A 64372-nucleotide genomic window follows, 5' to 3' on the forward strand; every position below is an offset into this window, starting at 1 on the left:
GTGGCAAAGGACCTGCTCAAGGTCGCACAGTGAACAAATAGGAGTGGGGATGCTCACCTAGCCCTCGGGAGCGGCTGGGGGGGGTTTCCGGCATCCCGCGGAGAAGGAGCGCAGGGGGAATGAATGAATGGCCGCGGCCGCCCCGGCGCGTGTCTTCCCCCGCCTCCCCTCCCGTAGACCACAGCGTGGGCCGGGCTTGGGCGAAACCATTGGGCTGCGCTGGGAAGGGGGAGTTTGGGCCCGCGCGGCGCATGCGCACGCCTGCGCCCCATTCGGCCCCAGCGAAGTAGAGCGCGCCGCTCTAGCGGGGTCCGTCCGGTTCTCCCCCCGCGCCCGGGGCCCGGGTGGTACGGTCTGCCTCCGCTCGCGCTGCCCCTCCCCGTTGGTTTCCGCGCGAAAAAAAGCTCGGGGGCCCCCAGCGCTGTGGCCGCCGCCGTCACCACCACCGCCGCCGCTTGTTGCTGCTGCTATCGCGTCTCGTGCAGCTTGGGAGAAGATGCCGGCCCGAACCGCCCCGGCCCGAGTGCCCGCGTTGGCCACCCCGGCCATCTCGCTCCCCGAGGATGTCCGTAGGCGGTAGGTGGTCAGGACGAAAGTGGGGTCGGGGGGGGACCCGGGGACGGGCCGAGGCGTCGGCCGGGATGGGGGCGTGCGGGGGTCTCGCCCTCGCGCCTCCCCCCGCCCCGCCGTGGCCTGTGGCCTCCGCTGACAGGCGGGCGCGCATGCGCAGGGCGGCCCTGCGAGGCGCGCAGCGGTTGGCGGCGGGCAGGACGGAGCTTCCGGTCCCGCCGTTTTTCCCTCCCAGGCCCTTTGGCGCCAAAAAAACAAACAAAAACCCATCAGGAAAATAAACACACGGGCACCCGGTGGACGAAGGACGGGGGGCATTGGCTGGTGCCTCTCGGACACAACCGGCTTGGTGTCTGGCACCGCCTGCCCGGGCGCGCAGGAAGTGGGCAGCCCGGCAGCCGCTGGGAGCCCCCATCCTCTTGGGCTTCCACTTCCGGTGTCTGGCCTGGTTCCCCCCCCACACCCACCAGGGCTAGCCTGGGGGTGGGGTTCCTTGGATCTTCATCCCCACGGCTGAACAGTCTCTGCTGCTCCTCGCGCAGGGGAGCTTTTGGTGCATGGAGCTTGCATGGTGCATGCAGCCTGCAGGCCCTGGGGTCCCTTCAAGTAGAAGGTTACCCCTCAGGGACGTGGGCACCCAACCAGGGAGTCGAGCCTGTAGGGCCAGTAGTTCTAAAGTGTGTACCTGGGATGGGGGATAACCCTCAGCCATCATGGCTTCCTCTTCAACTCGAAGCAAGGATGGTTTCTGTGGGGGTGGTTTTCTGTGCACAAGAGTTGGCGGGAAGAGAGATCTGGCCTGTCCTCAAAAAGCAGTTGTAGAAACTTTTTTGTTCTTGCCAGAGCCTTGTGCATGAATCAGAGCCCTGACTAGGCCTGGAGAACCCTAAACCTTGTTGGCCAGACCCCATTCCTGCCCTTCTCGAGTTTGGTGGTGGCTGTCATTGTGCCAGGCCAGCACTGGTTCGGGCCTTGGGAGATGAAGTGGTATGACTTCAAAACTTTTGTGACATAGGTGATTGGGACCAATGACCTGAACCACGCTAGGCACGCGTTAGAGCACTGAGCTACAGGATTTTTCTTCTTTGCTGGGCCTGTATGCCGTCCCTGTGCTACATTTTTCTCAAAGCTAGCGCTCTACCACTGGAGCCACAGCACACAGCACCACTTACGGCTTCTTGGTGGATGAGTTGCAGATAGTCTCATGGATTTTTTTTCCTGTCCAGGCTGGTTTTGAACAGAGATCCTATCTTGACTTCATGAGTAACTAGAAATATAGGAATGTGCCACCCACGCCCTGCCAGATCTTACTTCCCCTTTGATTTTGAGATGGGGTCTTCTGAAGTTGTCCACCAAGTTAAGCCCACAGTCCACTTAAGACCTTTTCAATTAAAGACATGAACTTGGGGTCTTGAACTTGTTGGAGAAGCTCTACTGCTTAAATTCTGTAAGAATTGTGTATTTTTTGGTAGTATTTGTTTATATTTTGCCAGTCCTGGGTTTAAGCTTGGGGCCTGAGCACTGTCCTTTGGACTTTCTTAAGGCTAGAACTCTACCACTTGAGTCACAGAACCACTTTCGCCTTGTTCTGTTCATGTGGTACTGAGAAGTCTAACCCAGGGCCCTTCATGAAGGCTAGGCAGACACTGCCACTAAAGCCACATTCCCACCCCTTAAAGGTGATGAACCTTTGCAGTTACTACAGCTTTTTTACTTTGTGAGGAGATAGCTGGGTCTCAAAAGCCTTAAACTCTAGCTCTTTTCCCCCACAGAAGTGGATGTGGAATAGGGCAAAGCTGAAAATACTTTTTTGTGTGTGATCCTTGGAGTTTGAGGTAGGGGCCTCAGCTTTCTGGGTAGGTCCTCTGCCCCTAAGCCCTGTAGCCAGACTTAAGCAAGGGTAGCGTGGGGTTGCAGCTTAGTGTCAGAGCCTGTACTTGGCTTGTAGGAGGCCCTGGTTTCTATCCCTCTTGTCAGACTACATTTCAGAACAGCACTGCTGAATTTGGGGTACCATTTGTAATCTCTTGCCATTTTGTAATCTTTCTATTATACTGCATGCTTCCTCCAGATTAATTTTCCTGAAGCATGCTGTTGGCTTGTTGGCTTGTGGAACAAACTCAAGACTACTTAACGCTACATCTCAGACTATCTCCCTCTTCTTGCTCCGGCTTTGCCCGCCCTGGCTTCACTGCTTCCATCTGCTTCTTGGGTGGTCCTTGGGCCAACTTCTTACACTAGGCCGTGCCTGCATGGTTGTGTCTCGGATCAGTTCACTCAGGACTCTCCACTGCCCTGTGCATCCTGTCATACGCCCTTTAGTTAGCACTCAGCTTTTAGCTCTATTGACCTATTTTTATATACACACAAATTCCGTATATACATAATTTGTTTACTAGGACTGGACTTGAACTTGGGGCCTGGGAGTAAGGCTAAGGCATAGCTCCCTGGTGCTCTACCACTTAGGCCACACCTCCACTTGTAGCTTTTTTTTTTTTCCAGTCCCGGGCCATGAACTCAGGGCCTGAGGACAGTCCCGGGTTTTTTTTCTCAAGGCTAGAACTCTTACCACTTGAGCCACAGCGCCACTTCTGGCTTTTTGTAAGTATGTGGTACCAAGGAAATGAACCTGGGTCTTCCTGCATGCTAGGCAAGCACTGTACCACTAGGCCAAACTCCTGGCCCACTTGTAGCTTTTTGCTGGCTCACTGGAGACGAATCCTGGAGGCTTTGCTGCCTGAGCTTCTTTAAAAAAAAAAAACCCATCAAACCTCAAGTCTCAGCCTTGTGGGTAGCTAGGATGAGGTGTGGAGCACCAGTGCCTGGCCTAGGTATATTCACACCTATTCTTACCTCTTTTGCCAGTCCTGGGCTTGAGCTCAGGGCCTGAGCACTGTCCTTGGACTTTCTCAAGGCTAGAGCTCTACCACTTGAGCCTCAGCACCACTTCCGGCTTTTTTCTATGTATGTGGTACCGAGGAATCGAACCTGGGTCTTCATGCATGCTAGGCAAGCACTTTAACCACTAGGCCAAACTCCCGGCCTGCTATTCTTACCTCTTAAAATGACTTCTGAAAACAAGTGGGAGTCAAGGGGTCTCGGGCTCTGGAGTGAGCAAAGGTTGTATCTGTGTATTTGATCCTTCTCTCGCCCTGATTCCTGGGCATGAGGCGGAATACAGATCCCCCTGGGAGAGTAGACTGGACCCTTGTGGAGAACTTGATGATCCCTAAGCACTGTCTAGGTGCTTAAGACAGAAGCTGTGGCCCGCCTACCTCGAAGGGGCGGGGTTGGGTGTGGCTTGGCACCCAGGGGCGTGGCTAAGGGCTCAGTGCATGCGCACCCCAGGCCAGCGTGACCCAGAAGGCCGAGGTCTACTCGGGATTGAAATCTGAAATGCCTCTGGCTAGAGGTGCCGAGTCGTGCAGCTGTTCTCATTTTAGACTCGCCTCAGGCCAAGGCCCTGCCGGGCAGGGATGACTTTTTGCCAGCCACGTGCTCCTGGTCATTCTTGCAGTTTTTGAAATTGTTTTTCTTGCCCCCCGGGTGATGGGGATGGAACCTGGGATCTGAGCATGTGCCACGCGGCTTTCTACCCCGGAGCCAGCCAGACTCTTCCCCCCCCCCCCCCCACCAGCGCTCGACAATCCTGGAAGTCGTTGTGGGGCTTCCGGAGTCCAGGTTACACAGGCTCTAGGTAATCACGTGGTTTGTAGTTCAATGTTGTTTCCAGCCACCCAGCAAAAGTTTAAGAGATCCCTTCCTGGTAGCACCATTTTCCAGCCATCCAGCTTACTGTGAGATGACCTGTCACGCGGTACATGGCCACAAATGTGAGTAGGAAACAGGAAGCTGGGTCCGCAATGTGACATGGGTCTGGCACTGACCCTAAGCTTTAAGTTCCAGTTTGGCCTGGCCCATCATGAGTACTGGTCTACAAAAGCCAAACAGAGCTGTCTGCCCCTTCAGCTAATCACTGAGCTCTTGGCCTGTGTGACTGCTGGGCTCAGGATCCAGAGATGTCACTAGCCTGGTCCCTGCCCAGGGCTCCCTCATTTCAAAAGCCAGACACCAATCCAGCTGGTTAGACCTGTTTTCTGCTCTATCTGCAGGCAGCTTCTGGAGCCTCCTGTGCCTTCTCTGGCTTTTTCTCATTGTCTGCCCTTTGTCTATTTTTCCCTTGTCTGATCCTTCTCTATTCCCTTATAGATCAAAATCCAATTAAACACACCATGAGGCTTGAACTCGGGCCTGGGCACTGTCCCTGAGCTCTTTAGCTCAAGGCTAACACTACCTCTTGAGCCATAGCTCCACTTCTGGTTTTCTGGTGGTTCATTAAGAGATCTGTGTCATGGACTTTTATTTCCTAAGTTGGCTTGATGCCATGATCTTAGATCTCAGCCTGAGTTGGCTAAGGTTACAGGTGTCAGTCACCAATGCTTGGCTTATCTTTTTGGTACTGGATCAGGCTTCCTAGCAGGTTTTCTACCATTTGAACCACACCTTCCAGTACTCTGGGGATGGACTCTCAGAATTTTTTCCCTGAAGCTGGGCACTGGTGACTCAGGCCTGTAATCTTCAGATCTCGGCCCAAGTAGATCGCATGTGACCCACACATGGAAAAACTTTGGTTTGATACATTATCAAAGATGAGTATTTTACTGAGAAGCCAGCAGTTCCCCCCCTCCACCCCCCAGTCCCTCCTGTCTGCATAGGGGTGTGTGGGTGGCCTGTGTGCCAGGCAAGTTTACTACCACAGAGCTGCAATCCTGCTCAGACCTAGCAAGCCACCTTTTTTTTTTTTTGTTAATGGTCCTGAGGCTTGAATTCGGGTCCTGGGTGCTTTCCCAGAGTTTATTTTTAGTTCAAGACTAGTGCTCTACCACTTGAGCCACAGAGCCATTTCCAATTGTCTGGTGGTTAACTAACTGGAAATGAGTCTCGGACCTTTGCTGGCTGGGTTGGATTTGAACTGCCATCCTTGGGTATCGGCCTTCTGAGTAGATAGAATCACAGGCGTGAGCTACCTCTTCTAACTTGATCTCCAGCTCCCTTGTTCATCAGCATACCCAACTGCTGGCCCATCTGAATACCCTTTCTGGTTCTGTAATGGTCAGCTGTCGGTTCTTTCCGTCACCTCAGGGTGGCGCTCGTAAGATCACTAACACTAGCCACAGCCTTTTGCACATGGCTATCACACCTAACTGGAAGAAGAGCCACAAGAGATCTGTCACCCACTGACAGAAGGACCACAGAAGGACCACAACAGTGGGACAACTCCTTTCCCCAAACCAGGAAGTCATGAAAATTCTCAGAAATGAAGTTGGTAACCATGTTCCATTGCCTTTTCCCTAGGCTCAAAGACTTGGAAAGAGACAGCCTAACAGAAAAGGTGAGATTTTAAAAATTATTTTGCCTACTCAGGGCCTTCTGTTCTTGCTGAGACTTTTGACTCAGTGCTGGCACTCTCAAGAACTTGAGCTACAGCTATGCTGCTGGATTCTTGCTACTTCAGTGGAGAGATGGTTCAGGGACTTTGCTAACCATATTACCTTCACACCTTGATCCTCAGATACCAGCCTAAGTATCTGGGATGACGGGCATGAGCTGGGCTCCTGGTTGCTATTTTCTTACATGCTGACCATTTGTTTTGTCCATACTTAACTCTTTTCCTGTATACTTTTATCTCTAGGTGATAACATGTGATACAATGTAAATATCATGTTAACTGTTTCTGCTAGGGTTTAGGGAATAAGGGGGCAGGGAGAAAGGGATATAAATGACACCTAGGTGTGAGCCACTGGATCCTGGCCTAGAATTGGAGCTTCTAATCCTAGCTACTCGGGAGGCTGAGTAGATCTGATTGCAGTTTGAAGCCAGCCTGGGCAGGAGAGAATTCGTGGGACTTTTTTTTTTTTTTTACCCCTAGTCCTGGAGTTTGAAATGAGGGCCTTGGGACACTGTTCCTGGGCTTTCTCAAGGCTAGTGCTCTATCACTTAAGCCACAGCACCATTGCTGGCTTTTTCTGTTTAAGTGGTACTGAGGAATTGAGCCTGGGGTTTCACACATGCTAGGCAAGCACTCTACCACTAAGCCGCCTTCCCAGCCCATCATGAGACTTACTTTACAATTGCTGAAAAAGCTAGAAGTGGTGCTGTGGCTCAAGTGGAAGAGTACTAGTCTGTAGAAAAAGCTCAGGGACAATGCCTAGACCCAGAGTTCAAGCCCCAGGACTAGAAATAAACTTAGAATATAAACACAATTTGTCGAATATAAACAGAATTAGTCAAATATAAACTCAATTATTGGAATTTTTTGACTATGAGTCGCACTTGGTGAAGGCCGAATATTTGTGTATGTGCATGTGTGCCTGTACTAGGGCTTGAACTTGGGGCCTAGGCCCTTTTCCTTGACTATTTGATAGCTCAAAGCTGGTGCACCACACCTTTGCATTTGGCTTTTTTCGTTGGCTAATTGGAGATGAGTCTTAAGGACTTCTAAGGCCTGACTTGTAAGGTTAGTTTAGAACTGCCATGTTCAGATCGAAGTTTCTTGAGTACCTAGGATGACGAGCATAAGCCACCATGTCCGCCGGGCCTGCTTTGGATTTTGTGACGTGTTGTTGACTTGAGCTGGGTCACTAGTTTTGAAGGCAGGGAATTTCTTGATGTATCCTTTTAGTGGCTATGTAGCAGTTGAGTACTGTTCAAACCCAATATCCTTCCCTTAGGAGTGCGTGAAGGAGAAATTGAATCTCTTGCACGAATTTCTGCAAACCGAAATAAAGAATCAGTTGTGTGATTTGGAAACCAAATTGCATAAGGAAGAATTATCTGAGGTAAGAGTGTTCTAGGCTTCCTGGCTTTCTTTCATAAAAGAAATCTCCCTGACCAGATGCTGGCTTGCTTATACCACTAAGCTGTCCAGAAGGCTGAGATCTGAGGATCAAGGTTCGAAGCCAGCTTGGGCAGGGAAGTCTTGATTCCTATCTCCAATGAACCAGCAGAAAACAGGAAGTGACACGGTGGCTCATAAGTGGTAGAGCACTAGCCCTGAACAAAAGCTCAGGGACAGTACCCAGGCCCTGAGTTCGTACACACCCGAGACTGACAAAAACTTGATAACAGGGAGGCAAAAAGCACCCCACTTGCCCTTTTACCTGATAATTGTAAAGGGAACGGGGTTTCTCCTTTTTGTGATGTCAGTTGTTTGCATTCACTGCTAAATTATCCTTTCCCACTGTAGGAGGGTTACCTGGCTAAAGTCAAATCCCTTTTAAATAAAGATTTGTCCTTGGAAAACGGAGCTCACACATTCAGTCGACAAACAAATGGCTACCTAGAAAACCGGAATCGAGAAGGCCGGAGGGTTGGAATAACCAATCTGAACACACCAACTCCCACTTCGAAACTTCGGACGCCCCGTAGAAGCAAGGCCAATTTGGAGAATAAGCGTAAGGCCACAGGTGCTATTCTGGGCTTCCTGGAGCCTGTGGCTTGTGTGTGTGAATGACTTAGGGGTGGGGAGGATGAGGTCTGGGGGTGGGTGCTCTTGAGTTGAAGCACTAACTTGGGAATTGGTAAACTTGGGTTTTTAGCTTGAAGAAAACAAATCACATAAATGGGTAGGGCTCTGGTGCATGTCTATAGTAGTGAGTGTTGGGGAGGCTGATGTGGGAGGATCATAAATTGAAGGCCACACTGTAACCTTACCTTGGAAACCAAAATCGAACTGTAAGGGTGCTTACTGGCCAGGTCCTGGTTCTCTGCAGTAGCTTGGCCTTGAAGTAGGTCATGCCTGTGCACTTGTCCGTTCCTAACGGTGTCTTCCTTGTTTCTCTGCGTAGCCGAAACTTCATCCAGCTACGTGGTTACCAGGAGGGCCACCAGGCAGACCTCGATCTTATCCCATTTCACCAAGGGGTCAGTATCAACTAAGTAGGGCATCGGGCATCGATTGCTTGGGGCTTGTTGGTCATGCTACATAAATGGAGATGGTGTAAAGCATCAATGATTTTCATGCTGCAGATTTTATTTTTGCGTCAGTTCTGGGACTTGAGCTCAGGACTTGAACTTTCTCAAGGCTAGAGCTCTACCATTTGAACCTCAGCACCACTTCTGGCTTTTTCCTATGTAGGTGGTACTGAGGAATTGAACCTGGGTCTTCATGCATGCTAGGCAAGCACTCTACCACTAGGCCAAACTCCTGGCCAGATAATTTAATTGCATATTGGGGCTTGAACTTGTGGCCTAGGTGGCTTTTTCTTTATTGACATGGGGCTTGGAGCTGGGCGGGGGTGGGCGCAGACCGTCCTCAAGGCTAGCACTTGACCCAGCGTCATTTGCTGGCACTGAGGCTCGGGAAGTGGATTTGTTAGGCAAGGGAATGTGGAAGTTGGCTGGGACTCTGAACTCATCACTCCACAATGTGCCACAGCCCCACCAAGCGGAAGCCCTTGGAGGAATCTGAAAGTGTGAAGTTGGAAGACTCCATGGAAGACAAGAAACATGATCAGGTGGGCTGCTCTTGTCCACTCGGGGTGTGTGCGTGGTGTGGCCAGGAGGCCGGTGTGCGGCCTTTCCTGCACAGCCCTTGCAGTCGTGCTCCCCTGGGAGTGCCGCCACAGGGTGTGCATGCGTATCTGGGGCTGTGTGGAGAAAGTGTCCAGAGGCAGACTGGGATTGGTTGGTGCTCCATGTGCAAGTTAGACCTGCGTGTCTACATTTGGGGCCTTGGAGAGCTGGGGGCACGGCTGAGACTGGAGGCTCAGTGCTCAGGATTGAATGAAAGGCCTTCCACCTGGCTCCACGAACTCGACCTTCCAATCCCTCTGTGCTGTCCTACAGCTTAAACTTGGGGCTTGGGTGCCATCCCCAAACTCAAGGTTAGTGCTCTACCACTTGAGCCACAGCACCACTTCCAGCTGTTTGGTTCGTGAAGAAATGTCTGGATTTCTCTTTCCCAGGCTGGCTTTGAACCTCGATCCTTAACTCTCAGCCTGAGTAGCTAGGATTACAGGTGTGGGCCACCACGCCCAGCCTTATTTTGAATTTAAAATTGTAAGTAGATGTACAAATGGTTTCCATTCAACACAAGGGGGTGGTAATATTGCGGTTTGAACTCATGGCCTCCCACTTGATAACATTCAATTGCTGGATCCATGCTTCTAGCCCAGGACCCATCTTGACCACAGTGATGATACAGTGGGGTTCTAGGACTGGAACCCCTGTAGCTGTGTGCTAAGTGTGCGCCCTGCTGCTGGGCTCCCCTCTAAGCATCAAATGGGACCCCAAGGTCAGTGCCCCTAGTGAGCCGTCAGTGCCCAGCTTCCATCTGAGGATCGCTGGTTCAAAGCCAACCTAGGCAGGAAAGGCCATGAGACTCAGGATCTCTAACTACCAAAAACCAGCAGTTGAGCTGTGGCTCAAATTGGTAAACTGCTGGCTTTGAGCACAAAAGCTCAGCCTAGCACGCAGGTCCTGAGTTCATGCCCCACAAGTGACCAAAAAAACGAAAACCCAGGCTGCCAGCCTTAGGGTACACTCCCTTATTACACACACCTTTATTCTTACATGTTCATAACCACATGATGTGTATTCCTTGATGAGCTCTTTGATCAGTTCACAATGGCTTCCAAATGCCTTTCCTACCTTCGCCTCCTGTGTGCTGGGATTAAAGGCGTGCACTACTCTGCCCAGTCTCCAGCTTAACTTAATTTGAATTTGTGCTTTTGGTGCTTATATTCCTTTAAATTCAATTCTGGGGCCAGGAGGCTGGCCTAGTGTTAGAGTGCTTGCCTAGTAGGCACAATGACCTGGGTTCGAATCCTTAGTACCATACACATAGACACAAAGCTGGGAGTGAAGCTGTGGCTTGTGGGAGAGTGCTAGCCTTGAAAAAGCCCAAGGACAATGCTCGGGCCGAGTTCAAGGCCCAGGACTGACAAAGTAAAATCTATTTTTTTCCTCCCTCTCCCCTGCACAGGAGGAGAAGAGGCGTAGAGTTATGTCGACAGAATCGTAAGAATCTTTTCTATTCCTTTTTTAATCTTACGCATTGCATTTCATTTGGAACTTTCCTGGGAGCTTCACAAAGCTTGCCACTGAGTTCCTCCATCAGAGGCCTGCTAATTTGAGTTTGGGATCAAAACCCTCTGTTTTGATTCCTGTAATGTCCCCTTTGTTGCAAAAAATGAGTTGTGGCCAAGTGAGATTCAGAAGCAAGGGGACAGGATGTACTGAGGAAGAACTGGCTGCAGCATAGGAGCCCTGAGACCCCTGGTAGGGGGTGGGGTGCTTTGGGGAATGAGTCCATTATATGACAGAAGTCTGAAGTGCTTGGTGCTTTGTGTTGTCCAGAGGCGACGAGATTCCCGCAGCAAAAGTGGAGAGTGCTTCACCAGGAGTCCGAGAGATGAGCAGCAGAGTAAAGCCTGTCACCCCGGGTCCCATCCACCCCACTCTTCTCTTAGAATAAGGGCGGGAGGACATGGCCTTCTGAATGGGTGGGACTGGCCTTTGACTTTGGTCAGATGGCCGTTGACTTCCCCGGTGGTCCTCAGACTCTCCAGACATCAACCAGGGTTTTGTTCTTTATGCCAATCCTGGGTCTTGAACTCTGGGCCTGGGCACTGTCTCGGAGCTTCTTGGGCTCTGTGCTACTATTTGAGCCACAGCACCACTTCCAGCCTTTTCTGTGTATGTGGTGGTGAGGAATCAAACCCAGGGCTTTGCATGGTAGGCAAGCAGTCTACCAATAAGCCATTCCCAGCCCCCAAGAATCTCCTTAGTGTTCTGTCTCCTCATCCCTCCAAAAAGAATTGTCTGGATGATAGCCAGTCCTGATTGCTATAAGACTGTAGGGACATTTGGCTCCTTTCTCTATAGGCTATAGGACAGTTTGGAAAGGTAAGAAACTTACTGGTTTCTTCTCTCCTAGGTCGAGAACCTCCCACATCCTGACCAACTACTGTAAGTCTAGCTGACCTTTTTTTTTTCTTTTTAAGTCTTCGGGTTTGAACTTGGCCAGAGCACCGTCCTTGCTCAAGGCTAGAGCTCTACCACCTGAGCCACAACACCATTTCCGGTCTTTGCTGTTCATGTGGTACTATGGAATCGAACTCGGGGCTTTGTTGATGCTAGGCAAGGCCTCCTCTAGGGCTGGGATTATGGGCGTGTATGCTGTGCCTAGTTAAACGTCTAATGCTTGAGACAGACGTTGGTGGCTCACATTTGTAACCCTACTCTGGAGGCTGAGATCTGAGGATCCTGCTTCAAAGTCAGCCTAAGCAGAAAAGCCTGTGGGACAGGGAGCTGCAGTGAACCATCAGAGAAAGGACTGGAAGTGCTGCTGTGGGGCAAGTGTTCGAGTGCTGGCTTTGAGAAAAAAAGCTCAGGGACAGCATCCAGGTCCTGAGGTCTTCAAGCTCCAGACTGGCACAAAATCAACCCGGGAACACGAGCACCACACTCCCTTCCTGGGATCTCCTGTGTTACAAACCCATCGCAGAGGCCTCTGGGGCTTTCTGGGACAAAGCTCGGCAAGGAAGGAGCCGCAGAGCCCCTCACAGCCTCTTGTGCTTTGTTTTTGCAGAACACCTAAGTCAGAGCCAGACACAGAAGCCAGCCCCGGACCAGACATAAAAATGGAAGATGAGGCGAGTGTAAAGGTAGAGGCTTTTTTTCCTTCCCTCTGCTTTATACACTCTTGATTGGGGGGCGGGGGGGAGGACACGCAGGACAGGATTCTGGGTTCAAATCTAGCCCCACATACTGGGGGGGCAGTTCTTGACGAGACGAGGCTAAGCCTGTCTCCTGGGGGCACTGGTTGTGGGCTGTCTGTCCTGCTGCGGTCTGCTAGGGCTGGCCTTTCGGGGGGAGTGTTGCTCTCATGCGCCCCTCTCCTGGCGTTGGCCTCCAACTTGGCTAAGGGAACATGCTTATTTCTACTTTGTGCCAGTCCTGGGGCTTGAACTCAGGGCCTGAGTACTGTCCTTGAGTTTTCTCAAGGCTAGCGCTCTACTGCTTGAGTCACAAGCAGCACTTTTTCTGTGTATGTGGTACTTGGTATATGCCAGGCAAGCAACTCTACCACTGGGCCATGCTCCCAGCCCCAGGGGAGTGTTTAAAGCTGCTGGTGTTTTGTGAGGGGGGCATCAGGGCAGGGCCAAGGGAGCGTGTATATAGAGCTAGAATCGTTCCGTCATGCTGTGGTGTGGGACTTGTCTAGCTCCTTTGTGGGGTGTAGGGAGTAAGATGGATGGTGACATGTTCAGTGTGGACAAATGTCTGCAGATGTCCCATCAGGAGCACTTGAGGGACAGGGCCAGGCCTCGGGGCCCAGGACGGGTCATTATGTGCAGGTAGAATGAGGATTGCCCCACACCTAGCCTTGAGTCTTGGAGCCTGGCAGCATCTAGAGAAGAGGCCAAGGGCCCATCCAGGGTTCTGAGCCTCCCCTAGGAGTCCCCAGCTGTTGCACATCTGGGGGCCATCCTCACAGCTGGCAGTTGTGTCTCCTGGTAGAGGATTTGAGAAGATCGGTCTTGGCCTTTTGCCTACAATTGACTTGAATTTCATAGTCAGTTTGTTAGATTTGAATTCAGAGCCCAGTTGCTATCCCTGAGCTCTTTTGTTCAAGGCTAGTCCTCTACCCCTTGAGCCACAGTTCCACTTGTTTTCTGGTGGTTAATTGGAGATGAGTCTCATGATCTTTTGTCCTGGCTGGCTTGAAGCCATGAGCCTCCTGAGTGGATAGGATTACAGGGGTGAGTCCCCAGCACCCTCATGTCCCTGCTTTAGGAAGATAAATGACTGATCTAAGGATTCTACCCCCAACCCATACTGGGGTTTGAACTCTTCAGTTGAGAAGCTATCCCTAGTTTTTTGCTGGAGGTTAGCACTCTACCTCTTCAGCCACAGCTCCACTTCCAGACTTTTGGTAGTTGATTAAGGAATTCATCTCCCAGTTGAGGGTCTTGAACTCGGGTCCTGTGCCCTGTCCCTGAGGTTTTGGCTCAAGGCTAGCTCTGTACCACTTGAACCGTAAGTGTGTCAATTCCAGCCTTTTCTAAGAGTTCACAGGAGAAAAGTCTAAGGCTTTACTGCCTGGACCCAGGTTTTGAACCACAATCCTCAAATCTCAGGCTCCTGAGTAGCTGGGATCGCAGGCAGGAGCCACTGACACCCAGTGAAGCTTAACGGACTCCCTGCACCTGCTGGCTTGAAGATGTGATCCTCAGATCTGACTACGTAGCCAGGATTAGATGCTAGCTACCAGTGCCCAGCTCAAGATGTTCGGTTTTTGTTGTTGTTGGTCTTGGACTTGAATTTGGCTTGGGTGTTGTCCCGAGCTCTTCAGCTCGAGGCCTCTGCCCTACCCCTTGAACCACAGCATCACTTCCAGTTTTCTGGTGGTGAATTGGAGATGATTCTCAGACTTCAGTGCCGGAGCTGGCTTTGAACCTCGATCCTCAGATCTCAGCCTCCTGAGTAGCTAGGGTTACAGATGTGAGCCACTCTGTCCAGCTTCAGCTCAGATTTAAAAATACATTTTTCTTACCAATGCTAGGAGTGTGAAAGTTTCTTTACTACTTGTTGGGTTGGAGACCTAATGGGGGGAGTCTACTTGGGAAGCCTGGCCCCTGCCGGGGCACCCAGGCCTCTGCTGCCCCAGCTACCCCGCTCTTTCTGATATCCCTGTTGACTGACTCTCCTGTCTCCACGTCCCTTTCCCTGGCAGGACGAAAAGAGGCCGAGGAGTCAAACTGAGGAGTAAGTCGGGGGGGGGGTTGCATGGAAGTGTGGGGTCCTGGAGTTGCCTAGGAATAATGGGGTGCCATGGGGACAGGACTGGCCTGAAGCAGGACGACACCACACTGTGTGCCAGCTTCCCCTCTGCTCAGTTGTGTGGGTGCCATAGCCTGAGGCCCCTTTCCTCCACTGGGGAAGCTACTAGGGTCCCCACAGCTGTCTCTGGGGGATGAAGTTAGCAGGGTTTGAATGGAGCCTTGAGCCTTGTCCCTTTGGGTCCAAGAATAGCAACAGGGCTTTTCCAGCTAACACTGAAGTATTGGCTCACTTGGACAGAACTCCCAGACGTAAAACGAGATCCGAAAAGCGATCAACTCCACCCACGTCTGCCTCGAGAGCCACACGTGAGAGGGTAAGGCATCCTGTTCGATTGCCGTGGTGGTTTTTCTTTTCAAAAGTCTTGGCAGCACAGGGTTTTGAACTTGGGGTCTGGGGCTTGGTAGACAATGCTGTCACTTGAACCTTATACCCCTCCAGCCCTTTCTGCTTCACAGCTGAGATCCCTGCCTGATTAATTTACCACTGCCTCCTATGTAGCTGGGGTTACATACATGAACTGCTACACCCAGCTCTAACTCCCCTTGGAACTGAGCCCTGTGTAAGATCTAGACAAATGTTGTCGTGTCTTAAACCTAGGAACATGTTCCAGGAAGCAAGTTTCATGTGAGCTTGTTGGTGACCATCACATGAATGTCACATTGGGCCAATAATGAACCACATCTATCACATACACACACACATATTACACATACCATTGGGCTTTCCAGATCTCCAGCTTGTGCAAGGTGGAAGTCTTACTTTCTGTTCTCCATTTTTGCCTGGTCTCCCTGCCCCCTTCATTTCTGTTGTAATAGGTGCCGGGTGAGGTGGCAGGCTTCAGGGTGAGTATTTTCTAGAGAACTCTGGAGGTGAGGGGTTTCCTGGGGAGACCTGGGGATCTAAGATTGCTTCCAGCCTTGCCATCCTTACTATCCACCTGAGCTGCTCAACTGTCTGATCTCTGCTTCTCACTTGACTTTTCTCTAGGACCCCCGGGCCTTTGCACATGCTAGGCACAGTGTTCTACCACTGTTCCACCAAATCCTCATTAAATCATCAGTTATGTCTGCTAAATCTTAATCAGTTATGTCTGCACAATACATTAGAATTGTTCTGTTCATTTTTTTTTTTTTTTTTTTTTTGCCAATCCTGGGGCTTGAACTCAGAGCCTGAACACTTGTCCTTGGGCTTTTTCAAATCTAGAGCTCTACCACTTGAGCCTCAGCACCACTTGTAGCTTTTTTCTGTGTATGTGGTACCAAGGAATTGAACCCCCATCTTTATGCATGCTAGGCAAGCACTCTACCACTAGGCCAAACTCCTGGCCAAAATTGCTCCATTTCGTTAGCTGTGGTACAGTTTTAGGGGTAGTGGGCTGGGATCGAGTCCTGTCCAGCCGACTCTCACCCCTGACCACCCACCTCGGATTTGGGAACTGGAGTGAAACACCTAGGATTCTGTCTGAACAGTAGAGTTACCAGACTCGAGCCATGCTTCTTTGCACTTGTCCGGTATCTGAGATCACTATAAATGTCACTGTTCCGGTGCAGCGGCAAGCCCAAGCTGTCAGACTGGCAGCTCCAGAAAAGACATTTCCTTTCTTCATCTCATCAAGACATTTATTTCATTTCACAACTTAGGATGTGAATAATATCTGTGCAAATGATAACCCCGGGTTATGTTCTTGAGGCTGTGGCCTGATCGCTGTCCCCTCTTGATCTGCACGGGGGACTCGGCTCAGGAGAAGTCCCAGCTGTTGGTCGCCCGGTATGACCTTCAGTTTGGGGTCCCTGTGCTAAGGCTGTGCGGACATGTTGAATGGGGCAGGAATTGGTCACCAGCCTTCCCCACTCTTGGATTTTCCTATAGGCCTCCTTGACCACACAAATGAAGTACCTCGGGTTGCAGGCGTCGTCACATGCAACCTGCACTCGTTGTGTTTCTCGGTGTCTGAGTTTCCTAGAGATAGGATCTTGCCTATATCCCAGACTTTCCTGGACGTGTCGTCCTCCTGCCTCAGCTGAGTGCCGGGATTACAGGCGTGTACTGCCTTGCACGCTTGGATATGCAGTGTATGACTGTAGGATTTTTTGGCGCTGAGTCAGTTTTGGTATTTCTGTTGCCCACATGGATTTCTTGGTTTGGCTGCAGCATACTTAACTTTCCTAACTTGGTACTCTCTTCCTCTAGGATGAGAAAAGAAGCAAAACCAAAGACACGTAAGAACTTTAACTTACATTTTTGGGACAGTACTGGTGCTTGAACGCAATGCTTGGGTGCTGTATTTTTTTTTTTTTCCTCACTCATGCCTGGTGCTCTGCCACTTGAGCCATACCTCCACTTGGCAGCTTTTTTGGGCTGACTTTGTCCTAAGATACTCGGCTCTGAACTTGCTGAGTAGCTGGGAATACAGGCACCTTCATTGCAGAAAATAGTAAGCCGAGTTCCTCTGGTCATCCATGTCAGATCTTTCTAGAATGAAAGATGACTTGTTTCTTTCTGGAGTAGGGGCCTGGGCACCTCAGATGCTGAGGAAGAGGCTGGGAGCCCCGGGATGGTCAGGAGCCACGTGGGCCTCATCTGTCCTGGTAGCCTGGCCTGGGTGGGCATGGCGGGCACTGCTCTGCTGGGCTCCTGACATAACTCCCAGCTGATTCACACCACTTCATTCTTTCCCAGACTGGAGAATGAGACCGGGACCAAAGCAATGCAGAACATCAAGGTGAGCGTTCGCGGAGGAAGGAGGCGGGAGGGAGGGCCACTGCGCATGCGCCGGGCTGCCTACGACGCCCCGGCCCTTCTGCACTCCACAGCCCCAGGAGCCTCGGTGTTCTGAGTGTGGGCAGTACCTGGACGACTTTGAGCTCAAGTACGAGCAGCACCCTAACGATGCCGTAAGTGCCAGCTCCTGTCTTCCCCCCACATGCTATCCCCCATGCCCCCTCCAGTGCCTCTGCCTAACCCCTGGCCTGTATCCTGCAGCTGGAGGAGCCCCAGATGTTGACCAATGAGAAACTCTCCATCTTCGATGACACCAATGAATCCGGCTTCGAGAGTTACGAGGCTTTACCCCAGCACAAGCTGACCGGCTTCAGGTGAGCCACGCCCCCCTGGGCACGACCTGGGCAGGGTCTGGCTACAGGCCTTCATCCCTCCCACCCCCACTAGCCGCTCCCCACATCCTGGCCACCAATCAGGAGCCCAGGACCCTGAAGGGTGAAGGGTGCCATCTTGGTGCCTATTTTAATGTTCGGAACCCACGGTAAACCTGGCTCAAGTATGGTGCCCTAAACATGTCAGGCTCTTTCTGTAGGCATGCCAGTCCTGGGGCTTGAGCTCAAGACTTGGGGCCTGTTCCCAGCTCCTTTATTCAAGGTTAATTTTGCCACTTGAGCCACAGCTCCCACTTCTGGCTCTTGTCTCCAGAGAACCACTGTTAAGAGCCTCATGGGATTTTTTTTTTTTCCTGCCTGGGCTGACTTTGAACCATGATCCTTAGATCTTAGCCTCCTAAATAGCTAGGATGACAGGCGTGAGCCACCAGCGGCTGCCTGAACCTTTTCTGTTGAAGGTAATGCTGTATCACTTGTGTAATAGTTCCACTTCAGTTCTCTTGGTTCATTGGAGAGGAGTCTTTCCCAGGCTAGCTGGGAACCAGCCCCCTGTGTATCTAAATGTCCTGGAATATTTGATCACTCAGGACAGACCTAAGATTATAAAAGTCCCTGCTCACTGTGCTGCTCTTACTTGCATGGAGAAGCAATCGCTTTGCCACCACCCATGGCTCTGACCAGCTTTCAAAGCCCGCTGCCCATCGGTGACGTAGACTTCTCTAGAAGCTGGTGCGCCCAGCCTGGGTTGACAGTGGCCAGCCTGGCCTGGGTTCTGTCATCACGGGGGCCTGACTGTTCCCAGCCCTGGGGACCCAATGTGGTGGCTCAGCTGGTGAAACGTCGCCTTGTTGCCCTCTAGTGTATATTGCAAGCGCGGCCATCTGTGCCCCATTGACACGGGCCTGATTGAGAAGAACGTCGAGCTCTTTTTTTCTGGTTCAGCCAAAGCCATCTATGAGGACAACCCCTCTCTTGAAGGTACCTGGAACATTCCAGAAGGACTGGGGGGGGGGGCGGGATTTGAAGTTTCTAGCAACTGGGGAAAAATTGTTCCTCCTGGGGCCAAATTCTGTTCTCTGCTCACAGGTGGTGTGAATGGCAAACACCTGGGGCCCATCAACGAGTGGTGGATTACAGGCTTTGATGGCGGAGAGAAAGTGCTCATGGGCTTCAGTACTGGTAATGGAGCAGTTGGGCCCTTCCCTGGGGTGGAGGGCGAGGGCCTGGGGCGGCTCGGTGGCCTTGGCACTAACGTTCATACTCCATGGGAGCCGTCAGAGCCGAGCTTGGTGGCTCATGGCTGTAATCAAGCTCCTTGGGAGGCTGAGATCTGAGGATCAAGGTTCAAAGCCAGCCCGGGCACTAAAGAACTTGACTCTTACCTCCAACCTCTAGAACACAGGAAGTGGGGCTTGGCTCAAGGGTAGGGCGGTCGCCTTGAGCTGAAGAGTGCAGGGGCAGCGCCCAGGCCCTGAGTTGAAGCCCTAGACCAGTCGAGACGATGACTCCAGGAGCGGTTGCTAACAGCTGTGTTCCCTCAGCGTTTGCTGAATACATCCTGATGGATCCGAGCCCCGAGTATGCCCCGATCTTCGGGCAGATGCAGGAGAAGGTGTACATCAGCAAGATAGTGGTGGAATTCCTTGTGGGGAACCCCGAAGCCACCTATGAAGACCTCATCAATAAGATCGAGGTGAGGGCACCCTGCCAGCCAGGCCACTCCCAGGAGTGGTGGTGTGGTTCATGTGGTAGAGCGCCAGCCCCAAACAATAAACCCAGAGCAAGACTGGCAGGCCTCTGATCACACATCGGGACGAGCACATGCACAGACACACGCACACGAGTGCACACAGGACACGCACGATACATGGAACTCAGGGCTTTGGACATGCCAGGCAAATGTTTGGCCGCTGAACCACACGCTCAACTCAGTCTTTTTATTCCTGCCCACAAGACCACAGTGCCTCCTTCCGGCCTGAACCTGAACCATTTCACAGAGGACTCGCTCCTCCGCCACGCGCAGTTCGTGGTGGGGCAGGTGGAGAGCTACGACAGGGCCAAGGACACGGATGAGGAGCCCATCTACCTGAGCCCCTGCATGAGGGCCCTCATCCAGCTGAGCGGGGTGACGCTGGGACAGAGGTAGGGACCCCCCATAGCCCTGGAGGCCTCAGGTAGCCTCCCTAAGTTGGGCACTGGTGGTTCGTGCCTGTCATCCCTGTACTCGGGAGGCTTGATCTGAGGATCATGGTTTGAGGCCAGGAAAGACTGATCTCGAATGAACCACCAGAAAACTGGAAGTGGTACAGTGCTAGCCTTTGAGTGGGGGGAAAAATTCAAGGAGAACGCCCAGGCCCTGAGTTCAAACCCCACAACCCATAAGAGTCCTCTGCATCCACTGCCCTAATGAGTTTCCCCCCACCCCCCACCCAGGCGAGCCGTGAGCAGCCGCTCCATGAAGCCCCCAGCCAAGGACAAAGACAAGGGCCCCACGAAGGCCACCACCACCAAGCTGGTCTACCAGATCTTCGACACCTTCTTTGCCGAACAGATCGAAAAGGATGAGAGGGCTGATAGGGAGGACAAGGAGAATAACTCCACGCAACGCCGCCGCTGTGGAGTTTGTGAGGTAGCCACGCCCCCCGGCCCCAGCCACGCCCCTGCTCCGCAGGGTCGTCTCCCAGCAGTGCCCCCTGCCAGCCGGCTCTCCCGTGGCAAGATACTAATGTTGAAAGCTGAAGTCCCAGAGCACCGTGGAGATGGTCCACGGTTAGGGATACCCCCCTATCCCAAGGACCAAGCTGTGTCCTGTAGCTGCCGAGCTAGGGATGGAGGGGGTGGTTAGTGGCTCTGGGTGAGACGCCCTGTGTCAGAGGTGGCCTGGGAGTGGTGATTCGCAGGGCTGTGGTTCGAGTCTGCTGGACATTCCCACCAAACCCGGTCCTCAGCACCTAAGGCAGCACAGGGTGAGCACTGTAAGGCTGGCTATGACCGGTAGCTTGAAAGGAGCAGATCGCAGTCCAAGCTTGGAATAGTGGATCAGTCCGTTTTTAAGACCACCTCTCAACCAGTGCAAACAGGGTGCTGGTGACTCCTTACTAGCGGGCTGTTCAGGAGCCTGAGATCTGAGCATGGGATTCTAGGCCAGCCCGGCAGGAAAGCCTGAGACTTGCCTTTCGGGCAGTTAAATGCAGGTAGAAGTGGAGTTCAAACCCCAGGAATGGCACCAAAAAACTCAACTGGGATATGGGTGCTGAAGTTGAGGCTCAGTGGTTGAGGCCTGCCCAGCAAGCCTGAGGCCTGGAGTTCAAAGACAGCCAGGTGTCACCCTAGCTACTGAGGTGACGGAGATCTGAGGCCCAAGATACAAACCCAGCTTAAAGAGGAAAAAGCCAGAACTGTACCACACAGCACCACCCCTTAGCACAGACGGCCCACAACCTCACCCAGAATAATTGACCTGGCTTGATCTTGGGTTGGATTTGAAGGTTTGCCAGCAGCCGGAGTGTGGCGTGTGCCGGGCCTGCAAGGACATGGTCAAATTCGGCGGGAGCGGGCGGAGCAAGCAGGCGTGCGTGCAGCGCAGGTAGGTGGCGGGCGCCCCCTGCCGGCCGGGCGTCGGAGCGCAGGGCCCCCAGGGCCCCGGCCCCAAGCAGCGCACGCTGCGCTGCATTGTGGACACAATTTCTATCCCTTGGGCCCACAGGTGTCCCAACCTGGCCATGAAAGAGGCCGAGGAAGACGAGGAAGTGGACGACAACATCCCGGAAATGCCTTCGCCCAAAAAGATGCACCAGGCGAAGAAGAAGAAACAGAACAAGGCCCGGATCTTCTGGAGCGGGCAGGCCATCAAGGTGAGGGTCCCAAACCCCTAGGGACGGCTGGGTCTCTGTGTTTTTTCCCTCACTCCTGGGTCTTGAACCCAGGGCCTAGCTTGTCCCTGAGCTCTTGGACTCAAGGTTGGTTTTCTACCAATTGAGCCACAGCTCTACTTCTGGCATTTTTGGTGGTTCACTGGAGAGAAGACTCTCTTGGACTCTGCCTGCTCAGGCTAGCCTGGAACCATGATCCTCAGTTCACAGCCTGAAGAGCTGGAAAGACAGGTGTGAGCCCAAAGAGTCAATGGCTTTTCCTGATAAAATCGTAATAAAGTTGTTGTAGTCGTGCTGCTATGGAGAAGAGCGGGTGAAAACCAGAACTGTGGCACCTGTCTCACAAAGAGTGTCCAAATCTGAGCCATAATTTTTATTTCTTAAAAATGGTACTAGGACTTGAATTCAAACCGTGATGGTCTGGTTTAGCTTGTTTTGATTATGGCTGGTACTCAGCCACTTGCGCCACCCCTCCAGCCCAGTATTTTGCTTGTTTCTTGGAGGTAGGTTTCTGGCTTTTTCGATCCTCGGATCTTGCTCTCCTAAGTCACAAGGGACGACCTGGGAGCACTGGAGCCTGTCTCTACAGCATGCTCGTACTTAGCGCTGGGGTCTGTCACCCTGAGCCTGCCCTGCAATGTCGCCCATTGTCTTAGGTTGAGGGGAAGAAGACCTTTTACCAAAAGGTGTGCATCGATGAGGAGACCCTGGAGGTGGGTGACTGCGTCTCCGTCATCCCTGATGACTCCTCCAAGCCGCTCTACCTGGCCAGGTACATTTCATCTTGCTCTCGTCTGTTCCCATGGTGTCGGAACCAAACCCTGTGCTGGGCCAGGGAGCTCAATCCTGCGATCTCGGCTACTCGGAGGCCTTAGGGTGGAGGATCGTGTCGAATTCATCACCAAGTCACAAGTGGTGCTGTGGGTTGAACAGTAGTCTGAGCCTCTAGTATGAAAATGGTAGGACAGTGCCCAGGTCCTGAGTTCAAGCCCTGGGAAAGGCACCAAAATGCCCATGTCCCTTGCCTACTGCAGGGTCACGGCACTGTGGGAGGATGGCAGCGGGAAGATGTTCCATGCACACTGGTTCTGTGCGGGGTCGGACACGGTACTGGGCGCCACATCAGACCCGAGGGAGCTGTTCCTGGTGGATGAGTGTGAGGACATGCAGCTGTCCTACGTGCATAGCAAGGTCACCGTGGTCCACACGCCGCCCTCACCCAACTGGGCCATGGAGGTAGGTGCCGGGCCCATCTTGTCCCCCCCCTCCCCTTTCGGGGTTCCCCCCACCCCGCACAGCCTCATCCCTGCGCCTTGTCCCCCAGGGAGGCCTGGAGCCTGAGGACATGCTGCCCGGTGAGGCCAACGATGGCAAGACCTACTTCTACCAGCTGTGGTATGACCAGGACTACGCCAGGTTTGAGTCACCGCCCAAGATGCAGCCAAGCGAGGACAACAAGCACAAGTGAGTATCCCAAGTGGGCCTTTGTCACTCCGGGCCTGCGCCCTCGCTTACTGCCTCTCCACTAGCTCAGCTGGACTGCGTGGACATGAGAAGTCATGGTGTGTGTGTGGTGGTGTGTGTTGTGGCTTCACAAGTGGTAGGGAAGCGGAGCGCACTCCAAGTAACTTGTTATACAGGCATGCTCTGCCATACCCTATTCCTTTTAAAATACTAGCTTGAATTTAGGCCCTCTCTCCTTTCACTTTTTTATTGAGGGACTTGAACTTGGGGTCTGAGCACCGTCCCTAAAAGGACTTTTGCTCAAGACTAGTTTCTCGGCTACTTAAAGCCACAGCACCACTTCCAGTTTCCAGTCGTCAATTGGAAATAAGTCTCATGGACTCCTGTGCCCAGGCTGGCTTTGAACTGGGATCCTCAGATCTCAGCCTCGATATGAGTAGCTAGGATTATATGTGAGCCACTGTGCCCAGCTTGACTCTTGATTCTCGTAGAATTCGTTTTTCTGTAGCCCAGGCTGGCCTCGCACATTCAGTCCTCCTACCTCAGCCTCTCTGGGATTAGAGCCGCCACGCTGGGCTGTTCTCGACCACATTCCCGTGGAAGGCTCAAGTGGGACTGGTATACTGGGGTCTGCCTTTGGGTACTGGGCGGGGGGGTGTCTTCAGTGCCTCGTCTGTCCTTCCTCCCTCCAGGTTCTGTGTGAGCTGCGCCCGGATGGCAGAGATGCGGCAGAAGGAGATTCCCAGGGTCCTGGAGCAGGTGGATGAGCTGGACCACAAGTTCTTCTACAGTTCGGCCACCAAGAATGGTGTCGTGTACCGCGTGGGTGACGGCGTGTACCTGCCCCCGGAGGCCTTCCCCTTCAAGTGAGCCCCCATGTTCCGGCCAGTGAGCCTTCCCTCTATGCCTCCCCCCCCAATTTCCTATACCCCTCCATCCGCACATGAGCTCTAAGCTGGACACATGATGTCGCTGGCGGGTGAGGGAGGGCGTCCATGCAGAGCTGCCCCCAAACGGTCCCTGAGCGACGTGATCACACCTGTAATTCCTGCTACTCGGAAGGCTTGATCTGATTGAGGACTCAAAGCCAGCCTGGGCAGGAAAGTCTTGACTTCATCTCCAATGAGCCACCAACAAGCTTTGAGGTGGAGCTGTGGCTCAGGCGGTAGAGCCAGCCTTGACACCCCCACACACACACAAGTGTGCACGCCTCTGCTTCCGGCTGCCTGTGGCCACCCTGCCCTGAGACCCGACGCCCCATCTCCACAGCATCAAACTCTCTAGCCCCGTGAAGCGGCCAAAGAAGGAACCCGTGAATGAACAGTTGTACCCAGAGCACTACCGGAAGTACTCGGACTACATCAAAGGCAGCAACCTGGATGCCCCCGAGCCCTACCGCATCGGCCGAATCAAGGAGATTTTCTGTGCCAAGAAGAGCAACGGCAAGCCCAATGAGGCAGACATCAAGATCCGAGTCAACAAGTTCTACAGGTGGGTAGGCAGGCAGGCAGGCAGGCACCTTCCAGAAGGTTCTACCAGGGCTGTAGAAGCAGGACGGTGTAGTCTTGGTGAGGACTAACTGATCCAGAAAGAGATGGAAATGCCATGGCTCCATTCTTACTGGCCGGTGTGTTTTTGAGACCCCATCTGCACCGATAGGCCTGTGGGGTGGGGCACGCCTATCTCCCCTCTGAGGCCTCAGTTGGATCTGGCACAGATGCCAAGCTGTACAAAAGGGCCAGGGATGGGGTTCAAGTGGTAGATGAAGTGTCTGACAAGCATGAGGCCCCGAGCGACCCCAAGTGTTGCCAAAAACAGACCAGCAGAGTTCTTTGCAAATGGATCAGGTCTTTGTTTAATTGTGGTCATGGGGCTTGAACTGGCAGCCTGGGTGCTGTCTCTGAACTCTTTTGCTCAAGGCTAGCGTTCTACCACTTGAGCCACAGCTCTACTTGTGATCTGGTGTTCAGTTGTCGATAAGAGTCTCAGCCTGCCCAGGCTGGCTCTGAACCACAGTCCTCAGCTCTCAGCTTCCTGAGTAGCTGGGACTACAGACGTGAACCACCACCCTGGGCTTGCATGTTGAGCTCTACGAATCCCATTGCCTAGCTGAGCCTTATTGTGCTTGAATGCCTGAATGCCCCCCCCCCAAGATCTTAAAGTGCTGTCAGTCCTGGGGAGCCCCCAGGGAGCGCCACTCCCTTACCAAGCGAGCGTTGCACCCTCAGGCCGGAGAATACCCACAAGTCCACACCTGCCAGCTACCACGCCGACATCAACGTGCTGTACTGGAGCGATGAGGAGGCTGTGGTGGACTTCAAGTTGGCCCAGGGCCGCTGCATGGTGGAGTATGGCGAGGATCTGCCCGAGTGCGTGCAAGAGTACTCAGCCCGCGGCCCCGACCGCTTCTACTTCCTCGAGGTGCGCCCCACACGGCCTGCCCCCAACATCTCCACGTTGGGCTAGTGGCTGTCTGGCTTTCCAAGGAAATAGTTGTGTGTGACACTAGTAGTGCGTGCCTGTAGTCCCAGCTACTTGGGAGGCTGAAATGGAAGGATCATGGTTCAAAGCCAACCCAGGCGAAAGTCTGGCTCAAATCTCCCAAAAGTTGTGTGTGGCGCTGTGGCTCAAGTGGTAAGTTTTTTCCACTTTTGGCTGATACTTGAAGAGACAAGGCCCAGGTCCTGAGTTCAAGTCCCAGAACTAACACACACAGGGAAACAGGTTGATGCCAGCTGAATTTGGGGGATGGGATTTGGTTTGGCTTGGATTGCAGAGTGGTGAAAAAGACTGCATTGGTGGCTAACTGGCTATGAGTAGAGATGAGGTAGGTAACTTAGTTGAGCTTGAACTCGGGCCTGGGCACAGTTCCAGAGCTCTTGCTCAAGACGTGCTCTGCCACTTGAGCCACAGCGCCATTTCCAGTTCACAGAAGATGAGTCTTCAGGGACTTTCCAGCCCTGGGCATCTTCCCTCTGGCCTCACAGCCGCTCCTTTGCAGGCCTACAATGCCAAGAGCAAAAGCTTTGAGGACCCCCCAAACCACGCTCGAAGCCCCTGGAACAAAGGGAAAGGAAAAGGCAAAGGTAAAAGACAATCCCCCTGGCTCACTGAGGATTGGGGTGTAGACTCACACCCCTTGTCCATTTTTATTGCTGGCTGTCAGCTCCTTGGCAGGACTGGCTGCGGCCTCCATCTTGGGTCTCTTGCCTCCTCCAGGGAGAAGCAAAGTGAAATCCCCGACCCAGGAGTCCAGCGAGCCTGAGGTGGAGCTGAAGCTGCCCAAACTACGCACACTGGACGTGTTCTCGGGCTGCGGGGGCCTGTCGGAGGGCTTCCACCAGGCTGGTAGGGGCCATCGGAGGTCCGCGGGCATGGGGGGGCTGCTCGGGGGTGACCGGCCCCTCCCGATGGTGCCCCGTGTCCTCCACCTCCAGGCATCGCGCAGACGCTGTGGGCCATCGAGATGTGGGAGCCGGCGGCGCAGGCGTTCCGCCTCAACAACCCCGCGTCCACCGTGTTCACGGAGGACTGCAACGTGCTGCTCAAGCTGGTCATGGCCGGCGAGGTGGCCAACGCGCTGGGCCAGCGGCTGCCCCAGAAGGGCGACGTGGAGCTGCTGTGCGGCGGGCCGCCCTGCCAGGGCTTCAGCGGCATGAACCGCTTCAACTCGCGCACCTACTCCAAGTTCAAGAACTCGCTGGTCGTCTCCTTCCTCAGGTAGCGCCCTCCTCCCCACGCCCGGGGTGCCGGGCCTGGGTGGGGTGTCCCCCTCTCAGCCCGCCTCCATCTCCCCACCGCAGCTACTGTGACTACTACCGTCCCCGCTTCTTCCTCCTGGAGAACGTGCGCAACTTCGTGTCGTTCAAGCGCTCCATGGTGCTGAAGCTCACGCTGCGCTGCCTGGTCCGCATGGGCTACCAGTGCACCTTCGGGGTGCTGCAGGTGTGTGTGCGCGCATGTGCAGGCGGGGCGGGGCTCCGCGGGCGGGGCGGGGCTCCGCGCGCTGACGTCACCGGCCTCCCCGCTGCCCCCCAGGCCGGGCAGTACGGCGTGGCGCAGACGCGGCGACGCGCCATCATCCTGGCCGCAGCCCCCGGCGAGCGGCTGCCCCTCTTCCCCGAGCCCCTGCACGTGTTCGCGCCCCGCGCCTGCCAGCTGAGCGTCGTGGTGGACGACAAGAAGTTCGTCAGCAACATCACGCGGTAGGACCCGGGGGTGGGGGGAGCCGGGCCCTCCCTCCGCCGTCCTCCCCTCCCGCCCTGCTCACACGCCCCCGTCCCGCCCAGGCTGAGCTCCGGCCCCTTCCGCACCATCACCGTGCGGGACACCATGTCCGACCTCCCCGAAATCCAGAACGGCGCCTCGGCCCCCGAGATCTCCTACAACGGGGAGCCGCAGTCCTGGTTCCAGCGGCAGCTGCGGGGCTCCCACTACCAGCCCATCCTCAGGGACCACATCTGCAAGGTACCCCCGCCCCCTGCCCCCTGCGGGGTGCGCGCTCCCCAGCTCCTGACGGCTCCTGACCGCCCCCCTGTACCCCGCAGGACATGAGCCCGCTGGTGGCGGCGCGCATGCGCCACATCCCGCTGGCGCCCGGCTCGGACTGGCGGGACCTGCCCAACATCGAGGTGCGGCTGTCGGACAACACGATCACCAAGAAGCTGCGCTACAACTACCACGACCGCAAGCACGGCCGCAGCCGCGTGGGGGCGCTGCGGGGCGTCTGCTCCTGCGTGCAGGGTGAGCCCGCCCCCGCTCCCCCTCCCCCACCCCGGGCTGGGGTCCCCCCGCCCCCCCTCCCCCACCCCGGGCTGGGGGTCCCCCGCTCCTCCCCCACCCCGGGCTGGGGGTCCCCCGCTCCTCCCCCACCCCGGGCTGGGGGTCCCCCGCTCCTCCCCCACCCCGGGCTGGGGGTCCCCCGCTCCTCCCCCACCCCGGGCTGGGGGTCCCCCCGCTCCTCCCCCCGGGCCGGGCTGGGGGTCCCCCCGCTCCTCCCCCCGGGCCGGGCTGGGGTCCCCGTCGCTGAGCGCCCCCTCTCGCAGCCGGAACCCCCTGCGACCCGCAGGCCCGGCAGTTCAACACGCTGATCCCCTGGTGCCTGCCGCACACCGGGAACCGCCACAACCACTGGGCCGGGCTGTACGGGCGCCTGGAGTGGGACGGCTTCTTCAGCACCACGGTCACCAACCCCGAGCCCATGGGCAAGCAGGTGCGTCCGGCGCCGCGGGGGAAGGGGCGGGGGGGGGGCCTCCCCGCGACCACCCCGCGACCACCCCGCGCCTCCCCCCGCTCACCCCGGCCTCCGTGCCTGCCTCGCCTCGCAGGGCCGCGTGCTGCACCCCGAGCAGCACCGCGTGGTGAGCGTGCGGGAGTGCGCCCGCTCCCAGGGCTTCCCCGACACCTACCGGCTGTTCGGAAACATCCTGGACCGGCACCGGCAGGTCAGTCCTGGGACCTGGGGGGCCCTGGCCTCTTCCCGACGCTCCTCCTTCCCCGCTCCGAGCCCTGCTGGGTTCGGCCCCCCATCGTTCCCAGAGCCTGCAGCCAAGCACAAGTAGAGCTGGGGCTCAGGTGGTAGAGCGCCAGCCGTGGTGGAACGTGCTGGGCAGCCCTGACTGGGGCGGGGCCGCGGGGTGGGCGGGGCCGCGGGGCGCGGTCACGTCCTCACTGCCCCGCCTCCCGGCCCGCAGGTGGGGAACGCCGTGCCGCCGCCCCTGGCCAAAGCCATCGGCTTGGAGATCAAACAGTGCATGTTGGCCAAGGCTCGGGAGAGCCCCTCAGGTACGCCGGATCCATTTTCCTAACCTCTGTTAGACTAGCTGTCAAGTGGCCTGCCTCGGGTGCTTAGGGAAACTTCTAGATTGCTCAGCCCTGCGCCACTCAGGAGGCTGCAGGCTTCCTTACTGTCTCGGCATTTGAGGGGGGTGGGGGGGGTCGGGCCTGATCCAGTGCGTGGGGTGGGTGTGTGGCTTCGTGGACACCGTCCTCAGCTCTACTTCTTGCCTTCAGTGGAAGCAAAAGAGGAAGAGGAGAAAGCCACCAAGGGCTAGCTGGCCCCTCGTCGCCGTCGCTGTTCTGTCTTGTCACCAGGAGCCCCTCCACGCGCTGGTGTTGCCGATGTTGTATTTCTTGGCATGTCCGTGTCAGTTGGAAATGTGCTTTTCAGTCAGCGCCGTGGGCGGCCTTGGTTGAGTTGAGCTCTTCCTGTGACTTTTTGCTTCTTCACGACTTAGCAAAGCAGTGATCACCCTCTCAATTTTAAAACAAAAGTTTTTTATGATGGCATATCAAATCGACCACTTTACGGGTGGAAATCAAGACTATGTAGTTTTTGTATGTTGTACTATTTCTTCAAATAAATCTATAAAGCAAGGCAAAAACTGGACTGATCGATTCTGCGCTAAACTGAGCCAGATGGAGCAGTAGTGTTTGGGGGTGTGGTGTTCACTGCTGTGATTCAGTTCTGGCCAACAAGATGCACGTGTGGCTTCTATAAAAGCCTCTTTCCAAGCCCCATTTCTATTTGGTCTGGAATGGACTGATGCCTGGTGAGAAGGCAGCCAGCTTGTGGCACAGGGACCATCAGAAGATGGTGAGACAAGTCACTGCTGAGCTGCTTGCTGATCTTGGCTTCTCCAGCCCAGAACAAAACCTTGTTTTACACTAACTTGGGCATCAGTGGTTCACACCTGTAATCCCAGCTCCTCAGGAGGCTGAAATCGGAGGATTCCAGCCTGAAGCTAGTCAGGGCGGAAGGTCTGAAGACCCTTGCCTCCAGTTAGCCAAAAGTCTAGTGGCACTCACCTTGAGTGGAAAAGGCGAAGGAACAGTGCCCCGGCCCTGAGTTCAAGGTCCAGGACCGGAACAAAAGGAAAGACTTTCAGGGTTACTACTCTTGTGAACCCAACTTGAGCAAACTAGATTTAATACAAACCTTAAACATCGTTGTGTGGGGGAAAGCATTTGCTAGGAAATGGTTTTCTTCCACTTTGATTTACATCCAGAACCTCATACTCTGGTTGGCTCTACCCTTTTTCCATCATGGAGCTTGAATTCAGGGCCTGGGTATTATCCCTGGATGTCTTTGTGTTCAAGGATACTACTTTGCCGCTTAAGCCACAGTGTGGTTTCTGGGTTTCTGGTTAATTGGACATAGTCTCCTGGGGACTCTTCTGCCTGGGCTGGCTTCGAACAAACCTGATCTCGGCCTCCTGAGTAGCTAGGATTATAGGTGTGAGCCACCAACTCTGGCCTTGTTTTTCGAGATAAGGTTTTGTCACCTCAGCTTCCTGTGCATTACTGCAGAAATGTTTTGACTTGTGTGAAACAATTTGTACCTTGAATTCATCTTGTAAGGTTTTTTTTTTATGATGAGCAATTTCTCATGTTTGCCTTTTTTTTTTTGCCAGTACTGGGCTTGAGCTCAGGGCCTGAGCACTGTCTTTGGACTTTCTCAAGGCTAGAGCTCTACCACTTGAGCCTCAGCACCACTTCCGGCTTTTTTCTATGTATGTGGTACCGAGGAATCGAACCCGGGTCTTCATGCATGCTAGGCAAGCACTTTATCCACTAGGCCAAACTCCCGGCCCTTGTAGGTTTTTTTTGCCACTCCTAGGCTTGAACTTGGCCTAGGCACTGTCCCTGAGCTTTCTCAAGGCTGGTGTTATACCACTTGAGCCACAACACCACTTCTGGCTTTTTCTGTGCATGCTAGGCGAATACTACCACTAGGCCACGCTCCCAGCCCTGCAGTTCTTTATATAGAAATTGTTGGGGGCTGGGAGCGTGGCCTAGTGGTAGACTGCCTAACATGCACGAAGCCCTGGTTTCCATGCCACAGTACCACATATACCAAAAAAGCCGGAAGTGGTGCTGTGGCTCAAGTTGTCTCCTAAGCAGGGAGAGGCTCAGGGATAGTGAATGCCCAGGCTGAGTTTAAGCCCCAGGACTGGCAAAAAGGACGTAGTGCCAGGCACCAACAGTTCACACCTGTAACCCTGACCCCTCAGGAGGCTGAGGTCTGAGGATCATGCTTCCTAGTAACTCTGGAAGGAGTGCGCATGAGACAGTCTCCAGTGAACCATCAGAAAGCTGGGGTGGAACTGTGGCTGAAGTAGATCACGAGCCTTCAGCAGAAAAACGCAGGAGAGTTCAAGCCCTGGAATCAGCACAGGAAAAATGAAACTTGGATTTAATCAAGGTCGTGAAGGCGAGCCCTAATCCTGCAGGACAGGTGTGCTTGGAGATTGCAGCAGACACGTGCAGAGAGGACATGGGAGACTCCCTGGCTGACTTCCTGATGCCTCAAGTTGAGCTCAAGACTACAGCCCCACCCCTTGAGCCACGGCACCACTTCCTACACTTGAATCTGAATCAGGTGCTGGGCTTACTCCTGTAATCCTCGCTACTCAGGGGGCTGAGATCTGAGGATCATGATTTAAAGCCAACCCTGGTCAGGGAGATTTCCAGTTAACTACAAAACACTGGAAGGGGAGCAAAATTTTAAAAAGTGGAGGTGTGGCTTAGGAATAGAGTGCTGGCCTTGAGTGGGAAAATGTAATAAGAGCATGGAGGCCTTTAGTGGAAGCCTTGGTACTGGCATTCACACACACACAAAAGGGGAGGGGCAGGAGATTGGCCTAGTGGTAGAGTGCTTGCTTAGTATGCATGAAGCCCTGAGTTCCATTCATCGGAACCAGAAAAAGCTGGAAATGGTGCTGTGGCCCATATTATCACTATCCTTGAGAAAGCTTGAAAACAGTCCCCAGGCCCCGAGTTTAACCCTCAGGACTGTCAAAAGTGGAGAATAAAATGTTATTTTAGAACAATGACCCGATCATGAAAGACTGTGTGTGTGCCTGTCAGTCCTGGAGCTTGCACTCAGTCTAGGTGCTCTTCCTCAAGGGTGGTGCTCTACCACTTACGCCACTGCACTTCTAGCTTTTTGCTGGTGAATTGGAGATAGTCTCACAGACTTTCCTGCCCAGACACAAAGGTGTATGCCTATAATCCTAGCGCTGGCCAGGCTAAGACAAGAAGAGGGTGAATTTCTGGCCAGCTTTACCAATATATAGCAAGACCTCTGTCTCAGGGTAATTAAAAAGAATAACTTAATGAAATAATTTCTGAGGGGTTGGAGGCATGGCAGAGCGAAAAGGGTCAGATACCGCGTTCAAGTCCCGGTCTCAGACATCCAACACAAAGTGGTGTGATTCTCCTGGGCTCCAAAGGCTGGGAAATCCAGCGCCTCGCTGCGACCTAGGCTGCAGTTCCGCCTCCTGCCACCGCGGGGCGCGCTGGAGCCTGCCGGGCGGGCCCCTCTAGGCCGCGGCGGCCGTGTCACCGGAAGTCTCGTTCTCCGCTCACTTCCGCTCTCTTGGCCCTGGCCGGGGCTGCGTGGAGCGGCTTGCACGATGCCGACCGGCGACTTTGAGTGAGCTCGGAGTCCCTCAGGGAGACCCTGGAGGGGGGATCTGGGGGCGTGGGGGGTGCTATGGGTCCGGGGTGCGCGGAGGCCGGGCCTCGCTGACCCCAGCCCTTCCTCTCCCCTTCTTCCGTAAACTTCTCCCCGCAGTTCGAAGCCCAGCTGGGCCGACCAGGTGGAAGAGGAGGGAGAGGACGGTGAGTCGGTCCGTCCGCCCTTCCGCGGCCGTCCGTCTGCCTGTGTCCCACGATCTCAGGGTCCCGTGGTCTCCTGGGTCCCCTCCTCTGTACCCCCACGCCATCCTGGGGGCCAGCCTGTCCCCCTCCATGCATGGGGTCCCCCCAGCCTTGCCAGTGCTCCAGGGCACCCTTGATCGTCCTCCTCTCTCCCTCATGGCCCCCAGCTCCTGGTGGAGGTGTCAACCCCCCCCCCCGTGCCCCTCCATCCCCTCCATCTAACCCCCTCCCTCCCGATGGCAGATAAATGCGTCACCAGCGAGCTTCTCAAAGGGATCCCCCTGGCCACTGGCGACACCAGCCCTGAGCCTGAGCTCATACCCGGAGGTGAGCGACTGCCACTTCACCCCCTGGCCTCCAGTCTCATCCCCACCCCACCCTCCTGGGACTCAGTTTCCCTGCTCTTTTTCAGCACCATTGCCTCCTCCCAAGGAGGTCATCAATGGAGACATAAAGACAGTGACAGAGTACAAGATAGATGAGGACGGCAAGAAGTTCAAGGTGAGGCAGCTGTGTGGGGGTTTGGGGTGGGGGGGTGGAGCAGGAAGCTCTGCTGGTCCCCAGGGAGCCTGGCCCATCACCCTCCCATCCACAGATCGTCCGCACCTTCAGAATCGAGACCCGGAAGGCATCCAAAGCTGTTGCGAGAAGGAAGGTGAGACCCTCAAAAGAGGTCTGTTGGTGGGGTGCATCCAGGACTGGCCCACAGAAGTCGGGGGGGGGGGGAGGGCTTGAGAGGGAGGCTATTGCAGTTTTTGTGTATTGTTTGTTTTTGGTCAGTTGTGAGGCTTGAGCTCAGGGCCTGTGCACTTTTCCTGAGCCGCTTTGTGCACAGTGCTAGCATTCTGCCACTTGAGGCACAGCGACACGTCCTGTTTTTTTGAGTGGTTAATTGGAGATGAGAGTCTCACAGGGATGTAAGTGCCTGGGCTGGCATGGAACCACAGTCCTCAGGTCTCAGTCTCCTGAGTAACTGGGATTATAGGGGTGAGCTACCGTCCCCAACTTCTTCATTTATTTTTGCCAGTCCTGGGCTTGAGCTCAGGGCCTGAGCACTGTCCTTGGACTTTCTCAAGGCTAGAGCTCTACCACTTGAGCCACAGGACCACTTCCGTTTTTTTTTTTCTCTATGTATGTGGTACTGAGGAATCAAACCCGGGTCTTTGTGCATGCCAGGCAAGCACTCTAACCACAAGGCCAAAGTCTCGGCCCCGTGCCCAACTTCTTATCAGCAACCATTGTCTGACTGCAAGCTGCCCCTGCGCCCCTCAGCTGGCTAGAAGTTTGCACCTGGCATGACACACAGGACAAAGAAAGTGGTTGCTCTTATCATTGCAGAGGGAGCATTTGTGGAGTGGGATGTGGGGCTCAGGGTCCAGACACATGTCAGAGGGGGTGGCAGTTATAAACCTGGGGTGCCTTTGAGGGGCCGTCACCCACTTTCCTCCTTCCCTGACCTTTGCCCGTCCCTGAACCCAGAACTGGAAGAAGTTTGGAAACTCTGAGTTTGACCCACCGGGGCCCAACGTGGCCACCACCACGGTCAGTGATGACGTATCCATGACCTTCATCACGAGCAAAGAGGTAGGGGTGCTTGAGGGGTTGGGCTATGCTGGGGAAGGGGGGATGTGACCCATGCCCTGAGCCCCGCCCCACACCCCTGCTCCCCGCCAGGACCTGAACTGCCAGGAGGAGGAGGACCCGATGAACAAGCTCAAGGGCCAGAAGATTGTGTCCTGCCGGATCTGCAAGGGTGACCACTGGACCACCCGCTGCCCCTACAAGGACACACTGGGGCCCATGCAGAAGGAGCTGGCCGAGCAGCTGGGCCTGTCCACCGGGGAGAAGGAGAAGCTGCCCGGAGGTGCGGGGCCATGGGGACCTGGAACGTCTAGGGCGGGGTGCCTGTGGCATCATCTCCCCACACACACCCCAGTTGCTAGCCAGTGTTTGGCTGGGGCTGTCTATGCATGCGTGTGTGCCAGACTCACTGGCGGCCTCCATCTTCTAGCTTGTGTGCTAGTCATCACGTTTGTCACCCGCCATGCCTGGGGGACTTATCTTTCCTGGCAGTCACCTGGCAGGTGGCGCTGTGTCAGTGTTGAAGGAATGGGGCCACATCTGTCCCCTGGCTCTTGCGCTCCCAGCGTGGGCATGAGCTCCTGCCCGTGCCCTGTGGTCACCGGGGTCTAGGGAGGCCTGGCCAGGTGGGGCTGAGCAGGTGGTGTTGGGTTGGCAGAGCTGGAGCCGGTGCAGGCTGCACAGAACAAGACCGGGAAGTACGTGCCGCCCAGCCTGCGTGATGGGGCCAGCCGCCGCGGGGAGTCCATGCAGCCCAACCGCAGAGGTGAGCCCCCACCGCTCCCCATCGTCCCCAGGGCGGGCGGGGCAGGAGAGACCCCCATTCCCCGCCCCCATCCCTCCTCATCGCCTTCTCACCCCTCCCCCAGCCGACGACAATGCCACCATCCGCGTCACCAACCTGTCTGAGGACACGCGGGAGACTGACCTGCAGGAGCTCTTCCGGCCATTCGGCTCCATCTCCCGCATCTACCTGGCCAAGGACAAGACCACCGGCCAATCCAAGGTGCTTGGGGCCCCCGGGCTGGGCAGCCGGCGAGTTAGCCGGCCATCCCACGCCTGCCCCTCACCACCCTGCCTTCCCGCCCCTCCAGGGCTTCGCCTTCATCAGCTTCCACCGCCGGGAGGACGCGGCCCGCGCCATCGCTGGGGTGTCCGGCTTCGGCTACGACCACCTCATCCTCAATGTGGAGTGGGCCAAGTAAGACTCGCCCCGCCCCTTCTGCTGAGGCCCCGCCCCTTCGCATGCTCAGCCTATGGCTATGCATGACGCTCTGAAGCTCTGTCCCTGAGCACAGCCTCCACGCCCTTCAGATAGCCTGGCTCTTCCTCAGTGGCCCCGCCCCTGCCCACGAATGCCACGCCCCTTGCCTCTCCCCTCCTGCCAATCTGTCACTGTGCATAGCCAGCCTCCCAGCTTTTAGTAGCCAACAAACCTGCTTCCTGTCCTTTCCCAGGATCCCTGCAGGGGACCTGCCCCATCTGCATGTGTCACAGGCTCCACCTGTGCCCTTTGTCACCACACTGCCCATCTGGGGTCCCTGAAGCCCCTTGTGGAACAGAGGAGCCACTTGAGGGGGTTTTAACTCCATATCTCATCCTCACTCTTCCCCTCCCTCTCTCTCCAGGCCATCTACCAATTGAGGCACTGTCCCCCTGGACCCTGGATGACAAAGCCTGTGGGTTGGGGTCTCTGAGGGCAGTAAAGAAGGCACAGGGCAGCTGTGTGTGTTTGATTTTACTGTTGGGGGCGGGAGGTGATGTGTGCCAATCCTGGGGTTTGAACTCAGAGCCCGGTGTTGTCCCTGAGCTGTTTGACTCAAGTTGGCGCTTCTGCACCACCTCGAGTCACAACCCTCCTGGCTTTTTTGGCAGTTAATTGGAGAGAGATCAGTCTCATGAGCTTTCCTTTTCCTGGCTGGCTTTGAACCTCCATCCTTGGACCTCAGCCTCCTACGTAGCTAGGATGCCAGGTGTGAGCCACGCAGAGCACCTTGTGTCCTGTTCCCGCCCTGCCCCAGGATCCCAGGGGTGGGTGCTCTAGGTCGGGGGTGACGGCATGCGGGTGCTCTGTGGAGGAAGTGGTAGGAGGGCGGCATCGATCGGGGCCTGTCACCCTAGCGTGTCACTGTCACGTGGGCCTGTGGTGAGCAGCAGCAGCAGGCAGATGGGTGGCTTCAGGGGCTCAGCTGGGCTTCCGGACTGGCTGGGACGCGGAGAGGCAGGTCTTGGCCAGGCTTCCTGTCCCGCAGGCTCGGCCCTGCCCCGCAGCCTGGGCAGCCCAGGCTGGGCACCACAGCCATGTAGAGCAGTGGGTGGGTGCACATGGCCAGAGGCACCAGGCCCCGTGTCACCTGGTAGCCCAGGTAGGGCCCCAGCTCCAGCGCCTGCACAGCCTGGGCCTCGTCCACAAAGCTGGGGCAGCGGGCCAGCCAGCGCTGCCGGGCGGCCACGTTGAGCACCTGCAGGACCAGGTAGGGCACGTAGGAGCTGGCGTACACGGCCACGCCCGAGGCCACCAGCAGAGCCACACGCAGCTTCTCCGTGGCCGACATGCTGTGGCTGTGCAGCACGACCCGGGCCAGGGCGCCATAGGCCAGCAGCGTGAGCAGTAGGGGCAGGCCGCCCCCCAACCCTGCCAGCACCAGGCTGTAGGCTCTGACAGCAGGGAGCTGGCCGTCAGTCCCTGTCCCCACACACTTGACGCAGGCCTGGGGCCTGGCCGAGCTGCACAGCTCTGCGGCCCCTGTTGGCCTCTGGAGGTGGGAGAAGCTGAAGGTGGGGGCGGCCAGCAGGGCGGCCAGGACCCAGGCGGTGGCACTCAGGGCCCAGGCATGCCTGAGCCTCAGGTGGCTGCGCACAAAGAAGGGGTGCACCACCCCCAGGTAGCGCGTGAGGCTGATGCAGGTGATGAAGAACACCGAGCCCAGCAGGTTCCAGGAGCAGAAGAAGCGCTCCAGGAGGCAGGCGGCCTCCCCATAGCGCCAGCTCTTGGGTGGGTAGAAGTAGGCAGCCATGGGGGGCAGTGCCAGTGCAGACAGCAGGTTGCTCACGGCCAGCTGGGCAGAGAACACCACGGCGGGGTGCCATGGCCGCTGCTCCCGGGAGCAGAAGCGGTACAGGGCCAGGCCATTGCCTGCCATGGCCACCACAAACTCGACCACCAGGATGGGCCACAGGTACGCCTCCTGGAAGATGCCCAGCTGACGGGACACGGAGGCCGAGAAGTTGGCTGGACAGGACTTGAGGCCTGTGTCGGGAGGCGTTCCTGCTGAGCATTCGTGGTCCTTCCCCAGACCCCTCAGTCCATGCCCTGTACTCTGGCTTGGCGGGCAGGGCTAGAAAGAGATCCAGCCCTGTCCCGCAGCCTGTTTTCCCCCCTAATAGCAACAGGATGCTGTGGGCATTTATCAGCCTCCCCTCCACCCCCAAATGTTCTTCCATGCTCTGCGCCGGAAAAGTTGGTCCTGGGGTGGCCTGGTGGCAGGGCACTGGTGGGGATGCCCACTTTTGGTCGCATCTCCCCAGCACCCCCTCAAGAAGCCCAGGTCCCTAGAGATGCCTGCTCCCTGCTGCCCCTGCCTCAGGGCCTTTGCAGCACAGGTGGTCAATATGGCGCCTTGCAGGGCCTCCCCAACCGGTCTCTTGGCACACTCCAGGTTGGCCTATGCCAACCTCAATGCCCTCCTCTCAGTGGTGCCTCCCCCCGCATCCCGCTACCCTGGGGACACCAAAAAGTTGGGTGGTGGCAGCTTGGCTTGTCCACCTGCTGGGCAACCTCACACTGCCCAAGCCTTAGTAGGTTCTGGGGTCCCTCCAGACTCAGCCCCGGGCCCTACACCCACCAGACGACCCCATGCCGTCCCACCCCGGAGTGGCCAGAGCCCCTCACCTGATCCAGCAGCTGCCATGGCTGGGCGGACGGGCAGGCAGGCACCGCAGGGTTCTCGTGCTCCCCGGGTGGCTCCAACCTCAGCTGGAGGAGCAGACAGCTCCGCCCCCGCCCCCACTTCCGCATTGCGCCCACATGTGAGGTGAGGGGCGGGGTGCAGAGAGCCAGCCTCTGCCTCAGGCCTCCCAGCCCCCAATTCCCACACAGGCCACCCGGCAGCAGATCCCCAAGGCAGACTAGGCCTGTGCCATGTTCCAACATTTATTGTTCCAACATTCCTTTATGAAAGGAAACCGGGGCGCCCCCCAGACCCCAATGTGGGGCGTTCCATCGGCGGCCACGGGGCCAGCTCAGGAGCCTCTCTTGGGTGGCCGGTCCCTGCCTCGCCCGCGGCCTCGGGCGGCTGCCCTGGACCCCAGCTTGGCCTGGGCCCCTCGAGGTCTGTCCTTAGGATCGGGGCGCCTCTGGGCTCCGCCGCGACCCCTGTGCCTCTGCTGGGTCACTTGCTGCTGCTTCCTGCCTCGGGGCCCGGCCGGCCGCCTGCGCTTGGCGGCTCTGGGGAACATGTCTGCGCGAGAGAAAGCGTGCTGTCAGGTCCCCGGGAAGCAAGAGCAGGCCCGGCCACCCAGCCACCAGATCCAGGCACACACCCTCATCAGGCTCCTCCCCCACGGCCTGGCGGAAGTACTCGGCTTCGTCCTCCTCCTCCTCCTGGCCACGCCCCTCCTCCTCCGGGGGCGCCCCCGGGTCCTCCGCGTCACTATCGCCCTCTGCTCGGGCCCCCTTCATGCCCGCCAGGCTCTTCTTCCTGGATGGAGAAGAGGCACGGTGTCGGCTGGGGGCAGGCCCCACGCCCCACGCCCCACGCCCGGACCCCCCGCACCCGCACCAGCCACGCACTTGTGCGCCTCGCGCCGCTCCCGCTTGCGCTGGACGTTCTGGGCCTGCTGGTCCTGGCGCTGTGCCTTGAGCCGCAGCTTCTCCTCCTTGGCGGCTAGGATGGCCTGCAGCTCCTCCTCTGTCTTGTGCACTGCGCCGGAGGAAAGGACCGCCTTACGGGGGATCCCTGCACCCTGGTTCCGCCCCGTACCCCACCACCTGCGCGCGTCCATGCCTCACCAAAACTGTGGAACAACACATTGCCGGCGCCGACGCCCTCCTGGATCTTGATGAGCTTCAGCGTCATCCGAGGCCCGATCTTGTGGGGGAGAAGGGGTAGAGAAATCGGTGGTTCTGCAAGACTGGGGGGCTGCTGGGGGACTCCCCACGCCCCGCGGGCCAACCTCCCATCCTGCCCTCACCTCTGTGAGGCGCACAGCACTCTGCTGGGCCCGCATGTTACCCCGGCCTGCGATGGCCTGGGGCAGCTCGGTGACGTTGTGCTCCCCATCAGGCTCGGCCTCGCTTTCCGACAGCCCGGCGCCCCTGGGGAGGGGGGGAGGACAGGCAGGACTTATACCAGGGAGACCCCGAGCTCTCCTCCACCCCGCCCGCACTGCACCTCGCACTGCTCACGTGGCCAGCAGCTCGCTGATGTCCTGCAGGCGGCTCATGTTGGGAAACTTCTCCTGCAGCAGCTTCTTCATCCCCCGGCTGGCACCCACGGGGACCACTTTGATGCTGCTGCAGGGTGAGGCGTGTGCCATCAGGGCTAGGAAGGGAGGGCAGACGCCCCACACCTCTCCCCACAGTGCGTCAGCGCGTTTACTTTGAGGCTGAGCCATCACAGGGTCTCAGCAGCATCAGAGTCATCAGCCGCACTCCAGGGATCCCCCCCTCCCCAGCCCCAGGCGCTCCCAGCACTTACTAATGGCGGAAGTCCAGCTCCTGGGAGTCAGGGTTGTAGTTGATGAGGAGGCAACGCTTGATGGTGTTGAGATTCACCTGCAAAGGAAAGGAAGTGGGGCCATGTGAGCTGCCCAGGGCCTGTAGTCAGGGCCCATCAGAACCAGGGCCCATCAAGCAGAGGTGTGCTCTGCCCCTGTGTACACCAGTGAGGGCTCATTGCCAGCAGTGCTCATTGGTTCCAGACTTCATGAGGGAAGAAATACGCAGCCAATCTACCCAACCCCAGTTCATCACCCAGATAACTGGACATCCACCAGTGCTAGGGAGCAGAGCTGTGGCTCAGGTGTGGCAGTGCCCGCAATGACCTCAGCAGTAGGAAGGAGGCTCCTGAACTCAAGGCTGGCCTGGGTGACACAACCCAGCCTCTGAAAACCCAGGTTCAGTCAGGTTCTGGTAGTCCATGTCTAGCTACTCAGGGGCTGAGATCAGAGAACTGAGGTTCGAAGCCAGGGGGAAAGTCCCAGAGATACTTATCTCCAATGAATCACCAGAAGACTGGAAGGGGTGCTGTAGCTCAATGGCAGAGCACACACACACACACACACTCCAGCTGCTATCCCGATTACCTATGGCAACCTTTGAACCCATGCCCCACCCCAGTGCCTACGAGAATTGACCCACCTTGTGCACGTTGATGGAGGGGAACAGATTCTGGAACATGGTGGCCATGAGCTTTACGTGCATGCCATGGGGGCCAAAGCTGTTGAGGACCAGGAGGGGCGGGTGGGCAAACTGCTGCTCGTGCATGCGGTGGCGGCGCAGGGAGGAGACCACGTCCCGCACCAGCGTGTACTGCAGGACAGGGTGATGAGTAGGTGACAGGGCCTGAGGCTGTGTCACCAAGCCCTCCTCCGCTCCCACTCCCCCACTGCTGCCCCATACCTTGTTGACCTGGAAGGTCAGGGTTGGGCCTCCAGGAAGGCGTATCAGCTTCTGTAGGCAAAGAAGGGGACCAGTGAGGTGGGGGGAGAAAACCAGCCAGCTAATGGGGACAGGGCTGTCCCATCTCTTCAGAGCGTTTACTTTGAAGCCAGAATCATGGCAGCTCAGAGGCACGTGGGTTCATCACGAGAGCTGGGAGGAGGCCGCTGGGGGGTGGGAGGGACAAAGGAGGACGAGTGGCCACTCACAAAGTATACACTGGTGTCCGTTTTGCTCAAGATCAGAAAGTGTGTGACCCCCAGGGGCCCGGCCACGGCCACACAGTCCTTCAGCGAGTTTTTCTTGCGAACCTACAAACGACACACACAAACAAGAATCGAACACGGAATGGGTGCCGCGTGGAGCGGAGCCCACGTAAAGTGGGAAACGCGGTACTCGGGATCTCAGGCTCCGTTGCTTTGTCGTTCTGGGAACCAACTCGGGGGGGGCCTGGCGCAGGCTAAGCGGGTGCCACACGGAGCTAAGCACCCCACATCGCACACAGGCAGGGCCACACCGCTGGATTGATGGGGGGGGGGCTTCCCCGCCGCCTCTGCCCTGGGACCCCGGGCCGGACCTGCAGGCGGCTGGCGGTGAGCGGCTCCACGACGCGCCGCACGTCCAGGCTGAGCTGCCGGAGGCTGCGGCCGGCGCGGCCCCGGGTGAAGACGAACGAGTGCGGCTGAGCGGCGTAGGCCTCGAGGTTGCGCTGCTGCGCCTGCGCGCGTGCGCGCTTCTGGTGCCGGGACTGCGGAGACGCACGGAGGCGGGGGACGGACGAGCGGTGAGCACCGCGGCCTCGGCGGGGACCCCGCCGCCGCCGCCGCAGCCGCCGCGCCCGATACCACCGGGGCGGGATCCCGCACTTACCCTCCCTGACTGCCCCATGCCGCCTTCTCGTCCACGAGGCGGCTTCTCCGGCAGTCGTTTCCGCCGCCGTGAGGCCCACTTCCGGCGCACGTCCGCGTGGTGACGTCACCACGCGGACATGCGCCGTCGCTGCCGCCGGCGCGGGGCTGCGGGGAGAGGGAGGGGCGGCGTTGCTATGGAGACGGTGGGCGGGGCTGTGCCGCCCCGGGCGGCAGAGGACCTTGGGCGCGGGTTCGAATCCCTCCTCGGTCCATTTCCTCCAGCTTTGCTATGGAAATTTTCTTTTTTTTTTTTTCCCCCTGATGAAACTCACCCCACTGTCACGCTTCCTTGACCGCCGCCCCACAAACTCAACAGGCCCCACGTTCCATTTTCCATTCCTCTTCCTCCTGAGCCCTACCCTCCCGCCCGTGCTCAACACCCTCCCCCGGACTGTTTTACTTTCTTGTCCTTCTGCACGCTGGTCTGAAGCTTGATTTCAGGGCCTGAGCACCACGCTGCCCTTGGGTGTTTTATTTCTTTGTGTGTGTGTGTGTGTGTGTGTGTGTGTGTGTGTGTGTGTGTGTGTGTGTGCTGCTCCTGGGGCTTGAACTCAGGGCCTGAGCACTGTCCTTGGGCTTTCTCAAGGCTAGAGCTCTACCACTTGAACCACAGCACCACTTCTTGCATTTTTTCAATGCATGTGGTACTGAGGAATCGAACCCAGGTCTTCGTGCACGCTAGGCAAGCACTCTACCACTAGGCCAAACTCCCGGCCTTTTTTCTTTCTTTGCTTTTCCTTCCTCCCTTCTTTCTTTCTTCTTTCTTTCTTTCTTTCTTTCTTTCTTTTTTTTTTTTACTTAAGTCTAGTTACGTTAGTGCTTTACCACTTGAGAAACACCTCTGCTTCTGGCTTTTTGGTGGTTAGAGATGAGTCTCACTACAGTATAGCATTAGCATTAAGCTTTTGAAAAAGCTAAAAGACAGTCCCTAGGCCATGAGTTCAATCTCCACAATCAACAACAACCAAAGAAGAGTCCCATGAACTTTCCTGACCTGACTGGCTTTGAACTATTATCCTCAAATCTTAGCCTTGTGAGTAGTTAGAATTACAGAAATGATCCACCAGCAAAAGCTCAGGCCTCAAGTTCAAGCCCCAGGACTAGCAAAAGAAAAGAGTCTCATGGACTTTCCCGGCTGGAATGGCTCTGAAATAGGATCCTCAGATCTCAGCAGCTGAAGTAGCTAGGATTATAAATGTGAACTATCAGCACCCAGCCAATCATCTTCTCCTTCTTCTCCTTCTTCTTCTTCTTCTTCTTCTTTTCTTCTTCTTTGTGCCTATTGCACCAAGGTTTTTGGCATGGCTTTTCAGATGTGCATGTATCATATTTCATATTTTCCACAGAAACAACATTCTTTTTTTTAATTTTTTTTTTGCCAGTCCTGGGCTTGAGCTCAGGGCCTGAGCACTGTCCTTGGACTTTCTCAAGGCTAGAGCTCTACCACTTGAGCCTCAGCACCACTTCCGGCTTTTTTCTATGTATGTGGTACCGAGGAATCGAACCCGGGTATTCATGCATGCTAGGCAAGCACTTTAACCACTAGGCCAAACTCCCGGTCCCTCTTTTTTTTAAATTTTTTATTTTTATTTTATTTATTTATTTATTTATTTATTTTTGCTAGTTGTGGGGCTTGAACTCAGGGCCTGAGCAGTGTCCTTGGGCTTTTCTCAAGGCTAGCACTCTGCCACTTGAGCCACAGCATCACTTCCAGCTTTTTCTATGTATGTGGTACCTAGGAACTGAACCCTGGTCTTTGTGCATACTAAGCAAGCACTCTACCACTAGGCCAAACCCCCAGCCCCAGAAACAATATTCTATACAGCTGTCTCTGTCTTTCTCTTTGAGATGAGGTCTCCCTAATTAGCCTGTTCTGGCTTGGGATTCAATATATAAGCCCAGGTTGGCTTTGAATTTAAACTTTCAGCCTCTGCAGTTTTGTGATTTGGAGGCTGATAACAAACCCCATATTGATAGGTATCTCCCTCCCCTGCCTTTATTTACTCACAAATAAAGAGATCAAATGACAATCCACATTCATTGCAGCCAGATACAGACTGAAGCCACTACCTCTTTTGAAGCCACTACCTCTTTTGCCTCCTCTGGCAGGGGAGGACAGGCTGCTCTGTCCAGGGCCCCATGAGGTGTGGAATGGAAAGTCCACATCACCTCCTGGCAACTCTGAGCAAGGCAGACACTTGGTGAATAACTCACCTCTTCCTTCTTTCCACTCGCCTGTCCTGGCCTTAAGATCTTGGCTTCCTCCCCAAAACCTTGTGGTAAGGGGAGGGACGACCCTCCTTGGGTTGAGGCTCGTATCCCCTCCCATTAGCTCCCGTCCACCATGCCTTCTCCCCAACTCCCTCTCCTTCCATTCTGCCTCTCTACCCCCTTCCTCCCTCCCTGTCTGAACCCCCCCACCATTTCATTCATCATCCCTTTCGTCTTCTGTAAGCTTACATCTTCCTCTTGTCCCTGTCCCCATCAAGTCCAGCTCCCAGGATCCTTGTAGATCTGTCTCCATGTTCCTCTGACTTTCCTTTCTCTGCCAATGAGAAAGCTATAGGGAGCTGGTAGGGGGTGGGGTGGGGGAGACATCCCAGGCCTGGAGCCCAGCCTGGCAGCCTTTCTCACATCAAATCCAGGACAACCATTTCCTCTCTGAGCCCTGAAGTGCACTCGGGTTACTCCCCAGTTCAAGACGGTGGAAAGGAGAAGGAAGGACAATCGACCGTGCTCAGCTGCTCCTCACACAGGTTGGGGAATCTGGCCTTGGCCTTGGGGGTGCGAGGGCTCTGTATGATTGCATGGTTGCTTTCTTCCTGTGAAAATTGAACTGCCGGGGGTCTTCCTTCCTGTTCTGTCCCTGTGTGCTGCTGTGCCTTGTCTGGAAATGTGACCAAGTGTGTGAAGGACAGCTAGAACAACCAGCGAAGGCCCAGGTGGGTGTCTGATCGCTGGTCCTCGGTAACTGTGTAACAGATCTAGATGCTCAGACCGTGAGGTAGGGGAGTTACAGTGATAGTTTTCATTGTGGCCTGAGTGTGTATTACGTTTCCATTCGTATGTGTATGGGGTGTGGTACTGGGGATAGATGCCAGAGCCCAGCAGCAGCTCCACCTGCGGGCAGGCCTCTAACTTCAAGCCACGCCCACCCCGAGCCACGCCCACTTCCGTTGGGCGTCCTCCAGGTAGCCTCCCCATCCACTTTTCAGCCACGCCCCCTCACGTTCCAAGCTCCATCACAGGGCGGCACCTCCTACTTTAGCCACGCCCACCAAGCCACGCCCATTGTGTCCTATGCTACCCCTTCTACTTTAGTCCTGCCCCGTATTCTGGCCACGCCCCTCCCAGAACCACGCCCCCACACCCAAGGAGCCTGGCCTCTCCCAAACCACGCCCACTCCTGGTTTACATCCACAATGTAACCACACCTCCTATTGCTTTAGGCTCCGTCCAAGTTTCAGCCACACCCACTCCAAGTCTTTGTCCCACCGCGTAGCTGCATCTCCTACTTTAGCCACGCCCACATCCGAGCCACACCCTCCCCAAGCCACGCCCATCTGCTAATTTAGCTCCGCCCCACCATCCAGCCCGACCCCTACCACTGAGCTATGCGTCCAAGCCTCCTAACTGTGTCTTCCTGTCTGTTACTTTGAGCATTCAGGAGCCAATCCCCCTGGACTGAATTACGTCACCTCTATCTGGCTGTGTGACCCCCCAGGCAAGTAACTCACCCACTCTGAGCCTTAGCTGTGAAAGAAGGTGTAAAGAGTGTACAGGTTGCTGTGACCTGCCACCCAGCAGGTCCCCTGTGTGTGATGTGGGTGTGGGGGCCTGGGATCTGAACTGTCTGGTGCCCTGTACTCTGTTAGGAGGAAGAGAAGAGAAAGCCATCAGGGCAGTGACCGGTCTTATCAGGCTCTGGTGGCCTGGGTTGGGGAGGGTCTGGCAGATCAACCTCAGTTCTCATGGGGGAAATGCTAAATATTTACAGTTGCTGTGCTCCCGGAGGGGGGGAGGGAGGAGGGTGGTTGCTCACCCTCTTGCTCTTCTCTTTCCCGCCTGTCTCATCTCATTCTCCAGCTCAGAGGTCCTCCTGGGTCGTCCTGTGTCTGCTGAGAGCCTGGTTGGATCATGGGATTTCTAGGTGTTGAGAGGTGAGCAGTGACCCAGGTGGAGGTGGACTTTGAATATGGGGTGGGGAGAGACCCTGGTCTTGGCAGGCCATGTGGGTTGGAATGTGGCAGAATGGGGGGCTGGTGGGGGTAAACTGGGAATTCCAAGTGTCAGGAAGTGTACACAGGGGGGCTGGCACGTCTGTAACCTCAGGAGGCACAGGCAAGAGGATCTTGCGTTCCAGGGCAGTCTGGGGGTTCCATCATGAGACTATCACGAGTATAAAAGGGTCAACATTGATGTGGGAAGCCCCGCATTCCACCCACCAGAAAATAAATGTCTGTGGAGAATGCTTCAGACGAAAGAAACCAGAAGGGCAAAGGCCCTGAGGTCGGTGTCTGCCTGGTGTTGTCTGGGGGTGTGTGTGGAGGAGATGAGGGCAGGGCCAAGGGACCAGGCCAACCATGCAGGGCCTATGGGCAACGTGGAGGCCTTGGGCTTTTCTCTCAAAGTGAAGTGCAGCCACAGAAGGTACATAGCAGAAGGGCGTGCAGGGACTAAGGAGTTCACAGGCGCAGTGGTGGTGGGCGACGGAGCAGGAGGTTGGAGATGAGGGAGGCGTCTGTAAGGAGATCCTGATGGTGCCTGGAGCCCGGAATGAGAGAGGAAGGGGTGGGGGGCAGGGAGGAATTCCACGTCTAAACAGAAGAGGGGCCTGGCTGAGGGTTGAGATCTGCTAGTGCAAAAAGATGGCAGAAGCCTGGCTACAGCGGACACGCCTATAATCGTAGCCACTCAGGAGGCCGGGATCTGAGGATCCTGGTTCGAGGCCTGCCCGGGCAGGGAAGTCCATGAGATTCTACCTCCAGGGAACCACCATGAAAAGCTGGAGCTGAGGAGCTCAGGGGCAGGGCCCAGGCCCCGAGTTCAAGCCCCAGGCCTGACATATTCACACACACACGATGCTTGATGAGTGGATGCATCCGCGGGCATCCAAAGGACTAGAACCCCGGGCAGGGTCATTTCCCGCGTGGGAGCGGATGGGCCTGGACTGGGGTGCCGGATGCGGATCCCGGGGTGCCACCCCGACCTCCTCCCTCTCTGCTTGCAGGCTGTCCGCGCGCACGCTGCTCCGGGTGCAGCTGCTGCTGGCGCTGGGCGCGTGGTGGGCGCGGGCGGGCGCCCCGCGCTGCAGCTACACCTTCGTGCTGCCCGCGCACAAGTTCACGGGCGCCGTGTGCTGGAGCGGAGGCCCCGCCCCCGCGCGCCCCGGGGCCGAGGCCGCCAACGCCAGCGACGTGGCCGCCTTGCGCCTGCGCCTGGGGCGCCACGAAGAGCAGCTGCGCGAGCTGCAGCGATTGGCCGCAGCCGACGGCGCCGTGGCCGGCGAGGTGCGCGCGCTGCGCAAGGAGAGCCGCGGTCTGAGCGCGCGCCTGGGCCAGCTGCGCGCGCAGCTGCAGCACGAAGCGGGGCCGGGGGCGGGGCCTACGGCCTCGGAGGCGGGGCCGGGGGCGGAGCCTGCGGCCGCCCTGGAGCTGCTGGGCGAACGCGTGCTCAACGCCTCCGCCGAGGCGCGGCGGGCCGCCGCCCGCTTCCACCAGCTGGATGCCAGGTTCCGGGAGCTGGCGCAGCTGGTGAGCCGGCAGAGCGGCCTGATCGCCCGCCTGGAGCGCCTGTGCCCCGGGGGCGCGGCCGGGCAGCAGCAGCAGCAGGTAACCAGCCAGCAGCCTTTGCTAGGAGCCACCCGACACCGATTGCTTATCCGCACATCTGAAATCGGAAATCCAAAGGGAAACCTGGTCTCCAGGCGAATATTCAGGCGCATCTCCTCCTCCCGATCACACAGAGCCCATGTGCGATGGAAATCCGGAACTCCAGGCCTGTGCCTCCTTGGCTGGGTCCACAATTCCCCATGGTGCGCTGCCGCTGGAGCCACGCCTCCAGCCCTGCTTTTTGCTGGTGACTTTTGGAGATGGGATTTTTGTTCCTGCTCCCTCTCAAGCCTCGTGATCAGGATTATACGTGTTAGGCAGCCGAGCCTGGCATCCCAGGGTTGTGTTTGGTTTTTTTTCCCCGCTCCCCTCCTCTCTTCCTGACAGGTCTGGATGCCTAGCACCTTGAGGCATGCTAGGCAATTTTTTTTTCTATCATGCAGCCACACCTCAGACCTGATCCTAGCTTTTGAGCTGGAGATTGTTGCTCTCTTGGTCCCTATGTTAGGGGGCCGAGGAGGGAGAATGTGTTAAGAATCGATGTTGGGCCCAGAGTTTGGCCTACTGGTAGAGTGCTTGCCTAGCATTCACAAAGACCCAGGTTCAATTCCTCAGTACCAAGTACATAGAAAAGCCAGAAGTGGTGCTGTAGATCAAGTGGTAGATCATTAGCCTTGAGAAAAAGCCCAAGTCCTGAGTTCAAGGCCCAGGAGTGGCCAAAACAAAACAAGCAAAAAGAATCAATGTTGGGCCAGGCCCCATGGCTCATGCCTGTAATCCTAGCTACTCAGAAGGCTGAGATCTGAGGATCAAGGTTCAAAGCCAGCCCAGGCATAAAAGGACCTGAGAGTCTTATCTCCAATTACCCTCTAGAAAACAGGAAGTGGGGCTTGGTTCAAGGGTAGGGTGGTAGCCTTGAGCTGAAGAGCTCAGGGACAGCGCCCCAGGCTGAGTTCAAGCCCCATGGCTTCAAAAAGAAAAAAATATATCAATGTTGTCCTAGCATTCCTATTGGAAGAAAAGGGAAAGTAAGGTTGGGAGCGTGGCCCAGTGGTAGAGTGCTTGCTTGGCATGCACAAAGCCCTGGGGTTCAATTCCCTGGTACCACATACACAGAAAAAGCTGGAAGTGGTGCTGTGGCTCAAGTGGTAGAGTGCTAGCCTCAAGAAAGCCCAAGGACAGTGCTCATTCAGGTCCCACCTTCTAGCCTCAGGACTGGCAAAGTAAGGGAAACTGAGACAGGGGCCAGTTAAGCCCTAAGCACCACTTACGGGATGTTAGTTCAGTGTCCCAGAGATGCACCCTCCTGAGCCAAGGTGAGTTCCATCCCATCTGGCTCTCCCTCACACCGCAGGTCTTGCCGCCACCCCTGGTGCCTGTGGTACCTCTGAGCCTGGTGGGAGGAACCAGTAACCCTGGCAGGAGAGAAGAAGCTCTGAGGCTGCAGGGGCCCCTAGCCTCTCCCATGCCTGTGGGGCCCCCTGCCACCCCCACCAAGCCAGCAGGTAAGGTGAGGTAAGGGGGCGGGGCTGGGGGAATGCTGGGAGATTCTTAGAATTTCCTGTGGGTAGGAAGAAACGGAAGTCTGGAATGTTCCACTCATATCTGGAGGATTTGACGAGGGGACAGATACATGAGAAACTGATTGTGCACAAGCTCTTGGCTCCGCCCTCAGTACCCCCCCCATGGGAAAGGCCAAAAGTTGTGTGTGTACACCAGTACTAGGACTTGAACTCAGGCCCTTACCATCTTGCCTAGGTTGTTTTTTTTTCCACACACCTGGCACCTTATCTCTTGGGCCATGTCTCCAATCCAGCTTCTTTTGTTGGCTGGTTAAATGGATTTTTCTGTTGGGGCCAGTTTCAAACTTTGATCCTCAGATTTCAGACTCCTGAATAGCTAGGATTTTAGGTATGTGCTACAAAGTACCCAACTTGTTACTAGAGTGTGAATAATTAAAAAAAAAATGTTGAAGTCAATCTTATTTCAGTGAAGGGACAGATTTAGGACTGCTGATTTGGGGAGCTAGTTCGGAGTACCACGAGAGGATTTATGTTATGGTGAGGACACCACAGCAACCATGTCTAAGAATCCCAAACTCCCTATTTGCCCTGGTGAGAGATGAGAGACTGAAGGATCTTACTGAGGTTAGAAAATGGCTTCTGGAGCTCTTAGGGTGAGAGAAGCGGAGAGGCAGGACTCTTATTTGGGTGAGGGGACCAGACTCCAGTAAGGGAACGGTTGGTTCTGGCTGTGCCTTGCCATACTCCCCGTGTGTCCACAGGCCCCTGGCGAGACTGTGCAGAAGCCCACGAGGCTGGCCACAGGCAGAGCAGAGTGTACGAGCTATGGCTGGGTCGACATGTGCTCTCTGCGTGGTGTGAGCAACAGCTGGAGGGCGGTGGCTGGACCGTGATCCAGCGGCGACAAGATGGCTCCGTCAACTTCTTCACCACCTGGCAGCACTACAAGGTGGGCTTTGGGCGGCCGGATGGGGAATACTGGCTGGGCCTGGAACCTATCCATCAGCTGACCAGCCGTGGGGACCACGAGCTCCTGGTGTTGCTGGAGGACTGGGGAGGCCGCACAGCCCGCGCCCATTACGACAGCTTCTCCCTGGAACCGGAGAGTGACCACTACCGCCTGAGGCTGGGCCAGTACCGAGGGGACGCTGGAGACTCCCTTTCCTGGCACAGTGACAAACCTTTCAGCACCGTGGATAGGGACCGAGACTCCTATTCTGGTAAGGAGGACTTTTAGTCTGATGAGAGAACTGGTGTGGTGGGACTTCTATTTAGGTGGGGGGAGGAGGGATAAAGAGCAGTGGAGAGCAGGGACTGGGCCTATAAAGATGGAGGACAAGGGAGCTCAGGTTCCTTGTCTGAGAGTCAAATCTGGACTCCTGTACTGGTGGTGGAGGCTCAGAATAAGAAAAGTATTTTTTTTTTTTTTTAAGTTGGGCTCACGCCTGTCATCCTAGCTACCCAGGAAGCTGGGATCTGAGGATCAGGGTTCGAAACCAGACCAGGCAGGAAAGCCTGTGAGCGTCTTATCTCCAATTAACTACCACCAGCAGAGCAGAAATGCTGCTATGGCTCCAAGAGGTAGAGCGCTCACCTCGAGCAGAACGTGCTGGGATCAATGCCCAGGTCTTGTGTTCAAACCCAGGGTTATGTGGGAATTCTATGTATCCGTACCTGCTGGGGTTTGAACTCAGTACCTGGGTGTTGTTCTGAGCTCTCTGGGAAATAGTGGAAAATGTAATCATCCTAAGGAATAGGTAAGATTCCTCTACTTAGTAGAGGTAGGAAGAGGGGTTGACTTGGGGTGAGGAGAAAATGACGGCCGTTACTATGAAGGAAAAAAAAATAAAAAGTGGGCAATCAGGGCTTTTATTTTGGTGAGGAGATGGAGTTGGAAACTGGGCTTAAGAAGGTTGCAAACTGGGGGGGTGGGGTGGCTGGGAGGTCTGGCTAAAGCCTTGCCCAATGAAAGTGCTAGTAGAGCCTTTAGTTCTCGTGGGGAAAACACAGGCCTCTCTCTGCCTCCAGGGAACTGCGCCCTGTACCAGCGTGGGGGCTGGTGGTATCACGCCTGTGCACACTCCAACCTCAACGGCTTATGGCACCAGGGCGGCCACTACCGGAGCCGCTACCAGGACGGGGTATACTGGGCCGAGTTCCGCGGAGGGGCGTACTCGCTCAAGAAGGCTGCTATGCTTATCTGGCCCGTGAAGCTGTGATCGTTTGTTCTGGGGGGGGTTGGAGGGGGCTCCCCTAAATCCTGAATCCATGTGGCCACATTTCCATTTGTGTGAATTAGCAAAAAAGAAAAAAAAAAAGAAACGAAAAAAGCAGGGGGGGGGAGAGAGCCAGGAACGCCCCTCCCCCATGCCACCTATTTGCCAGGCTGCGGGGGGAGGGGGGGGCTTTGAGCAGAGATTTGATATTAACACAAAAATACCCACAGAACAAGCGCGTCGACTTCCTGTGTGCTTCCGGCCATGGGGGGGGGGAGGAGAGTTGGGGGGGAAGGGTGTCATTCCCGGCCGCCCTCTTCCTCCTCCTGCTCCTCCTCTTCCTCCTCCTTTAGGTCTTCCAGGATGAGGCTGTCCAAATCATCCAGGAGGCCCCCCTGGCTCAGGCACGTGGCCACAGTGGAGCCACTGCTGATGTGGGGTTTGCTGGGGTGCAGGACTTTGGGCAGATGGTTCTGTTTGCGACTCTTGGGGTGTGCACAGGACGTCCCGGGCACGTGGGGCTCTGGTGAAGAAGGGTGGGGTGTGGTCAGGAGGGGGAGTCAGGGGACCCAGGGGACCCAGGCATGGCTGTGTGACATTCTCATGTGTTCAGAGGACAAGTGGGGGGTCTAGGGGGGCCTCCCCCTCCTCCACGATGAGGAAGACCACGGCTCAAAGTCCGTGAGATTCATAAATTAACTACCAAAAAGTCACACGTGGAGATGTGGCTCAAGTAGCAGTACGCTAACCTTGAGTGGAAAAAGCTCAGAGACACAGCTTGAGTTCAAGCCCCAGTAACTGGCCCAAAAATAAACATGGGAGGGAGCGGGAGAGGGGTCAGGAACGTGGCTGTCAATATGAGAGGCCACAGGGGGAGGGGCCACGGCTTGTAGAGCCATGAAGGAGAAATGAAGCAGTCCTGGGCTCTTTGTTTTAAAGACCCTCACAGGAGCCACAGACTCCCCCCAGGAAGGACCACACTAGGCCCTCCTGGACAGACCCTCCCTGGACAGACAGATCCTTCCTGGACAGACCCTCCTGGACAGACCCTCCTGGACAGACAGATCCTCCCTGGACAGGCCCTCCCTGGACAGACAGATGCTCCCTAGACAGGCCCTCCCTGGACAGACAGATCCTCCCTGGACAGGCCCTCCCTGGACAGACAGATCCTTCCTGGACAGACCCTCCCTGGACAGACAGATCCTCCCTGGAGAGGCCCTCCCTGGACAGACAGATCCTCCCTGGAGAGGCCCTCCCTGGACAGACAGATCCTCCCTGGACGGGCCCTCCCTGGACAGACAGATGCTCCCTAGACAGGCCCTCCCTGGACAGACAGATGCTCCCTAGACAGGCCCTCCCTGGACAGACAGATCCTCCCTAGACAGGCCCTCCCTGGACAGACAGATGCTCCCTAGACAGGCCCTCCCTGGACAGACAGATCCTCCCTAGACAGGCCCTCCCTGGACAGACAGATCCTCCCTAGACAGGCCCTCCCTGGACAGACAGATCCTCCCTAGACAGGCCCCCCCTGGACAGACCCTCCTGGACAGACAGATCCTTCCTGGACAGACCCTCCTGGACAGACCCTCCCTGGACAGACAGATCCTTCCTGGACAGACCCTCCCTGGACAGACCCTCCCTGGACAGGCCCTCCCTGGAGAGGCCCTCCCTGGACAGGCCCTCCCTGGACAGACAGATCCTTCCTGGACAGACCCTCCTGGACAGACCCTCCTGGACAGACCCTCCCTGGACAGACAGATCCTTCCTGGACAGACCCTCCTGGACAGACCCTCCCTGGACAGACCCTCCCTGGACAGACAGATCCTCCCTGGAGAGGCCCTCCCTGGAGAGGCCCTCCCTGGACAGACAGATCCTCCCTGGAGAGGCCCTCCCTGGACAGACCCTCCCTGGACAGACAGATCCTCCCTGGACGGGCCCTCCCTGGACAGACAGATGCTCCCTAGACAGGCCCTCCCTGGACAGACAGATCCTCCCTGGAGAGGCCCTCCCTGGACAGACCCTCCCTGGACAGACAGATCCTCCCTGGACGGGCCCTCCCTGGACAGACAGATGCTCCCTAGACAGGCCCTCCCTGGACAGACAGATCCTCCCTGGAGAGGCCCTCCCTGGACAGACCCTCCCTGGACAGACAGATCCTCCCTGGACGGGCCCTCCCTGGACAGACAGATGCTCCCTAGACAGGCCCTCCCTGGACAGACAGATCCTCCCTGGAGAGGCCCTCCCTGGACAGACCCTCCCTGGACAGACAGATCCTCCCTGGACAGGCCCTCCCTGCACAGACCCTCACCTCTCCGGTTGTAGCAGTCGGCGGCCGAGCAGGAGTGCGTGTGCGAACTCCGACGATCCATGTTCCGGTCCCAGCGCGGGGGTAGGATCCGCGTTGGATACACGGGGAAGCCACACCCGTAGCAGGGGGATGGGGACCCCATTTGTGCCCAGCCCCTGGGGGGCGGGCAGGGAAGTGAGGGTCCGGGCTGAGGCGGGGGCTTGGGAGGAGGGCGGGGCGGGGGCGGGGCCCGGTGGGCGGGGCGGGCCGGGGTGGGCGGGGTCTGCGCCCTCACCGGAAGTTGTGCCGACACTTGGGACAGTGGAACTCAGCCAGGCCCCACATCTTGTCTGGTGGCACCGGATCGTAGCGCTTGCGACACTTCCGGCATCTGGAGACCTGGGGAGGGGATCACGGGGTGCTCGTGGGGGGGTTCGGGCTTGGGGTCCTGCTTGGGCAGCCCAGCTCCACCTTCCGTGACCCATTTTGGTGACCATGGTGGGAATATTTACCCCAGGGCAATTGGCAAACACTGAAGAAAAAATCAAAAACGCCAACCCTAAAATCAGGGCTCCCCCCACTCTCTGCCAAGACCTGGTTAAGTATTTACCAAAGGCCTACTTCACCGGTCAGAGGGCTCAGAAGCCAGGTTTGGGGGGGGGGTGATTTCTGTGGTGATTATCAGAGGGAGATCCGGCGGAGGGTCAGGAGCTGGACTGTGAGGTCGGGGGTCAGGGGTGGGTGTTTGAGGAGAGGACTGAAGTTCAGCTTTCAGACTCAGGATGTTATGTTTGCTAGGCAGTACTGTGCTTTATCTCTTGGGCCACACACCCCCAGCCTTGACTGCTTTGATTCTGCAAATAGGATCTTGCAATTTCTTCACTCCCACCCCGTTTAACCCCTGGCCAGCCTTAGACATGGCTCCTTCAACCTATGCCTCCTGCAGAACTGGGTTTATACAGGAGTGAGACACCATACTGGGCTAACTGATTACAATGGAGGTCTCCTGGACTTTTCTTTTTTTTTTTTTTAATTTTTCTTTTCTTTCTTTCTTTTTTTTTTGGCCAGTCCTGGACTTGAGCTCAGGGCCTGAGCACTGTCCTTGGGTTTTCTCAAGGCCAGAGCTCTACCACTTGAGACATAGCACCACTTCTGGCTTTTTTCTATGTACGTGGTACAGAGGATTCAAACCCGGGTCATCGTGCATGCTAGGCAAGCACTCTACCACTAGGCCAAACTCCAGGCCCCATCTCCTGAACTTTTCTTACAAGCTGGTCTCAGCCTTGCCGTCTTCTCAAATCGCTCATCTCCCAGAAGGGCTGGGCTGACAGGCTTAGCTGTCAAGGTGTCAGGATGGGAGCTGTCACCTCTTTCCGCTGGGGTACACGGCGCCACCACACGTCGTCACAAGAAGAGCAGGCAAACTGCCGGTCCACAGCGGGAATGAGGTCGTCCTGAGCCCGCTGGAACATGCGCAGGTTGGCTTCTGTCAGTGGCAGCAGGGATGTGGCCACTGCCTGTGGGGAGGAAAGGGGTGAGGATGAGGGAGGGGGTAGTGACCCTTCTGTGTGGGCACCCCCCAGCCCCACACACTACACACCTGGATGTCCCGGTCTTGCTTCATGTCCTCTGGGGGGTCCTGGGAGAAGACATGGAGGCAGAGGAAGTGGAGTATGGTCTTTTGTTTTGCTCACAGCTGGCACTCTACCACTTGAGCCACAGCATCCACAACACTGGCTGGCTCTTTCTTTCCTTCCTTCCTTCTGCTTGTTAGCTGGAGATACAAGTCTTGCAGATTGGCCTGCCTGGGTTGGCTTTGAATCTAGATCCTTAGAGCTCAGCCTCCTGAGGAGCTAGGATTACAGGTGTGAGCCATTGAGGCTGGCTTGGAAATGGCTTTTAGATCTGTTCCCCAAAGGAAGGACCCCTGCATGGAGGGGGAGGGGCCCCTGGTGGGGAGACAGAGCTCTAGCTCCCTATGAAAAGGAGGATCCCCTAATAACCAGGGAGGTCTCCCCCCCACCCCAGGACCTGCTTCAGAGAGCCAGGTGTGTGACCTCAGCCTTCCAAACAGCTGAGAGAGGTACCCCATTGCTGAATCTGAGAAACAGACTCAGAGTCTGCGATGTTCCTGCTGGCTGAGTCCCACATACCCTAAGAATGTGACACCGCCTTGACACGCTTCTGCTTTAGGCTAAGGGTCGGCGATGTGGAATCAGGCTGACCAGGTTCGAATCCTGGCTCGTATCACCTCCTGCTTCAGGAGGAAAAATGAGCAAGGTAGCTCACTCCCCCAGAGCCGAGGTGAAAGCATCTCAGAGCCCAGGCTCTGAGTCCAGATGGCTTCTTTGGAAGGGACTTTATCTGGGCCTCAGTTTCCTTGTCTTCAGAAAGGAAGAAGAAACCACGTGTGGTTTGCCACCTGGGGTGGCAACCAAACAGTTCTTGGAGTGCTGGCAAATGGACAGTGCTAAGTCAATGCTTTCTTTGCTTCTTTTTTGGGGGGTCAGTACTGGGGCTTGGACTCAGGGCCTCAGTCCCCCGCTGTTTTTTGTTGTTGTTGTTTGGTTTTCACTTGTTTTTATTTGCTCTACCACCTGAGCTACAGCTTCACTTCTGACATTTTTGCTGGCTCGTTGGAAATAAAGACTCTCAGACTTTCTCAGCTTTGAGCAGTGTTCTTCAGTTCTCAGCCCCCTGAGTAGCTAGGAGGACAGATGTGAGCGACTGGAGCCTGGCTTTTTAAAACTCTCACACATACTTGATTATACTTTTTTTGGGGGGGGGCAGTCCTGGGGCTTTAACTCAGGGCCTGGGGGAGCTGTCCCTGAGCTCTTTTGGCTCCAGGCTAGCATTCTACCACTTCAAGCCACGGCTCCACTTCCAAATTTCGATTGATTAATTGGAGAGGAGTCTCACAGAGACAGTTCTGCCCCAGCTGGCTTTGAACCCTGATCCCCAGATCTCAGCCTCCTGAGAAACTAGGATGACAGCAGGGCGTGAGCCACCAGCACCTGGCTGTACTCTTTAATAAATAACCATGCTGAGCTTTTCAGGCAGGCTAAGTCCAGGTTACTAACTACCCAAGAGGTTCTATGAGGCAGGGGGCTGGGTGAAATGGGGATCTTCAAAGCCCTCGGCCTCCCTCCCTTCCCACCTTAGTACAATCACCACCGTAATGAGCGCCTACTGCCTGCAGGCCCCTGCGGCTGGGGAGGTTAAAAAGTGCAGAGAGTTTGAGAGGACGAGTGATAGACAGGCCGGTAGCGGCCTCTGGGTCCGCGGGTGGCTGGGGACCCCCTTCCCCTTCCCCCATTCTGCAAGCAGAGCCGTCAGGTTACCTGGGTCTCCAGGTCCTTACTTAGTTCCTGTCCATCTTTCTGCTTCACACCTGGGGGGAAAAGAAGCGAAGGGCTCCAGAAGGGTGTGTAGGAGTTGGCGGGTAGGGGGCTTCCCCTCCTGAGCCACGCCCCTCGGGCAGGGACGGGGGTGTGGGGGAGTCCCTGGCAGGCTCACCGTAGACGATGGAGCGTCCCACGCCCGTATGATCACTTCCAAATTTCTTCATCAAAGCCCCCGCCTTCTGGGGGGACACCTTGCCATGAAACTTCTCCCGCAGGCGCCTGACGCTCTTCTCCAGCTGCGAGGGGAGCGCGCGGGGGGGTTGGGGGTCTGCGGGGGGGGGGGAGGCCGCCCCGCCCCCGCCCCGACGGCTGGAACTTGACTCAGCTTCCGGGGTCCCCCTCCCCCCCTTTCCCACCCCAGCTCGGCATTTCCTGGAAAAAGCCAAAGTCCTCGGGCCGCGCTTGGGAGGGAGGGCGCGGAGGGGGGCGAGCGTCCCCGGTCAGAGGGGCGCCGGGGGTGCGCGGGGGGCCTGCGGACGGCCCCGCGCCCGCGCCCCCGCTCCCCCCGCGGGCGGGAGGCACCGCGGACGCGGGACGCGCGCGCCGGCCGGGGGAGGAAGTGGGGTGCGCGCCTCGGGTGGGGGGGCCCCCGTCCGCTGCGAAGCGGCGCCCCCGCCCCCGGGGCGCCCGCGGGGAGCGGGGAGGGGCCCGGCCCGCGCCTTCGCCTACCTCGACCCCGTCCTGAGCCATGGTGTCCGGGCCGGGTCGGGCCGCGCCCTCGGAGGTGCCGCGTCGCGCAGCTCGGCTCCGGGCGGGCCCGGCCCCCGCTCCGCCCCGCCCCGGGCCCCGGCTCCGCCCCGCCGCGGGCCTCGGCCTCTTTTGCTTTCGTTTCTCGGGGTGCGGAGAGGCGGCGGGGCGCCCCGGCGGCGCCGGGCCCCGGGGATGCGGGGGTCCGCGCCCTGCGGCGGGGCGCGCGCGGCTCGGGCGCCGGGCTGTCACGTGACCCCCGCGTCCCGCGTGGGGGCGGGGCCGCCCGGCGACGCCGCGGCCGGGACGCGCGACCCCCCCCCTCCGTCCCCACGCGTGGACACCCCCGCTCGGCGAGGCCCCGCCCCCTCCCCGCGAGGCCACGCCCCGCCCGCGAGGCCACGCCCCCGTCAGGCTCCGCATCCCTAGCCAGGCCTTGCGGCCTCAGTGTGCTGCTCTGCGCAATGGGGGTGAGGCGGGTCGCCGCCCCCCTCCAGGCGGCCGAGGCCTGGCGCCGTCACCCCGGGCTCGTGCGTGTTTTCCTCCTGCCCAGGCTGGCGCTCTACCGCTTGGGCCACGGCGTCACGTTTGACTGATGGGAGAGAAGCGTCCAGGCCCGGGCTGGGTTCAAACCTCAGCCTCCCGAGTAGGCCCAGCCGTGAGGCCCAGAGCCCGGCCTGGGGACCTGCTCCCGGGCATCCTGCTTGGTTCCTCCGGAGGGTGAGACCCCCCCGCCCCCCGAGCCGTCCAGCCCAGGCCCTGGCGGAACGTGGACGGGGCTTCCTGGAGAAAAGGGGGAGGTTTGTGCAGAGGCCCTGGGGCCTGCGGGCCCGGCGGGGGTGAAGGAAGACTGGGGGCTGGAGGGCAGAGTCCTGCAGTGGGAGCCCTGTGGCTGGCGAGTCCCTGCTTCCATTTAAACAACCAAAAATGGCTCTGGGCCGTAGTCAATGCCCCTCTGTTGTGGCCAAATCTACTTAGGAAAATGAATCATTATTTTTTTTTCCCCGATGTTGTACCCCTATCAATTAAAAAAATAACCCTCCAAGTTCCCATTTCCAGATCAATAATTTGAACGTTTCATTGAAACGTTCAATATACTATTGATATACCATATATGTAGTTATACTATATATTATATACTATATATGCAATATACATATACTATATATCAATGTACTATAGATGCTGTTCAAAAGAAATGAAAATGGATCCAGGCAAGGTGATGCATACCTATAATCCCTAAACTCAGGAGAATGAAGCAGGGAGAATAAATTGCCATGTGTAACCCAATCATTATTGGGTTGGCTACCCAATAGGAAGTTAATTTGTAAAAGAGATCGATATGACTGTTTATTACCACACGATTCAGAATTGCCAACAGATGCTCATTCAACTTCAGGGTCCATGCACAGATGAATGGATTAAGAAAATGGGGACCATATACACAGGAGAATACTACTCAGCCAGGAAAAGGCAAAAATCCTGTTGTTTGCGGTTAGATGAGACTGGTCAAATGAAATAAACCCAGCCCAAAAGCCAAAAAAAAAAAAAAATACGGTAGGATCTCACTGTTTTGTAGAAGCAAAGAATATTAATCTCACTGAGCGCTGCAATCCTAGCTGCTCAGGAGGCTGAGATCTAACGATCTAAGGAGTGCGGTTCAAAGCCAGCCTGGACTTTTTTTTGTTGTTCTTGATTGTGGGACTTGAACTCGGGGCCTGGGGGGCTGTTCCTGAGCTCTTCAGCTCAAGGCTACCACCCTATCTTTGAGCCACAGCCACACTTCCTGCATGAGACACTTACCTTCAGTTGGCCAGCAAAAAGTCAAAAAATGGAGCAGTATCTCAAGTGGTAGAGAGCTAATCTTGAGCACAAAAACTCAGGGACAGAGCCCAGGCCCTAAATTCAAGCCTGAGTACTGGTCCATGCATGTATGTAGACATACAGATGTGAACCCACACACACACACACATCCATCTCAGCTATGTAAAGAGCTGTGAAAGTGATAGGATATCCTGTAGTATGATTGGGAGAAGTACAAGTTGTCTAGTTGAGGTTGCTTTGTGTTATCTTGGGATAGCCAGAGATTTGAAGTTGTGTCTGCACAAAGTCATGACACATGTTACAAAGAAAGAATGAAAGTTGAAGATGGAGACACTAAGATCTCTACTTTGATCATTATACAATGTATATTTATATCAACCCATCACATTGTAGTGACATGTATGTTCTGTTGTCATTCATAAAGAGAACTAAAGCCAAGTACTAAGAAATAAAGCTGGCGGCTCACATCTTGTAACCTTAGCTACTCAGGATTACTATGTGAAGGCTGAGATCTGAAGATCATGGTTCAAAGCCGGCCTGGTCAAAAAGCCTCCAATTAACTACCAAAAAGCCAGAAATGGAGCTGTGGCTGAATTGGTAGAGTGCTAGCCTTGAGGAAAAGGGCCAAGGGACAGTGCCCAGGCCCTGGGTTCAAGCCCCATCACCAAAAAAAAAAAAAAAAAAAAAAAAAAAGAGAAGTGATATCATTGTGCCAGTATAATATGTGCATTTCTATATAGTTATCTTTATTATATATTATTTAGAAACTAAACCATGATGCTGTATGCTCATGCCTCTAGTCCTAGCTATTCAAGAGGCTGAGAATTGAGGATCGTGGTTCAAAGCTAGCTGGGGCATGAAAGTCTGTATGACCCTTTTTTTTTTTTGCCAGTCCTGGGGCTTGAACTCAGGGTCTGAGCACTGTCTTTGGGATTTCTCAAGGCTAGAGCTCTACCACCTGAGCCACAGCACCACCTCTGGCTTTCCTATGTATATGGTACCAAGAAATCAAACCCAGGTCTTCGTGCATGCTAGACAAGCACTCTACCCTAGGTCATCTTCCCAGCTTAACAATTTCGTTTGCAGCTAGTATCAATCACTTTTGTAATTAGGCAAAAGGTACTCATTAAAGATAAATGCAAGGCCGGGAGTTTGGCCTAGCAATAGAGTGCTTGCCTAGCATGCACGAAGACTGGGGTTCAATTCCTTGGTACCACATACATAAAAAAAGCAGGAAGTGGTGCTGAGGCTCAAGTGGTAGAGCTCTAGCCTTGAGAAAGCCCAAGGACAGTGCTCAGGTCCTGAGTTCAAGCCCAGGACTGGCAAAAAAAAAATAATAAATGCAATTATCTTTTTTTGTGGGTTATGGGGCTTGAACTCTGGGCCTGGGCACTGTCCTTGAGCTCTTCAGCTCAAGGCTACCACCCTGCCCCTGGAGCCACAGCCCCATTTCCCGTTTTGTAGTGATTAACTGGAGATAATTGGAGTCTCATGAAGGTTCTTTAGGGCCCTGGCCGGCTCCTGGCTCCTGACCACCATCCTCAGATCTCAGCCTCTTGAGTAGCTAGGATTACAGGCCTGAGCCACCGCACCCAGCACAATTTTTTTTTAAGGACACTGACAGGGATGAACCTCTGGGAACAGAGTTCTGAGATGACAGCCCAGGTGGGTTTACTGCTGACAGAAAGTCCCCGAGGAACGTTCCTTTCAGGACAGGACGCTATTGTTCCAGTTTTGTGAAAACAGTTGTTCCATTATATTTTTCCAGGAATACATGTTTGTGTGAAAGTTGACAAACCTGTTGAAGGCCTGGGTCTCAGTGAACCGCGAAGATTGCAATGTCCCAGATAAATACCCTGGGCTGTTGTGCAGCCCAGCGCTGGGGGGCGTGGTTAAGCAGCTGTTGGCAACAGGGATGGGGCGTGGTTAAGCGGGAGGAGGCGTGGCTCCGCTGTAAGGAGGCGCGGCTTAGCCATACCGGCATAGCTTAGTGATAGGGGCGTGGCTCGGTATGGGGGCGTGGCTCAACGCAGGGGCGTCGCCAATCAGTCGTGGGTGTGTCTTAACTAAGGCGTGGCTTCGCAGTAGGCGTGGCTCAGCGTGAGGAGGCGTGGCTTAGGGCGCCAGCCCAGCAACTCGGAAGCCGTGAATTTAACCCCTAGTGACACCAGGGTGAATAATTAAATGAAGGACGCGTGTACTTGTACTTGGTAGAGGGGCAGTGAATGCAAAGGTCCTGGCGTAGGGCTCAACTGAGATGCTGGAAGAATACAGATGAGGCTGTCAAATGACAGCCGGGCACGGTGGCTCACACCTGTGATTCCAGCTACTCAGGAGGCTGAGATCTGAGGTTCAAGGTTCAAAGCCAGCCCGGTACAAAAGGACCTGAGACTCTTATCTCCTCCAGAAAACGGGAAGTGGGACTTGGCTCAAGGGTAGAGTGGTAGCCTTGAGCTGAAGAGCTCAGGGACAGCGCCCAGCCAGAGCACAGCCCCATGACCCACCAAAAAAAAAAAAAAAGAAAGAAAGAAAGAAAAGAAAATGACAGGCATGCGGGCAGGTTGTTTGTTCATGGCATCTGCTGAAAATTGGAGCAGGAACGAATGTCCAGATTTTCTTTTTTTGGGGGGAGGGTGTCTGTTATTCTGTATCCATTCTCTACGGATGTACCCAAGAGGCTTTCCTTCTGGAAAACTTCTTCCCAAAGATCTTAGGGTCTCAGGACTTGCAGCCATGGTTGCTCATGTATTTTGAGAATTTCTTTAGCTACTCCACCAATTTTTTCCTTGCTCTTGTTCCCTTCCTGCTGGTTAAAGCATGAGGGACTTTGCCCAGGACATAGATGTAGCTGTGGGTAGAAGTCAGGGAGGTGGGTGAGGAGAGCCTGATATCAGGGGCCCTGGGGAACCTCCCCCCTTGTCCCTCTGTTCCGCTTGGGGCCTTCAACAGTCTCAGCCTGGAGTGTTCACAACTTTAGGTATTTCATTTTTTTTTTTTGTCTGTAGAGTCTCTGTTGGACTGTCTGACTGTCCATCTGTGGTGTGTGTGTGTGTGTGTGTGTGTGTGTGTGTGTGTGTGACTGTGACAGGATCTCCCTATGTGGCCCACACTGGTCTGAAACCTTAGCTTCTCCTGGAATGAGTTGTGCAGTGCCCATCTTGAACCCCCTGCCCCAGCCTCCCAGTGTTGGGGATCCCAGGCATATGCCATCATCATAGGCTGGACTTGTCTCCCTCTCTGATCTTTGGCAGGACCTCAGTGTTTTCCACCATTTCTGTCCAAGGATACCAAGAGGTGGCAAAGGTTTCCTGGACCCTGAGCCTGGGCCACCTTTCCAGACACTGTGATTTGTCTTCACCCTTGGCACATCTGCACTGTCTTTCACAGGGAAGATGGTTGAGCAAATGGTGGAAAGTGCTGCCCCTTGGGGCAGAGGGGTAGAGTGCCCAGGACTGGCTGAGCTGGCTGCTATCCTGATCCCACCCCCACAGGCTCCACTCTCCAGACTCTTGCCCCGCCTCCAACAGGCCCCACCTCTTCTGACTCTGGCCACACCCCTCCCCTGGCCCCGCCTCCAGCAGGACTCTACCCCTCCAGGCTATTTCTACCCTTTTCCTGACCCTGCCTCTATCGCCCCGCCCACGCAGACTTGGCCACGCCTCTGGCTCCGCCCCCAGCAGGCTCCGCCTCTCCGGACTCTGACTCTTCCCCCATTTTCCTGTCCCTGCTCCCAGAAGCCTCACCCTGCCGGCCCTGCCACCCTGGACAGGCCCCACGCCCCTCTCATCCTACTCCATTCGCCAGGAGGCCAAGCTCAATGTCCATTGGTTCTGCAGCTTCCTGACCACACCCACTTAGGCTCATGCAGGCCACGCCCCTTATGAGCACCCAGGCCCAGCCACCGCCCTGTGCCCTGCAGGCCTCCTTCCCCTGGCCACAGGCCTCCTCTGTGCCCCAGATCCCGGCTGCAAGGCTGGTAGTCGTCTGGCGATCGAGGAACTCAGCCTGCAGCATCCTACAGAGGGTGGGCGAGGAGTTCTGCTTCTGCCCGCCCATGGCCCACAGGATGTTGACCACCCCAAGGAGGTGCTGACTTCAGAGTCACCCAGCTTGACGAGCCGCTGGTGGAAGAGCTCGTGCGGGTCAGATCGCTTTCAGGGACCCTGACAGTGACGTGCAGACCCCGGAAGGGGGTAAACTTTCAGGTCTACCCCCTAATGGCTTGGGGGTTGGGAATGGGGGGTTAGGAGAGAGAGGAAAAACCAAAATCAGCACCACGGATAGCAGCACGTCAGCACGAGTCCTTTCAGCACCACGGACAGCGTCTTGCCCTGGAGGGCCTTAGGCATTGGCTCACCTGGGTGGACTCCAAGCCTCCTACCAGCTGGGGCCTCTGCAGGGCCGTGGCCTTTCTGGATCAAGGCATAGGCCAGGCCTCTACCATCGGCAGGTGGGCCTGGCCATCTTGCCAGTGGGTTTTGTCTAGGAGAAACCACAGCAGGTTCTTTCTCTGTCCCATCCTCTCTGAGCCCCGTTTCTCCATCAGGAACTTTATGGTGCATGGACCACACAGGAAGTATCTTTGCCAAGGTGGACAGTTTGAAATCGCCCATGGAAGCCTGGGTAGAAGAGGCACGGGTCTGTGGTCCCTGCCCTCTGGAAGGAGGCAGAGGCAGCAGGATCGTGAGTTGTAAGGCCAGTCAGAGCTACTCAAAATGACAGAGCAAAAGTACTCTAGCACTGGATGCTTGTATCCTCGATCCTGATGAGGCTGAGATCTGAGGATCATGGTTCAAAGTCTGTACGATTCTTACCTTCAGTCAACTACTCAGGAAAAGCTGGAAGTGGCTCTTTGGCTCAAGTGGTAGAGCTCTAGCCTTGAGCATAAAGAGGCTCAGGGACAGTGTCCAGGCC

General features: G+C 56.0%; 6 protein-coding genes and 2 non-coding genes across 8 annotated transcripts; 3 read left to right on the forward strand and 5 right to left on the reverse strand.

The window, feature by feature from the left end:
- The first annotated feature begins 378 nt into the window (after nt 1-378).
- Nucleotides 379-28923, forward strand: Dnmt1 (DNA methyltransferase 1). Its single transcript, XM_090335731.1, has 40 exons — nt 379-576; nt 5926-5962; nt 7302-7409; nt 7817-8024; nt 8418-8493; nt 9008-9086; nt 10556-10590; nt 10930-10996; nt 11510-11541; nt 12164-12239; nt 14312-14343; nt 14659-14734; nt 16612-16640; nt 17101-17143; nt 17235-17315; nt 17404-17516; nt 18394-18512; nt 18621-18713; nt 19076-19227; nt 19489-19676; nt 19968-20163; nt 21023-21120; nt 21241-21388; nt 22063-22178; nt 22441-22642; nt 22731-22870; nt 23563-23736; nt 24140-24361; nt 25099-25291; nt 25872-25956; nt 26090-26218; nt 26308-26590; nt 26674-26815; nt 26909-27075; nt 27160-27337; nt 27418-27613; nt 27916-28082; nt 28198-28314; nt 28564-28654; nt 28883-28923. Exons 1-40 carry the CDS (start codon nt 497-499, stop codon nt 28921-28923), a joined length of 4809 nt encoding a protein of 1602 aa, XP_090191857.1. The 5' UTR covers nt 379-496.
- Nucleotides 28924-32239: 3316 nt separating this feature from the next.
- Nucleotides 32240-35835, forward strand: Eif3g (eukaryotic translation initiation factor 3 subunit G). Its single transcript, XM_090337757.1, has 11 exons — nt 32240-32306; nt 32448-32494; nt 32777-32860; nt 32946-33034; nt 33129-33188; nt 34013-34117; nt 34208-34397; nt 34773-34880; nt 34984-35120; nt 35209-35315; nt 35743-35835. The coding sequence occupies exons 1-11, from the start codon at nt 32287-32289 to the stop codon at nt 35756-35758; spliced, it is 963 nt and encodes a 320-aa protein (XP_090193883.1). The 5' UTR covers nt 32240-32286; the 3' UTR covers nt 35759-35835.
- A 15-nt stretch (nt 35836-35850) lies between these two features.
- Nucleotides 35851-38059, reverse strand: P2ry11 (purinergic receptor P2Y11). Its single transcript, XM_090337444.1, has 2 exons — nt 38007-38059; nt 35851-37364 (listed from the first exon to the last, which is right to left on the reverse strand). The coding sequence occupies exons 1-2, from the start codon at nt 38023-38025 to the stop codon at nt 36292-36294; spliced, it is 1092 nt and encodes a 363-aa protein (XP_090193570.1). The 5' UTR covers nt 38026-38059; the 3' UTR covers nt 35851-36291.
- A 192-nt stretch (nt 38060-38251) lies between these two features.
- On the reverse strand, nt 38252-41744 carry Ppan (peter pan homolog). Its single transcript, XM_090337029.1, has 12 exons — nt 41646-41744; nt 41353-41523; nt 40985-41086; nt 40737-40787; nt 40476-40646; nt 39814-39890; nt 39522-39629; nt 39308-39431; nt 39126-39204; nt 38907-39036; nt 38657-38814; nt 38252-38574 (listed from the first exon to the last, which is right to left on the reverse strand). The coding sequence occupies exons 1-12, from the start codon at nt 41661-41663 to the stop codon at nt 38357-38359; spliced, it is 1407 nt and encodes a 468-aa protein (XP_090193155.1). The 5' UTR covers nt 41664-41744; the 3' UTR covers nt 38252-38356.
- Nucleotides 39692-39771, reverse strand: LOC150068024 (small nucleolar RNA U105B). Its single transcript, XR_016538380.1, has one exon. It is a non-coding gene; the product is annotated as a small nucleolar RNA U105B (small nucleolar RNA).
- LOC150068025 (small nucleolar RNA SNORD105) lies at nt 40855-40935 on the reverse strand. Its single transcript, XR_016538589.1, has one exon. It is a non-coding gene; the product is annotated as a small nucleolar RNA SNORD105 (small nucleolar RNA).
- Nucleotides 41745-44316: 2572 nt separating the features above from the next.
- On the forward strand, nt 44317-51259 carry Angptl6 (angiopoietin like 6). Its single transcript, XM_090337055.1, has 6 exons — nt 44317-44442; nt 45773-45846; nt 46917-47517; nt 48872-49022; nt 49802-50260; nt 51069-51259. Exons 2-6 carry the CDS (start codon nt 45824-45826, stop codon nt 51257-51259), a joined length of 1425 nt encoding a protein of 474 aa, XP_090193181.1. The 5' UTR covers nt 44317-44442; nt 45773-45823.
- On the reverse strand, nt 50894-57894 carry Shfl (shiftless antiviral inhibitor of ribosomal frameshifting). The gene is made up of 8 exons (XM_090337565.1): nt 57617-57894; nt 57060-57183; nt 56885-56934; nt 55144-55182; nt 54911-55060; nt 53839-53942; nt 53565-53719; nt 50894-51779 (listed from the first exon to the last, which is right to left on the reverse strand). The coding sequence occupies exons 1-8, from the start codon at nt 57635-57637 to the stop codon at nt 51556-51558; spliced, it is 867 nt and encodes a 288-aa protein (XP_090193691.1). The 5' UTR covers nt 57638-57894; the 3' UTR covers nt 50894-51555.
- Nucleotides 57895-64372: the final 6478 nt, after the last annotated feature.

Source organism: Megascapheus bottae, chromosome 1, assembly GCF_031878675.1.
Source record: "Megascapheus bottae isolate mThoBot1 chromosome 1, mThoBot2.hap1, whole genome shotgun sequence".
Classification (NCBI taxonomy): domain Eukaryota; kingdom Metazoa; phylum Chordata; class Mammalia; order Rodentia; family Geomyidae; genus Megascapheus; species Megascapheus bottae.

What these genes read in the sequence shown, in the direction of transcription:
- Ppan (XM_090337029.1), bottom strand. An exon ending in CCTCCATCAACGTGCACAAG is followed by an intron (nt 39,891 to 40,475) that starts GTGGGTCAATTC and finishes TTTCCTTTGCAG; the next exon opens with GTGAATCTCAACACCATCAA. An exon ending in ATCAGCGAGCTGCTGGCCAC is followed by an intron (nt 39,432 to 39,521) that starts GTGAGCAGTGCG and finishes CCCCCTCCCCAG; the next exon opens with GGGCGCCGGGCTGTCGGAAA.
- Eif3g (XM_090337757.1), top strand. Translation starts at nt 32,287, where the DNA reads ATGCCGACCGGCGACTTTGA. An exon ending in GCCTGAGCTCATACCCGGAG is followed by an intron (nt 32,861 to 32,945) that starts GTGAGCGACTGC and finishes GCTCTTTTTCAG; the next exon opens with CACCATTGCCTCCTCCCAAG. An exon ending in AGGACGGCAAGAAGTTCAAG is followed by an intron (nt 33,035 to 33,128) that starts GTGAGGCAGCTG and finishes TCCCATCCACAG; the next exon opens with ATCGTCCGCACCTTCAGAAT.
- Dnmt1 (XM_090335731.1), top strand. Translation starts at nt 497, where the DNA reads ATGCCGGCCCGAACCGCCCCGGCCCGAGTGCCCGCGTTGGCCACCCCG. An exon ending in GCCGCTGTGGAGTTTGTGAG is followed by an intron (nt 20,164 to 21,022) that starts GTAGCCACGCCC and finishes TTGGATTTGAAG; the next exon opens with GTTTGCCAGCAGCCGGAGTG. An exon ending in TTCGTCAGCAACATCACGCG is followed by an intron (nt 27,076 to 27,159) that starts GTAGGACCCGGG and finishes CGTCCCGCCCAG; the next exon opens with GCTGAGCTCCGGCCCCTTCC.
- Angptl6 (XM_090337055.1), top strand. Translation starts at nt 45,824, where the DNA reads ATGGGATTTCTAGGTGTTGAGAG. An exon ending in CCGGGCAGCAGCAGCAGCAG is followed by an intron (nt 47,518 to 48,871) that starts GTAACCAGCCAG and finishes CTCACACCGCAG; the next exon opens with GTCTTGCCGCCACCCCTGGT. An exon ending in GGACCGAGACTCCTATTCTG is followed by an intron (nt 50,261 to 51,068) that starts GTAAGGAGGACT and finishes CTCTGCCTCCAG; the next exon opens with GGAACTGCGCCCTGTACCAG.
- Shfl (XM_090337565.1), bottom strand. Translation starts at nt 57,637, where the DNA reads ATGGCTCAGGACGGGGTCGAG. An exon ending in TGGCTCAGGACGGGGTCGAG is followed by an intron (nt 57,184 to 57,616) that starts GTAGGCGAAGGC and finishes CTCCCCTCGCAG; the next exon opens with CTGGAGAAGAGCGTCAGGCG. An exon ending in CGACTGCTACAACCGGAGAG is followed by an intron (nt 51,780 to 53,564) that starts GTGAGGGTCTGT and finishes CTTCTTCACCAG; the next exon opens with AGCCCCACGTGCCCGGGACG.